The following is a 72089-nucleotide window of genomic DNA, read 5'->3' as shown; positions in this document are numbered from 1 at the left end:
GGATTCAGACAAGGTTATTCATTACCTTTAAAGGGTACATTGCATGAGGTCATTATGTATACAAGATGTTCCCCATCTTTACTGTTCAAATATTTGCTAGTTAAACTGTAACTTCTAAAACAAATGCAGAGAATATTTTGAAAACGTTTTTAAAGGCACAGCACCCGGCAGTGATTGTTGCACTCTTAACTTTAAACCACTTTAAATGAATCTGATTTCCCACTGGAAAACAAAATTTATATTTATTTAAAAAAAAAAATCTCTCAAAGCTTGTTAAAAAAACAAAAACCAAATCAAACTCAACTCTCAAAACCTTTCTAACCCCAATAAAACCCATGCATTGGTATCCAAATAATGTTTTGCAACATAACATTGAATGATCTTCTATATGACTATCATAGAACAGAGTAGGAGTTGCCCCCTGCTTTCCTGAAGGTGCCCCATTGGCTACACTTACCCTCTGTCTGCAGACCCTAATGATGCAGGCACACTTGGATAGTTTTCCTAGTACAGAGACGTGGTTCGCTGCCTTTCATGAATGGGATATGGCTATCGCAGAAAGCATAGAGGGGACCAAAAAGGGAGCAGAGTGGCTTTTTTTTATATCAAAAACAATGTCCTAATAACTGAAATACAGGGGGTGTGGAGAAAGAAGGAAACTCTGTGAGCTGGTTAAAAAAATAAAGATGGCACTTCCATGTACTCTGATGTGGTCTAAAGGTCTCTGAATCAGACAGGAGAACTGGACAGAGATTTGTCTGAAGATATCCAGAAGGTGGGAAGGAAGGGAGAGGTGTCGCTCGTGGAAGTTTTGAATCTCTGCAGAATCTGTAAGATGTAGAGAGGCTCTGGATGCCCTTCAGGGTGTTCTGCTTAGATAAATGGTGATGGAGCACTACTGGACCAGATAGAGAACCTATCTCTGTCCAGCTAGGTGCCCACCTGAGTGCTAGTGATCATCAGACGCTGAGCTTTGAGAGAGAAGTCACACGAAGGTCAAAGTCCTGGATCTCCGAAGTAGAAACTTTGTTAAAATGGGGAGGTACCGGGAGGAGGAGCTGGAAGACTGGGTGATGTGAAGCAGCGAGTCAAATTAACAGGAGCTGTTATAAAGGCAACAAATCTTTGTGTAAGAGGAGGAAATAAAAGGAAACTGATCCGGTTCTCCAGAGAATAGATAAAGGCACAAAGATCAGCATTCAACAAGTACAAAGGAACTAAGAGGAACAAAGGGAGGAACATCTAGTGAAGCTGAAATGAATGAGAATAGCAAAATGTGAATGAGAGGATCACAAAGAAGTAACTAAGGTGAGAAACCATTCCTGAGATATAACCGAGAGAGGAAGCAGGCCAGAGGTGGTGGTGAAGATTAAAAGGAGACGAGGCTCATTGTGTGGAGAAAGATGAGGAGAAGGCAGAAATATTAAACCAATACTTGTTCAGTGTTGCTGAAAGAAGACCCTGAAGGAAGACCGTTGTTGGTTGGCGAGAATATGGGTGGGAGTGGGGTAGATGCCCCCCCATTTACAGAAGAGAGTGTTTGGGTGGAACTGGGAAACCTGAAAGTGGACAAGGCCCTGGGGCCGGATGAGGTGCGTCCCAGGATACTGAGGGAGCTCAGAGCTGCTGCTGGATGCACTGAAATCCCTGCAAGCAGGCGAGGTGTCACCGCATTGGAGAGAGGCAGCTGTGGTCCCACTTCACAAGAGTGGGAGCAGAGGAGAGCCTGGAAATTACAGGCCGGTTACCCTCATCTCAGTGGTGGGAAAATTAATGGGGACGCTGCTGAAGGAAAGGACCGTGACCAATCTACAATCCAAGGGTCACAGGATCCGAGACAACACTGTTTTATCAGAGAAAAATCATGTCCAACTAATCTTACTGATTTTGATTGGGTGACTAGATAATTAGATCATGGATGACATGTTCCCACGTAGGAGGCCCATAAACAAAATGAGAAGCCTAGGAGCGGGTCCCAAGGTGCTGCAATGGATTTACAAGTTGGTTAACTGAGAGGTGACAGCGAGTGGTGCTAAATGGACTTACTCTGAGGAGTGTTGAGTGGAGCCTCAGGGAGTGGTTCTAGGGCCGATTCTGTTCAATATCTCTGAGCGACATAGTGGAAGGGTTAGAAGCAAAAGTTTGCCTTTTGGTGGATGACACTAAGATCTGCAAGAGATGGGACACACTCAGTGCCGTGCAGAGTCATGCATTGGGGGAGCAGAAATCCAAAGGAGCTCTGTGCTTGTGGAGGTGAGTGGACCAGGAAAGAGACCTCAGGGTGATAGTGTTTGATCTGAAGGCGGTGACGTAAGCCAGAGCGATGCTGGGCTGCATAGAGAGAGAGGACTAGGCAGCAGGGAAAAGGTGATGCCCTTGTAGAGGTGCTTGGTGAGGCCTCACCGGGAGCACCGTATTCAGTTCTGGAGACAGAGACAGGATGGAAGTGGTCCAGAGAAAGGTGACTTATGGGATGAGACTGATACAGAATTTTAAATACCTGAAGTATTGTAATGCTGTACAAAAATCAAACCTTTTCCAGTGGAAAAGAAAGTGATAGAGCTAGGGGTCACAATACGGAGAGCCAAGGGGTAAGCTTGGGACCAGCGTCAGGAAATATTTCTTCACAGAGAGGCTGGCGGATGCATGCATGACCTCCTGGGAAGAGGAAGTGAGGAAGGGAACGGGAATGGAATTCAGAAAAGCATGGAAACGAAGGAACGGAGCAGCAGTTACTGGGCAGACTGGACGGACCACGTGGGTCTTGCAGCCTCAGGCCTGTACTTGTACAGCAGGGACAGGTGAGACCAGTAAGGAAATCGGCTTTTACGCAGCGAGAGTGGATGAGACGGGTGCGTGCCTGAAACCCACAGTATTTCTCGTTCATCGCTAGCCTTTGCATTCAGACCGTGGCTCCTGGAGTGGTCACCTCCCTCCCTCGTGATAAGTCATTCTGAGAAGCTGACTTTCTGTGAAGCTGCAGCTTTGGGTCTCCCACACACAGAGCAAGAATAGCGAGACTGCAGGGGCTGCCCCTCAGAGTTTCAGATCAGTGCCTCATCATTAAAGCACATTTTCAAGCTCCTGTGAGGGAGGTTTCCAGATGTGGGACGAGCAGCTGGGGGTCTGGGATTTTATCACAGTCTTACACCCAGTGGAATGTTCCGCTGCATTCCGAGTGCTCCCATTGGCTGGGGCGCGGGGCGTTAATGCGCTGATGTGACTGGGATCTGGGATTTTATCACAGTCTTACACCCAGTGGAATGTTCCGCTGCATTCCGAGTGCTCCCATTGGCTGGGGCGCGGGGCGTTAATGCACTGATGTGACTGGGGTCTGGGATTTTATCACAGTCTTACACCCAGTGGAATGTTCCGCTGCATTCCGAGTGCTCCCATTGGCTGGGGCGCGGGGCGTTAATGCACTGATGTGACTGGGGTCTGGGATTTTATCACAGTCTTACACCCAGCGGAATGTTCCGCTGCATTCAGAGTGCTCCCATTGGCTGGGGTGTGGGGCGTTAATGCGCTGATGTGACTGGGGTCCTGGATTTTATCAGTCTTACACCCAGCGGAATGTTCCGCTGCATTCCGAGTGCTCCCATTGGCTGGGGCGCGGGGCGTTAATGCGCTGATGTGACTGGGGTCCTGGATTTTATCAGTCTTACACCCAGCGGAATGTTCCGCTGCATTCCGAGTGCTCCCATTGGCTGGGGCGTGGGGCGTTAATGCGCTGATGTGACTGGGGTCTGGGATTTTATCACAGTCTTACACCCAGTGGAATGTTCCGCTGCATTCCGAGTGCTCCCATTGGCTGGGGCGCGGGGCGTTAATGCGCTGATGTGACTGGGGTCTGGGATTTTATCACAGTCTTACACCCAGCGGAATGTTCCGCTGCATTCCGAGTGCTCCCATTGGCTGGGCGCGGGGCGTTAATGCGCTGATGTGACTGGGGTCCTGGATTTTATCAGTCTTACACCCAGCGGAATGTTCCGCTGCATTCCGAGTGCTCCCATTGGCTGGGGCGCGGGGCGTTAATGCGCTGATGTGACTGGGGTCCTGGATTTTATCAGTCTTACACCCAGCGGAATGTTCCGCTGCATTCCGAGTGCTCCCATTGGCTGGGGCGTGGGGCGTTAATGCGCTGATGTGACTGGGGTCTGGGATTTTATCACAGTCTTACACCCAGTGGAATGTTCCGCTGCATTCCGAGTGCTCCCATTGGCTGGGGCGCGGGGCGTTAATGCGCTGATGTGACTGGGGTCTGGGATTTTATCACAGTCTTACACCCAGCGGAATGTTCCGCTGCATTCCGAGTGCTCCCATTGGCTGGGCGCGGGGCGTTAATGCGCTGATGTGTCTGGGCGGTATCTCCTTGGTATTGATTGTATAGGATGAAATTTTAATTTTGATAGAAAGGCCGTCAGTTTCTCAATAAGTGTGTTTATATTATCTAACTGATATCTGCTGGAACTTCATCAGACAACATGCAATGCAGTAAAAGGAGAGGTTGGTTTGGAAGCAGTAAATGAAAGGATGGGTCTTGTTATCACAGGTGTGTGTGGGTGTAAGATAGTAGGCATTTGTTTAGTGGAGGTATATTTGGATATTTACATGTTTGGTAAGGTAGCGAATGGAAGGAGTGAGAAGAAATGTAAAAACTGTAGCAAAAGAGACAGCGAGTTGGAGAGAACATGTATGGAGCATATATGTGTGTGGAGAGGGGGATGATAGGAGAATGTAGGGTCTATGTGTGTCTTGGAGGGTGCTCGTGTCTGTGTAGGGAGCTAGACGTTCAGAGGGGGAGGGGGGAGGCAGAGTGTGTGTGTGTTGGGAGAAGGACTGCAGATGGGGAATGTATGCATGTGGAGTATCATGAGGTGTGTATGTTGTGTGTATTAGGAAGGGGAAAGGGGGGTGGTGTCAAAGTGGAGGAGCAGTCAGGAGCGTGTGAATGGGAGAATGAATGTGTGGATAGAGTGGAGAAGAATGGGAGAGGGGTGTGTGTGCTGTTGAGGAGTGGAGAGGGTGAATGTGTGTGGGAGGAGGGCAGGTGGAGCCTGGGTGTTAGTGTCTTGAGTGTGTGTGGATGAGAGAGGAGTGTAGAGGGAGTATGTATGTGTGTGTGTAGTAGTTTGTAGGCAGGGTATGAGTGTGGAATGAGTGACCGTGGCAGTGAAATAAAGTGGAAAAGCATCCTTACAACAGCAGGTTTTGGATGTATGTAGAGACCGATACACTGAGGGAGCATTTTTGGAGGGGGAGGGCACAGACCAGAGCGTTAGGGCAAGTAATGGTGGATTCGGCTTGTGTCAGTTGTGGTATATTTGTGTACCGCGGCCAGCTGGAAGATTTCCTCGTAGATGAGTGAATGCTTTTCCCTGGAGATATTTATTGAAGGGGAGCAGACACTCACTCTCACCCCCTTCATTCCCTGCTGACATTGTGGACGTCTGAATGGTTCTCTGCATTGAGTGGGGTCATCCCTTCCAACATAGCCGCTCAGTAAAGACGAGACGATGCATTTCACTGCAGCTTCCAGTACCGGTCAGTGAAAGGAAGGCCACGCATGATGCCCCATCTGCTGAGAGAAGGGGTACACAGTGCTGACCTTCACCCCCTGCCAGCAGACACATCCGGCCAAGCACATTATACAGAGAGAGAAGAGAGTTTGCATGTCTTATGCAGATGAGGGTTTTCTGCTTTACATTCATAAAGGGTTTTATTTACTGAAAACATCAGTTTGACTTCACAGCTGGATTTATTTTCTAGCTGGGGAATATAACTGTGCAGCTTAAAGAGAGGAAAATTGAAACTTATGGACTAATTCAGCAAGGTCCCTTCTAATAGCCCAGAAGGGGATCAGAGTCTTACAGGCCAATACAGTAAAGCGCGGTCGCGGTTACCCTGCTTCTAACCCGCTTCTAACTCACAATTTGGCCGCGTAAGTCCAACCTGTGATTCACTATCCTTTTTAACTCATCCTTACCGCTTCTTTAAATCAACGGGTAACTCCTTCCGCACGCGGCATGGATATGAAATGTAAACGATCGGATTAGCTATTCCCTCCCATACAGCAATGTGCGCCCCGACTATCGCCTTTTTAACCTGCAGTTTTGCCACGCATTTAACCTGCTAATTTACCACCTACCCTTACCCCTGCGTTAGTGTGGAGCGTCACGTCAGAGAGGCGAAATTTCATGGGCAAACAACCCCCTCACCCCCCGGGACCCTTACTCTGGCGTTAGTGTGGTGTGACAGCAGTAGGCAGGCTCCAGTCAAAATCCCCCCCCTCCCGAAGCAAGGCGCAGGGCGAAAATCGGCTCAACATGTCATTAAAACAAAAGTAAATAAAGTGTAATAAAAGTAAACTTACTGCATGTGAATTTTCTTTGAACAGTCCTCTCTCTCCTCCTTCCGAGGCACGCACCGTGGCTCCCCTGCCTCCCAGGGGCAGCCAGTGGCAAAAGCGGCTTCCAGCAGGGCCCGCCAGCGAAGGTGGATGAATGCACGCCCGTACGCGCTGGCGGGGGTGCATTCATCCAGGCGGGAGTCGGCGGGGGTGCATGCATTCATCGAGGTGTACGGGCGTGCATTCATCCAGGCGTACGGGCGTGCATTCATCCAGGCAGGAGTCGGCGGGGGTGCATTCAGCCAGGTGGAGGGAGCCGGCGGTGAAAGCAGCTTCCAGCAGGGCCCGCCGGCGAAGGTGAATGAATGCACGCCTGTGTACGCATGTGCGTGCAATTTGGGCGCTCAAGGTGTGATGTCACGGCGTGTGACGTTGGCGTTCGCTAATGCACTGCCTTGAGCGCCCAAATTACACGCACAGACGTACACAGGCGTGCATTCATTCACCTTCGCCGGCGGGCCCTGCTGGAAGCCGCTTTCGCCACCGGCTGCCCCCGGGAGGCAGGGGAGCCGCAGTGCGCGCCTCGGGAGGAGGGGAGAGAGGACTGTTCAAAGAAAATTCACATATCCCCCTTAGACGATACACATCCACTAGACCCATCAGAGAAGCCTACAGAGGATCACTCCTCATTCCCCAAACCAAAACCACTCACCATTTAACTTTCAGAGACCGAGTCTTCTCCACAGCCGGACCTTCACTATGGAATTCTATTCCTCCGGATCTGAGACAAGAACCATGCCTACCTACTTTCAGAAAAAGGCTTAAGACTTGGCTATTTAAGCAAGCCTTCCCAGATCCCAATTGAATGACATATAACCGTGCCTTCATTGTCCATGTGTGGACCAGACCACAAACTCTGGGTACCTCCTCCCCCTTAAGAGCCTTAATCTGGTACTGCCTTGATTTAATTCTTCAATCACCGGATCAAAGCAATGATCAGATGAGTTTCACACCATCTTCCTCTGGTCCTGCAATGTGCTCTCTTCTTCACTATCACTTCCTGCACTAGAGTCTCCATTCATTCATTTTCCCACCATCAGAGTTAGACTAACTGGGCTATAGTTTCCATCCTCCTCTCTGTTACCACTTTTATGAAGACAGGCCACACTCCCTTCTCCTAGGACAAGCAGGATGTTAGTCCTCACAGATGGGTGACATCATCAGATGGAGCTTGGTAAGGAAAATGTTTGTCAAAGTTTCTAGAACTTTGTCTGGCATACTGAGCGTCCCCAGCACGCCACTGTCCACGTGGGGTTTCCCCTTTCAATCTTTTTTTTTTTTTTTTTCAATGGTTTGTGTTGCCTCACGGTTTGGAGCTCTGCTCTTGTGGTAAATTTTTTTTTTTTTTCTTCAGCAAATTTTTTTCCCATTCATCGGGTGTCCCTTCTACAACGTGGCTTTCTTTGGTTGGTTGTACTTTTGACAGACCTCTCCATCCTAATAGCGATAGAACCTCTTCCCTTCCACCAACAGGGCCAAGGGTTCTATCCAAGGTATTTCCTGATACCAAAGATAACTAGGGGACTACACCTCATTCTCTATCAGATAACCTCGAACAAATTCCTTCAGAAGGAAAAGTTCAAATTGATCTCTGGGCACCCTGATCCCTCTCCATTAGCTCTACTCCCTCAGCCTGAAAGAAGCCTTCACCCACATTGCAATCTTCCCGAGTCACAGAAAGTATCTTCGCTTTGTGGTAGGAGAAGCTCATACCAGTATGGAGTGCTGCCGTTTAGCCTGCCCTCAGCTCCCTCAGGTCTTCATCAAGTGCCTGCAGTGGTGGGGGTGCACTTCAGACATCAGGGGGTACATGTGTTCCCCTACCTGGATGTCTGGCTGATCAAAAGTGCTTCCCAGCAGGGAGCGCTACGCTCTATACATCTGACCATCCTGGTGCTGCAGTCTGTGGGGTTTGTCATCGGTTACCCCAAGTCCCACCTCTGCCCATCACCCTATCTGGGCTTCATAGGAGTCAGACTAGATGCTGTTCAGGCCAAAGCATTCTTGCTCCTAGATCGGACTCTTTCCCTCTCATTGCTGGTCGGCTGGCTTAGTGCGCAGCAGTCAACATGTTCCTGCCCGTCTGCTGCTTCATTTGTTGGACCTCATGGCTGCCTCTGTCCATATCACTCCGTTGGCCTGCCTCTGCACGCGCTGAGTGCAGTGGACATTACGATCGCAATGCCTACAGTCCTCCTAGGACCTCGAGGCTCGTGTCTCCATCACGGCACCTCTGCAGGCCTCCCTGTCCTGTTAGGAGAATCTCTCCAATCTGGAGCAGGAGACCAGTTTTCAGGCTGCCCTGCCTCAAGCATTACTTATCATTGCCTCCCCCACACGGTTGGGGGTCCCATGTGGACAACCTCCACATGCAGGGTCTGTGGATGGCTCAGGAATCTCTATGCCAGATAAACTTCCTGCAGCTTCGGGAGATTTGTTACACTCTTTGGGTTTTTCAGGATCGCTTGTCCCACAAGGCAGAGCTGATTTGGACAGACAATCAGGTAGCAATGTGGTACATTTATTTTATTTATTTATTTAAAATCTTTTCTATACTGTCGCAACAGTTTACATCAACAAACAGGGAGGTACTGGTTCATTCCTCCTCTGTCAGGAGGCGATACAGATTTGGTCCTGGGCTCTGTCACAGGGCATGTCCCCGAGAGCGATGTACCTAGCCAGAAGAATGAACATGCTGGTGGCCTGCCTGAGCCGTGCGTTTCAGCCACACGAATGGTCCTTGAATCCAGCCTGGATCTTCCACCTGTGAGGAACTCCACATGTGGATCTCTTTGCCTCCCCCTGAAACTGCAAGGTGAGCAACTTCTTTTCCGCATTCAGGACAGACGGACTTTCAGCCTCAGACGCCTTTGCCCAACAATGGGGCACAGGTTTCCTGTACATGATCCTCCTCTTCTGCTGATCATGAAGACTCGAAGCTCCAGCAAGACCAGGGGGACCATGATTCTTGTGGCCTCTTATTGGCCCAGCCAGGTCTGGATCCTGCTCTTTCAGGATCTGTCAGAGAACCATCCATCTGGGGACCTCTCCTGATCTAATCACACAGGATCGGGGCAGACTGCACTATCCAAACCTCCAAGCATTAGCCTTATCGGCCTGGATGTTGACCGCCTAGTCCTTCAGTCCCTGGACCTATCTGACGATGTGACTCAGGTGCCAGTAGCTTCCAGCAAGCCTTCCACCAGGAAGTCTTACCGACTGAGGTTTTCCGTCTGATGCGAAGGACATGGCTTAGATCTATTCACCTGCCCACTCTGAGGTTCTTGGACTATTTGTGGTACCTTTCCGAGGTTAGGCTTAAAACCACTTCAGTCAGGGTTGATCTGAGCGCTGTCAGTTCTTAACATCAAGGTGTTGCTGGCACACGCATCTCTGTTCAGCCCATAGTAAGAACATAAGAACATGCCATACTGGGTCAGACCAAGGGTCCATCAAGCCCAGCATCCTGTTTCCAACAGTGGCCAATCCAGGCCATAAGAACCTGGCAAGTACCCAAAAACTAAGTCTATTCCATGTTACCATTGCTAATGGCAGTGGCTATTCTCTAAGTGAACTTAATAGCAGGTAATGGACTTCTCCTCCAAGAACTTATCCAATCCTTTTTTAAACACAGCTATGCTAACTGCACTAACCACATCCTCTGGTAACAAATTCTAGAGTTTAATTGTGCATTGAGTGAAAAAGGAACTTTCTCCAATTAGTTTTAAATGTGCCACATGCTAACTTCATGGAGTGCCCACTAGTCCTTCTATTATCCGAAAGAGAGTAAATAACAGTCACATCTACCCGTTCTAGACCTCTCATGATTTTAAACATCTCTATCATATCCCCCCTCAGCTGTCTCTTCTCCAAGCTGAAAAGTCCTAACCTCTTTAGTCTTTTCTCATAGGGGAGCTGTTCCATTCCCCTTATCATTTTGGTAGCCCTTCTCTGTACCTTCTCCATCGCAATTATATCTTTTTTGAGATGCGGCGACCAGAATTGTACACAGTTTTCAAGGTGCAGTCTCACCATGGAGCGATACAGAGGCATTATGACATTTTCCGTTTTATTCACCATTCCCTTTCTAATAATACCCAACATTCTGTTTGCTTTTTTGACTGCCGCAGCACACTGAACCGACGATTTCAATGTGTTATCCACTATGACACCTAGATCTCTTTCTTGGGTTGTAGCACCTAATATGGAACCCAACATTGTGTAATTATAGCATGGGTTATTTTTCCCTATATGCATCACCTTGCACTTATCCACATTAAATTTCATCTGCCATTTTGATGCCCAATCTTCCAGCCTCACAAGGACTTCCTGCAATTTATCACAATCTGCTTGTGATTTAACTACTCTGAACAATTTTGTATCATCTGCAAATTTGATAACCTCACTCGTCTTATTTCTTTCCAGATCATTTATATATATATTGAAAAGTAAGGGTCCCAATACAGATCCCTGAGGCACTCCACTGTCTACTCCCTTCCACTGAGAAAATTGCCCATTTAATCCTACTCTCCGTTTCCTGTCTTTTAGCCAGTTTGCAGTCCACGAAAGGACATCGCCACCTATCCCATGACTTTTTACTTTTCCTAGACGCCTCTCATGATGAACTTTGTCAAACGCCTTCTGAAAATCCAAGTATACTATATCTACCGGTTCACCTTTATCCACATGTTTATTAACTCCTTCAAAAACGTGAAGCAGATTTGTGAGGCAAGACTTGCCCTGGGTAAAGCCATGCTGACTTTGTTCCATTAAACCATGTCTTTCTATATGTTCTGTGATTTTTGATGTTTAGAACACTTGGGTGTAACCAAGATGGCCGACTGCGTAGCTGCGACTCTCAGACGCTCTGGCTGGTTTCTGATTTCTCAGTCAATAACTGATATTTCTTTTGGAAAATGCCTCATAAAAGAAAAGGTAGGGTGAGGGTCTACCCCACAGAATCCACCCTACCTTCGGATCAGAGATTGATCAGGGAGTTCGCAACTTCTGCTGGACAGGCAGTAACTCCTGCGGGCGGAGCGGCTGGAGGAGAGCCAGTTTCGCCGGGAGAAATATCTTTGAGTCCGCCAAAACCACGACAATTGCTGCAAGCTTCCTCCCCGGAGTCCCCTGGAGCAACTGGAGAGCCCCGAGGAAACCCGGGTGAAGCTAACCAGTCAGGGGGTGCCGAAGGTGTAGTCTCCGGGGAAGTGACGACTTCAACCCCGAAAAGGCAAAGTGAAGTGGAAGACGCAGTGGCGAGGACTAATTCGATTCCTGGAGCCAGCGGGGTGAGTCTAAATGCACGCAGGATTGAAAAACCAGCAATTGTAACTTTAGACTCCATTTGGGAGCTTATAGCTGGAATGGATATCAAACTACAAGAGCAATCTCATAAGTTACAGGGAGTTTCTGTGAAGTTGGATATAGTAGCACATGACCATCAGCAAATTTTACAAGAACAAGGTACTGTTATTCAAAAAATAGAAACGGAGGTAAAAGAACTGAAAGAGGTTTCAGCTGCTTTTTCAAGGGAAAGGCTTGCAACACTACGTAAAATGGAGTCTCTTGAAAACTCTATCAGGCACTTGAACCTTCGTATATTAAATTTCCCAGTGGTCAAGGACGAATTGAGTTTGACAACTCTAAACAAAAAATACCTGGGAGAATTTTTGAAAATTCCCCAGGAGAAGATTCCTGTGATAAAAAAAAGTAATACACTTATCTCAAAGGCAAAATATTCCTAGAAATAATGTTTTGGATAACTTGACAAATTTGATGCAGTATCTGGAAGCATCGGAAGTAGAGGTCACGGGAAGAGAGACACTTCTAGTGACTTTATTTTCTGAAGAAGATATAAATTTGATAATGCGTAATTATTATAATAATTTGAGGGTTTCTTTCTGTGGGGAATTGGTAAGGATATTTCCAGACCTTGCCAAGGCCACTCAGTTGCGGCGTAAGGCATTTCTTCAGATGAAGCCCGAAGTTTTATCTTTGGGTGCAAGCTTTATTGTGAAATACCCTTGTAAGTGTGTTATAAGCTGGCATGGGTCTACTTATATTTTCTTTGATACACCACAACTGAGAGATTTCTTAAGTGCTAGATATCCAGTAACAGTTGAAACACCATGATGGTTAATTACTTATGAAGTCAGCACTTGATCGACCATTTGTATGATTTTATTTCTTTATTTTTACTCCTCTGTAATTCTTTACACCCCACCACATATTTCCTCTATAATGTGTTAGTGCTCAAATATTGATAAAAGTTTTTCTGTATAGAGAATATCAACAGATATGTATGTTGTATTTCAATTGTAATAGCATTTAGATTACATGATGACAGAATATATTTGTTATTGTAAAATTTGAAAAGCAATAAAGAGTAAATAAAAAAAAAAAAAAAAAAGAACACTTAGTAGGATGTTTTATATGGGGCCTGCTTTAACTGAAGGCCCCCCCCCCCCCCTTCCCCCCTGAGCTTCCTATTGTGTGCTGGGACCTCAGCGTTGTGTTAGTGTGACTCATGTGCTCTGAGATCTGAGGTTCTATTCCTGTTGGTAATCCCTTCGGCACACAGGGTTAATGAGCTTCAGGCTTTGGTTACTTATCTGCCCTACACAAAGTTCTGTCATGACAGGGTGCTGATCCGTGTGCATCCCAAGTTCCTACCTAAGGTGGTGACTGATTTTCACCTGAATCAGTCCATTGTTCTGCCCACCTTTTTTCCAAGGCCCCATTCAGACCAGGACAAACGGCTTTACACATCTTGGATTGCAAGAGAGCCCTCGCCTTCTGTTTAGAATGCACAGCAGGCCACAGACATCCACTCCGCTCTTCCTAGCTTTTGATAAGAATAGATTAGCAGTTGCGGTGGATAAACAAACTCTGTCCAATTTGGCTAGCAGAGTTTATCTCCTGCTGTGCACAAGCGGGCCTTCAGCTGGTTGGCCCAGTCAAAGCTCACTCTGTGAGGGCTATGGCAGCATCTGTGGTCCACTTAAGGGCAGTCCCTGTTGCTGAAATCTGCAGAACTGTGACGTGGTGTTTTCTGCACACGTTCACGGCCCAGTACTGCTTGGAAAAGAATCGACAAAATAGTAGCTTTGGCCAATCTGTCCTTCGCAACCCCCTCCAGGCTTAAACTCAACTCTCCCTACCTAAGGCCTGTACTTTGGGATCAGGCTGTCCCCCTGTCTTGCAACAGCACCGCAGTTCTCTTTGTGCCCGTTGGCACCTGGGCTGGTCACAAATGTTGACAGGAACAGCCTGTAGCTTTCTATTCACCCATCTGTGAGGACTAACATCCTGCTTGTCCTAGGAGAAAGAGTTGCTTACCTGTAGCAGGTGTTCTCCTAGGACAGCAGGATGTTAGTCCTCAGGAAACCCCACCTGCCATCCTGCAGAATTGGGTTCTCCTGTGTTTTATTTTTTAGCTCGTTAATTTCTGTGTTATGAGACACACGGATGGATAGTAACAGGCTGGGCACGCTCAGCCTGCCAGTCAAAGTTCAAGAAACTCCATCTGATGTCACCCATCTGTGAGGACTACCATCCTGCTGTCCTAGGAGAACACCTGTTACAGGTAAGCATCTCTTTCTCCAGTCCCATGGGGCCGCGCCTGTCTCCTTCAGCAGACCTGCCGGAACCTCTCTGAGATCCTTTAATATCCCAGGATCTATCCTATCTGGCCCAATGAGTTGTCCGCTTGCTATTCTGCTAGTTACGTACCAAAGAAAAGATTTGTAAATAGTGCAGCACCGTCCCCGCTCCTGTGTGTGCCCTCGCCAACAATCTGTGGTCCTCCTGCAGTGAATAATAAACCAAAGCACTTGTCTAGCTCTCCTGCTTTTTCCTTGTTCCCATCCATGGTCATTGCACTCACAAGAAATGTTTCAATGGAGCAGAAGGGATGCATAAAAGGTAGAGAGGTATGAAACTGAAACGATAGAAATAGTTATAAAAACAATTATTATTAGACTCCAGGCGGGGTATGTTCCTCCCTTTGCCCTCTTTGCAGGCCTCCAGGCACAAGCTCTCAGTCTCCCACACGGGAAAAGTCCTCCCCTGGCATTACCTGCCAGCTCTTCTTTCTCCTGCTTATTTCAGCTTTCCCAGGGGTGATCCGGGAAACTACAGACCGGTTACCCCGTCCTCAGCGCCAGGAAAAATAGTGGAAAGTGTTCTAAATATCAAAATCACAATAACTATAATACAATTGCTTGTGCTTTGGCACAAATCCTTCAGCAGAGCTGCAGCCCCTCTCTGACCCCTGTAATATCCCAGGAGGTTCCTCACCCGACCCCAGGACTTTGCTTGCTGTCACTGCTTTCAGTTCTCCTCCATCCTCCCAGCTGCCAACGCTTCCAGGACTGTGACCTGTGTGTGACTCCTCCCTCCCTCCAGACTTACTGACGGTCACTGACAGGGGCTCCCCTGGACATCAGTGCTAAGTACCAGGGCCAGAACTGCCCCTTCCCCAGGTGACCTTCTAACTAAGATAAAAGAGACCGGGTCTGGGGGTCACAAAGTGTCTGGGAGGGCCTGGGAGTTCTGGCAATTCTGACTCTGCCTTAACAAGAGAAACTCAGGATGAGCTCCCTCCTCCTCCACCCTGCAATTCTGCTGCTCTCCCCATCTCTCACACACTTCCCATTAGAAGAGAGCCTGGAGCCAACCCTCAGTCTCTTTCACTTTCTGCTAAACCTGTAACAACAAGTCCAACAAGTCCCACGCCTCCCTCTGAGGTCTAAGAATGCAAACTGCCAGAAGAAGAGTCAGAAAGGCATCGGGAGAGAGAGCGAGAGAGAGCGCGCAAGCATGGGGCACGGCGCAGATCCCCTCAGATCCCCTCAAGATGAGGAATTTCTACCCAAGAAAGGCACCCGGGACGCAGAAACCTCCAGGAACGACCATGGTAAGAGCTCTCTCTCTGTCACTAACTCTGAGACAGCCAGGACAGAGCTCCAGAGACTGAGACTGTCAGAGAGAGAGACGACAAATGCCCTCACTGCCTTACTGCTCCCCTCACTCTCACACCTGAGACCCTCAGAGAGAGGAGGGGGGCAGTCACTGCCTTACTGCTCCCCCTCACTCCTGAGACCCTCAGAGAGAAGAGAGGGGCAGTCACTGCCTTACTGCTCCCCCTCACTCCTGAGACCCTCAGAGAGAGGAGGGGGGCAGTCACTGCCTTACTGCTCCCCCTCACTCTCACACCTGAGACCCTCAGAGAGAAGAGAGGGGCAGTCACTGCCTTACTGCTCCCCCTCACTCCTGAGACCCTCAGAGAGGGGCAGTCCCTGCCTTACTGCTCCTCCTCACTCTCACACCTGAGACCCTCAGAGAGAAGAGAGGGGCAGTCCCTGCCTTACTGCTCCTCCTCACTCTCACACCTGAGACCCTCAGAGAGAAGAGAGGGGCAGTCACTGCCTTACTGCTCCCCCTCACTCTCACACCTGAGACCCTCAGAGAGAAGAGAGGGGCAGTCACTGCCTTATTGCTCCCCCTCACTCTCACACCTGAGACCCTCAGGGAGAGGAGAGGGGCAGTCACTGCCTTACTGCTCCCCCTCACTCTCACACCTGAGACCCTCAGAGAAGAGAGGGGCAGTCACTGCCTTACTGCTCCCCCTCACTCTCACACCTGAGACCCTCAGAGAGGGGCAGTCCCTGCCTTACTGCTCCTCCTCACGCTCTCACCTGAGACTCTCAGAGACAGGAGAGGTACAGTCACTGCCTTACTGCTCCCCTCACTCTCACACCTGAGACCCTCAGAGAGAGGAGAAGGGCAGTCACTGCCTTACTGCTCCCCTCACTCTCACACCTGAGACCCTCAGAGAGGGGCAGTCCCTGCCTTACTGCTCCTCCTCACTCTCTCACCTGAGACTCTCCCTGCCCTGCTCTGATTGGGGTCACTGTCTGACTCAGTTTTCCTGCTCACTGCCTGCTAATGACAGCAGTGCTAAGCCAGAGCTCTGAGGGTAGGAGCAGAGGGAAAGGATCTGAAATCCCGGCTGCAGACCAAATTGGCTCAGACATCTACATGTGCATGCACTGATAGTGGAGGAATTAAACCTCCCATGAAAAGCTCCCAGTTGGGGAAGAGTTAGACTCCATGATTGAGCAATCTCTTGCTACTTCCAGTAATGAGGTCCTGGACATTGCACTGCGGTGGGCGTTTCCTTATTTTCGCAGTTTGAGCGCTGTCTCATGGTTATGTTTTCCTTCAGCAGTTTAGCACAGATGGAAAGCTCTGAAACTTGGAGATGCGAGTTCTAATCTCACCAGAGCTAGAGGCAGCACCAGAGGCATAAACTTAATGTAATCGTAGGCTTCCAGCTCTGTTTCTCATAGAGCGGTGGTGCCGGGAGCAGGGCAAACTTATTTAAGGTGTCGGGGGCACCGCCATTAGTAAACACTGGTGGGTGGGGGGCGGGGGGCAAGAGAGCACGCAGCCTGCTTTGATGATTTTGATGCCCTGGGACGAGGGGGGATTCCTGTTTATATTTGAAGGAGTTGGGGATGAGGAGGGCACAGCCCGACAGGGCCTTTCCTAAGATATTATTTGGGGGGTGGGATGGGGATGGCTCACTCTCTGCATTTTATTGGCTTTCAGTTTTGCCAGCTCACACCGTGGTAGGTAACTCTAGAGCTGCTGAGACAGTGGCACTCAGGGTGGTGTCTTGGTGGGAGAGCCCTGCTGTTACCACCCCCCTCTCTCTCTCTTGCAGATCTTTTGTTTACAAAATGCTCTTAAGCTTCGAGCGCTCAATGGGGTAGATTTTAAAAGGGTCTCCCTGCCTCCTGTATCCTGACAGGAATTACCTCAGGCAAGTTATAAAATCGGGGGTCGGCATGTGCAAGGGGCTGCACTCAGCCCGCTGCCTTCCCTGTTCCCTACCTTCCCTTCCCCTACCTCCCCACTGTGCCAGGAGCCTCTGACCCCGCCCACACCCCACACACCTCCCGCCCCTTTAGTAAAGCCCTGGGACCTTCGCGCCTCACCTGTCCCTTGTAAACCCTCCGAAAATGCAGCCCAAAGAGAGGAAAAGTCCCTGGGGTCTGCACTGGCTGTGATCCCCTCTATTGGGGGAACCTGAGAATTAGCAGGAGACGCAGCTCAGTGTCCCAGACCCCACGCAGGTCACTTCTCTCAGGACCTGGGTGTGGGGATACTAAAGGCTCAGGTGCACCACCAGCTTTATTTATTTATTTACTCATTCCCTGTACGTACCCAGATCAGTCCAGACACCTGGGTTGTGACTCCGCACCAGCAGATGGAGACAGAGCAAAACTCGACGGGCTCCCTACATATAGTAAGGCGCCACCCACAGCTCGTCAGTCTTACTCTGTCTCCAGCAGATGGGGCAGGTCCACCCACAGTCTCGGGGATCCCTGGGGTTTAGTTAGTCAGGGATTCTTTTAAAAAAAAAGAAGAGGTTAATTGGATCATTGACTTTCTTTAAAAAAAAAAAAAAAAAAAAAGATTTTTTACTTTAGCTTACAGTTTTGTAGAAGACAGCTCCCGTCGGAGGAGCCTCCCAGGGGGACCGGCAGGTCCTGAGGGGACTTTTTTACCCCCCTGGTAGAGGCCGCTGCTGGGGTCGAGGACCCGGCCCTCTCTGGCAGCAGCGTCGGGGGTGACACCGGGGAGCCCGGTTCACTCACCCCCGGTGGAGCGAAGAACCTTCAGGACCTGGGACAGCGGCTAAGTATCAAAAAAAAAAAAAATTTGCAGTTTTGTTTTGTCGCCGCGCTGTCTCTCTCTCTCTCCTCCCTCGCCGGCAGGGTTTCTCGTCGTTGGGGGGAGGCCGTCTGGGCTAGAAGCGGCGGTTTTCTTTACTTTTCTTCAGGTCTGGGAATGCCCGTCGGCTCGGCCTGCCGCGTGTACGGGTCAGCGCGCGACGGCGTCTGTTCCAGCTGCCTCGCCGGGGGCGAGGGACCTTTGGGGGGCGGGCCGATCGCCGCCGGGCGCCGTGGCTGCGGACATTGAGGGGCCAGATCCGTTCCCGCTTAGCGTGGGAACGGCGGCCATTTTGAACACCGTTCGGGAAGCCACGAGGAGGGCCATGGAACATGGCGGCCAGCCTCCTCCGCTGTCTTCCCAGCCTCGGGCTTCGGGGGGGGGGAGCCTCGGGGGGGCTTACCATCGGAGAATTTGAGCTCGGGGGAGGAGTCTTCCGGTTCGGGGGATTCCTTTTCTGAGGATTTCACGATGTTACTACAGAAACTAGCGAAGTTCAAAAGATCGCGTCGGAAGTCCGGAAAACCTCCGGGGGGCAGAGAGGGGCGCTCTCACCCCCAGAAGAGGTCGGCACATTCTAAGGAACCCTCACATCGCCCAAGGGAGAAGAGACCGGCACGTGGTGTCCCTCGAGGCTCGGAGACGGAGCCTACCTCTGCGGAGGAGGAGGAGAAGTCGGTCTCAGGGACCCCTGGAGGGCCTCAGGGGCCAGCTCCTCCGGGCGCAGGTAAGGGAGCGCTGATGGGGGATGGGGATGACCCCAAGGTCGTGCGGCTCTTCAAAAAAGAAGAGCTTTCCCCTCTCATTCCAGCGATCCTCGAGGAGCTTGGGGTAGAGGCTCCACCCGTGGAAGTCCGTCAGACCGCTAATATGGATCCGGTGCTCCTCGGTCTCGCGGGACCTACGGTGGCGTTCCCATTTCATTTTTCCGCATCCGACATCCTGTTTCGGGAATGGGATACCCCGGAATTGGGTCTTAAAGTGAGTAAGGCCATGGATAAGCTGTATCCTCTGCCTGAGGATGTTTTGGAGTTGCTGCGCCTTCCACGAGTGGACGCGGCGGTGTCTGCGGTAACCAAGCGATCGACCATCCCTGTGACGGGCGCCACGGCGCTCAGAGACATCCAGGATCGAAAGCTGGAAGTGCAGCTTAAGAAGGTTTTTGAGGTTTCTGCCCTGGGCGTCAGGGCGGCCATTTGCAGTAATTTCGCCTTGCGTGCTGGCCTTCGCTGGGCCCAAAATTTACAAGCGAATGCGGGACTCTCTGAAGGGGAGGCCTCACAGGCGGATCACTTGGAAGCGGTAGTAGCCTACAGCGCTGATGCCATGCATGATTTGCTGAGAACTTCCGCCAGGGCGATGGTTTCGGCGGTCTCAGCTCGCCGTCTTCTCTGGCTACGTAACTGGGCCGCCGATGGTACGTCTAAGGCCCATTTGGGTTCTTTGCCCTTTAAGGGGAAGTTACTATTTGGAAAGCAGCTGGACGATATTATGCAGTTCTTGAGCGAGACCAAGGCTTTCAAGCTGCCGGAGGATAGGCCTAGGCCTCGGTCCAACTTCTCCGCGAGGAACCGTTTCCGACCGAACCGGCGCCAGAGGCCACAACGTTCGGCGACGGGGCAGTCTTATCGGGCAGGCTCTGCCAGATCTGCCTCCTGGTCTCAGTCCTTTCGAGGGAAGAAATTCAACAGGACCGGTGGGGCCTCGACTGGAGCGGGGTCCAAGTCGGCCCAATGAAACGAGAGCGGTTCATTCCTCGCCGCAGCTTCCAGACGCCGTACCACGCGTGGGAGCGAGGCTCGAGCAGTTTTACGAGGAATGGACCAAGATAACTTCGGACCAGTGGGTCTTAGGAGTAATAAGAAACGGTTACGCGTTAGACTTTGCTCGTCTGCCGTGGGACAAGTTTCTTGTCTCTCCCTGCAAGGCTACCGCCAAACGCGCAGCTGTACGGGCGACCCTTCAACGTCTGGAAGACCTGGGCGCCATTCTTCCCATACCATCAGGGCAGCGGGGCATGGGAAGGTACTCCATTTACTTCGTGGTCCCAAAGAAGGACGGCTCGTTCAGGCCTATTCTCGACCTAAAAGGAGTCAACAGATGCCTTCGTGTTCCCAGCTTCAAGATGGAGACGATTCGCTCGGTAGTGGCTGCGGTGCGTCCCGGCGAGTTCCTTGCGTCCCTGGATTTGACAGAGGCGTATCTCCATATCTGGATTCACCCAGCCTGTCACCAGTATTTGAGGTTTTGCGTCCTAGGCAGGCATTATCAGTTCAGAGCTCTTCCTTTCGGCCTTGCAACGGCGCCACGCACATTTACCAAGGTTATGGTGGTGGTGGCCGCCCAGCTACGGAGGGAAGGGCTTCTGGTTCACCCTTACCTGGACGATTGGCTCATCCGGGCCAAATCCGCGGCCGAGTGCCGGGGGGCAATTGCCAGGGTCCTGCAGCTGTTGCGGTCGCTCGGCTGGGTGGTAAACCTCTCCAAGAGCCAGCTGCAACCTTCCCAGAGGTTGGAATACCTGGGGGCATTGTTCAACACCGAGAGGGCCAGGGTCTCTCTTGACGCAGGAGAGGGTGGTCAAGCTCCAGGGACAGGTGAGCCACCTGTTATCCATGAGGTGTCCACTGGTATGCGATTACTTGACGGTCTTGGGGTCCATGGCGTCGACACTCACGCTGGTCCCCTGGGCTTTCGCTCATCTGCGACCGTTACAATCAGCATTACTTTCCCGCTGGAAGCCGGTCTCCGAAGAGTTTCGTCGCCCGCTGCCCCTCACAGGCCGTGCCAGGGCCAGTCTGCAGTGGTGGCTCTGCACCGACCACCTGACGTGCGGGGTCTCTCTTCTTATGCCCACTTGGACGGTGGTCACGACGGACGCCAGTCTCTCTGGTTGGGGGGCGGTCTGTGGAGGACGCTCAGTGCAAGGGCAGTGGTCGAGCCAGCAGTCGCTGTGGTCCATCAACCGGTTAGAGACCAGGGCTGTAGCGTTGGCGTTGAGGGCCTTTCTCCCGTGGATACGGGGCCGGGCGGTCCGAGTTCTATCGGACAACGCGACCACGGTGGCATATATCAATCGCCAGGGAGGCACAAGGAGCCAGCTGATGGGCTGGGCGGAGCGACATCTCAGCAGCATCGCGGCGTCTCACATCGCCGGCGTAGACAACGTCCAAGCAGACTTCCTCAGCTGCCATCGCCTGGATCCCGGAGAATGGGAGCTACCGGAGGAAGCGTATCGTCTCATCTGTGCCCGGTGGGGACAGCCCCACCTGGATCTGATGGCCACCGCTCTCAACGCAAAGACTCCGCGGTTCTTCAGCCGTCGGAGGGAGCGGGGCGCCGAAGGAGTCGATGCACTAGTGCTTCCCTAGCCCACGGACGTGTTGCTCTATGTCTTCCCTCCGTGGCCCCTGATCGGCAAAGTTCTACGGCGAATCGAGTTACATCCGGCAGAGGTGATCCTGGTTGCGCCAGAGTGGCCGAGGCGCCCATGGTTCGCGGACCTCGTTCAGCTGGCGGCGGAACCTCCGCTTCGATTTCACGGAGCCGCGACCCTTCTTCGTCAGGGACCCGTCTGTTTGGAGGATGCGGATCACTTTTGTCTCGCGGCTTGGCTTTTGAGAGGGCACGCTTGAGGACGAAGGGGTACTCCGAGGCGGTCATAACTACGTTATTGCGCGCTAGAAAGCAGTCCACGTCCTTAACCTATATGCGGGTTTGGACGGTTTTTGAAGACTGGTGCAGTGTTCATGGCATGGATCCTATCCGGCCCTCTGTGCCGGCGGTCCTCGCCTTCCTCCAGGAGGGTCTCTCGAAGGGGCTGTCCTGGGGTACCCTAAAGGTCCAGATAGCTGCCCTGGGTTCCCTTAGAGGTAAGGTCCGCGGAGTGTCCTTGGCTTGCCATCCGGATGTGCGGCGTTTTCTTCGTGGGGCCAAGTATTTACGGCCTCCCGTGCGGAGCCCTTGTCCATCCTTTTTGTACATCCTTTTGTACATAGCATTTAATTTATTTATACCGTTTAACCGTTTATTCTTTCCTATCTCTTCCTTCTTCTCCAAGTTCTGCTACCCTTGTTATTTGTAACTGCTCCTTCGGTCACCACAGTTCGAATTGATGTATTTAATGCACTCCCGTTTCATGTAAACTAGCAAGATATGTTTTCATGATTGCCGGTATATAAAAACCTTAAATAAATAAATAAATCCTGGAATTTAAACTGCGTACTCGCAGCCCTATGTGGAGCTCCGTTTGAGCCAATCAAGAGGGCGACTCTTAAGGATCTTACTTTGAAGACCGTGTTCCTGGTGGCAATTACGTCCGCTCGTCGGGTCTCGGAATTGCAGGCCCTGTCCTGCAGGGAGCCGTTTTTGCGGTTCTCAGAGGCTGGTGTCTCTCTACGAACAGTTCCGTCCTTTTTGCCCAAGGTGGTGTCCGCTTTTCATCTAAATCAGACGGTGGACCTTCCGGGGTTTTCCAACATGGCTCCGGGGGACGCAGGGTCAAAAGAGTTGAGGCGGCTTGATGTTCGTAGGATCTTGCTTCGTTACCTAGAGGTTACGAATCCCTTCCGGGTCTCCGACCACCTGTTTGTCCTTTGCTCCGGGTCTCGCAGGGGGGCCGCGGCGTCGCGGCCACGATTGCGCGTTGGCTCAAGGAGGCCATCGGTTCAGCGTATCTCCTGCAGGGTAAGGTGGCGCCTACTGGGCTTCGTGCTCATTCGACGCGGGCGCAGGCTACCTTCTGGGCTGAGGTTTCCCAGGTGTCCACACAGGAGATCTGTAGAGCAGCGACGTGGAAGTCGCTGCATATGTTTACTAAGCATTACAGACTGGATGTCCAGGCGGCAGAGTCTCAGGGGTTTGGAGCGAGTGTTCTCCGAGCAGGACTCTCTACTTCCCACCCTCGATGAGTAGCTCTGGTACATCCCAGGTGTCTGGACTGATCTGGGTATGTACAGGGAAAGGAAAATTAGTTCTTACCTGATAATTTTCGTTCCTGTAGTACCACGGATCAGTCCAGGCTCCCGTCTGTATGTTGTTTTCTGAAGGATTGAGGGAGAGTCTGCTCGGCTGACTAGAGTTCTCCTTTATTTATCTTGCGCAGTTTTTTTTGCGGGGGTTTTGTTTGAGACTGGGCCGTTGTTGGTTTCTAGTTCTGATGTTTCTTCGATTCTAGCCGGAGGTGCTCTGGTGAATCGAATTCTCTTATGTTATTGCTAGTTAGTTAGTCTGGCATGTTCTTGCTTTGACATTACGTAAGACTGAGGGGCTGTGGGTGGCACCTTACTATATGTAGGGAGCCCGTCGAGTTTTGCTCTGTCTCCACCTGCTGGTGCGGAGTCACAACCCAGGTGTCTGGACTGATCCGTGGTACTACAGGAACGAAAATTATCAGGTAAGAACTAATTTTCCTTTGTCTGTGCCCTGGTCCCATTTATAGATCACAGCGGGGGTAAGGGAGGAATTGGATTCAGAGGACGGCCGGCACCGAGCCCTGACGTTTATGCTCTGGGATACTGATCTGCAGACGTTAGGACTGAGTTTATGGCCACGTTCAAGCAGCATTGTCTGAGTTACCAGGAAGGCTTGGGGGTAACCTGCACGGAGCGGCAGTTACTACCATGAGAAGCTTCCTGGGCAGACTGGATGCACCGTCATTCTGTGTCACTGAGTTATGTTATAAAGTGACATTCATAACTGTGACTCCTCGAGGCGAGGGTAGGGCTGGTTACAGAGCAGGCATGCGCAGGCAGGTACTCATCAAGTCCATATTAACATTGATCTGGTCCTTCATGTTTTTCTGCTTCTGTATATTCCGATGTTTTTAAGTTAAATTGTTTAGAATTATTTATTCTTTCAGGTTTATTATCCGAATAGCTCTTGGCAGAGAGAATTCTTAAGATTTATTTATTCTAAGCCTTTCCCTAAAGGTGGGCTCAGGGTGGGTTACACACAGTAAGATGGGAGGTTACAGATAATTTGTGGCCTATAATTAATCCTGCCCTTAGATAAACTGCAAGCCTCATTCCCAGGCTTCATATCACAAGCTAGGACTGGTTATACCTCACGGAGACTGAATCCATGACTCGTGACAAGTGGAAAACATTTATACTGACAAAGCCCCATCAGTTTTTTTCATTGCATTTTGTTTTAAGGCTCAGAGCTGCCATTTTCATTATTCCATCAATAGAAATCACTAATTCTCTTCAGTTCCAGTTCAGTAGTACAAGTGAAAGTGAGGTTTCAAACACTATAGAAGCTCTTTCCAGGCTCCCACAGTCTCCTTTTAAGAACCTCAGTGACTTGGCCGAAGCTTCCATGCTGTTTGTCATCAGAAGCCTGGACCCAGTGCACCTGGAGCTGAACATGGCAACTGCAAAAGATACCTTACAGCCAAGGAGAGAGGCCCTAAGACAAGATGATTAAGTTTATCCTCTCAATCCCTAACCCACTTCAAAGTAACAGTTCTAAGAAATAAAATAACTGTAATAAGAGAGGATAATGAGGCGAGAGATCAGGGGAGCATGGACACAGCGCTGGCACTGAGAGGGCTGCACAGTGTGTGGGTCCTGTGTCTGTCTCTCAGCTGTGTCAGGAGTGAGGGGCTCAGGAAGCTGCCGCCCTCTTGCACACTCAGCAGGTTATGAGGCTTTTCCTTGGAGAGATGGGAAGATGATCCAAAGCCGTTCCAGGTCTGTTTGCAACCAGTAACATTCTCACTCTCTCTCTCCTTCCTTTCTGTGTTTCAGGCAAGGCACACGTCCTCTGCAGAAGGTTTCCCGTGCCCGTGATCGCTCTGCTGCTACTTACTGCTCTGATTCTGCCTATAATAGTCCTGGCAGGTAAGTGAGAGGCACCGGGATGCTTCCTGTACACAGCACCGTACAGCGGGAGGGAGAGAACCACAGTGCTGAGTAACTGCCCCTGTATAACAGAAAGGAAAGGACAATTTACAGGGTTTTAAGGTCACAAAACAGATTGCAGGTCAGATCTCTGTTGGACTAACCTATGGCATTTGTTGGCTCTCAGGATGTGGAGTCTCTTTATCCGGGCGGAGCAGAGAGCAGGTCTGTATGGAGAGAGTGAGATGTTGCACGCAGAATTGCCCCCCAATAAGGAGGGGGAACGGGGGTCAGGATGCAGAGAGCGAGATGTTGCACGCTCTGCTAGCCTCAGGCTTGCACCTTGCACTTATTTTCCCTTACGAGGATTTTGTTGCATGTGCAGGAGGGATCTTTGCCTGTCCTGTTTTTACACAGTGCGGACACTGCCTCAGCTGTCTGAGACCAACGTGCAGGGCACCCAGGAAAGATGAAATTTGATTGTCCTGGGTCTGATGAGAAGCACCATCGCCACCTAGTGGCCCACATGTGAATATTTTATTCTGAGCTTCAGAGACCTTAATACACAAGAACAGCAGATAACAGCACATAAAGACCAATTGTCCTGTCCAGTCTGCCCAGTTCTATATCCCAGCTGCAGCCAGAAACACTTCCCCGATTTATAGCCTATCGCTTCTCATCCAAGTCAGCTTTTCTCTCCTCCCTCTTTGATGCTCTGCCATGCTGAATACAGAGTGCATCCCTCCCCATATTTAATCCAGCACTCGCCAGCCCCTTACCACAAATTTAGAAAACAGCTACCAAAGCCACTAAAACTGTTTCCTGAATATCTGGATGCCCAGCTCCTGTGGCCTTGCTGGACAGTATCCAAACAAAAGTCTGAGAAAACAGGATCTGTTCATGGTGGGGCACACACAGATGCTCACATGCACAGGTACAAAAATGGGGAGTTACTCCAGATGTTGTGCATGGTCCACAATGCACACTGCAAGACCTAATGAAATTCCAACAGCTTGCCTGAAGGATTTAAAAACAAAAACCCCCCCCCCCCAAAAAAAAACAAAGGAAATAGCAAAATAGAGAATATATCAAACTTCCAACTTCAGCAAGATAGAAAATAGTTATTGTAAAAAGCATTTAGGAAACTGGATAGCTTGGGATGGGTTAATGTAGGCAGAGTCCATTACCTCTAGGGCTGGAGGGATCAGGGGATGGACGCAGGGATACAGAGCCTGTCACATCTAGGACTGGAGGGCTCAGGGGATGGGGGCAGGGATACAGAGCCTGTCACCTCTAGGACTGGAGGGATCAGGGGATGGGAGCAGGGATACAGAGCCTGTCACATCTAGGACTGGAGGGATCAGGGGATGGGATCAGTGAATACAGAGCCTGTCACCTCTAGGATTGGAGGGATCAGGGGATGGGAGCAGGGATACAGAGCCTGTCACCTCTAGGATTGGAGGGATCAGGGGATGAGTGCAGGGATACAGAGCCTGCCACCTCTAGGACTGGAGGGCTCGGGGGTGGGAGCAGGGATACAGAGCCTGTCACCTCTAGGACTGGAGGGATCAGGGAATGGGAGCAGGGATACAGAGCCTGTCACCTCTAGGACTGGAGGGATCAGGGAATGGGAGCAGGGATACAGAGCCTGTCACCTCTAGGACTGGAGGGCTCCGGGGTGGGAGCAGGGATACAGAGCCATCTATCCAGGGTGGCAGCAGTGCTTGGATGTTTGCTGAATAGATGGTATCCAGCTATCCAGAGTGGCAGCAGTGCCTGTGTGCAATGCTTGGATATTTGCTGAATAGATGGTATCCAGCTATCCAGGGTGGCAGCAGTGCCTGTGAGCAATGCTTAGATGCTTGCTAAATAGATGGTATCAATGATTCAGATGGACTGAATCAAATCACGGTGAACCTAGAAGATGTGGTAGACCTGATTGACAAACTGAAGAGTAGTAAATCACCTGGACCGGATGGTATACACCCCAGAGTTCTGAGGGAACTAAAAAATGAAATTTCAGACCTATTAGTAAAAATTTGTAACTTATCATTAAAATCATCCATTGTACCTGAAGACTGGAGGATAGCAAATGTAACCCCAATATTTGGAAAGGGCTCCAGGGGCGATCCGGGAAACTACAGACCAGTGGCGTAGCCAGAAATGAATTTTTGGCTGGGCCCAAGGTTAACATGGGTGGGCACTAAACAAAGTCTGCATTATGGAACACATAACAGCCCTATCTATGAAAAGGCAACACTACAAATATTAAATCAGGTCCTAAACACTAATTCACCTCCTATTAGGAAAACAGAACAAGCCAAGCTGCTATAGAGCCCCACACAGAAATAACTGTAAAACTATATTAATAAATGTTTCAAAACAGCTGATGAACAGAATAACATCCAACAAAACTCGTAAAAATTATTAAAAATTGCTCGGCGCGCGTCAAAGGGGCTTGCCCCTTTGTCTCGCCCCTTAGTTGCAGCCCCGAAGGAGCCCCGACCCTAACCCGGAGTAGCCACAGACAATCCTCTGCTTACTGTAACGTTCTCGGGGACCCTCGGCCTTCACACAAAGTCTAACCTACCAATCCCTTAAAAACCAGCTTCCAACTCAACAATCGACAGCAACAAACTACATCTGACCACCTAGCAGCATTCAACCAACACCAGACAACCAGCACCAGACAACACCTTTCGCCTCTCAGCACTCAACCATCTTCTCAAGCTACTTTCCCATCATGCACCCCATAACCATCCCTATCATCCACAACCAAAGATGGAAAGCACCCAAGCTCCCCACCACACCACTACACCACAACCGCCAACAGAGACTCAGACCCATCATGCTGACACCGATCACCCAATGCCTCGGCCTGGCTCTTTTCTCAATCACACTGTTTAATGCGCAATCTATATCCAAGAAAACACACATACTCAACGACTTCTTATCCGACTCTAAACCAGATATCTGTGCCATCACAGAAACCTGGTTAAAACCAACCGACACAACTCTAATCAACCAGCTTCCTATCCAGACCTACGACATACTGTCCATACCCAGACGCAAAAAAAGAGGAGGAGGCCTCCTCTTAGCAACCAAAAAAACACTAGGTCTGTCATTGCAGACATCCAACACCATAGCCAACTTGGAATTCGCTTTATTCAACTCAAAGCATCTGACTATAGCACTAATCTACGCTCCTCCCGGTCTCTTGGAATCAGACCCTTCCCCTATCATAGAACTAGCAGCAAAACACTTAAATTCAGGAAAACCAACTATCCTTATGGGAGACTTCAACCTCCACGTGGATGTCCATCCTCATTCTTCCAACTGCAAAACCATTCTCTCCTCCCTCACCCATATGGGTTTCAGACAAATTGTGACAGAACCTACCCACAAAGCTGGTCATACCTTAGACCTGATCTTTATAAACGAAGGTCTATCTTCCCACACCACTCCAACCTGCCTTGCGGTTCCTTGGACTGACCACAGAATCATCTCTTCAATGTTAAAGATCCCTGAGCCTCTTCCCCTAACAACCCAAACTATTAACATCTCAGTCAGGAAACAGTGCTCAGGAGATCACCTAAGCAAACACCTAGCCAAAGAACTAACTAATCTGGACCTCACCGACGCTAACTCAGCAACTTCATCATGGCTCAACATCACCAACAAGGTTGCAGATCATGTATGTCCCTTGACTACTAAGTCTATTAACCCGGACAAAGATAACAGAAAACCTTGGTTCACCACAAAACTGAAGTCTCGTAAACACGAGCTTAGAAGCAAGGAAAACCTATGGCGTAAAAGCCCTTCTACAACAACCCTCCTCAACTACAAATCATGCCTCAACACCTACAGAAACGAAATCCACAAAACAAAAAGAGAATATTACTCCAAAAAGATACACCACCTCTCATTCGATTCAAGAGCACTCTTCTCTTATGTCTCAGCCCTCACTAATCCTCCTGGACCAAGCATCCCAGATGACCAAGCTCTAAAAAAAGCCAGTGAACTTGCCAATTTTTTCGACAACAAAATCACAGCCCTCGTAGCCCCCCTCAAAGGGCCAACGCCACACACTAGCCTTACAAGCAACCACAGCCAGCAATCAGATACAACAACCGCCTCTCAACCCAACACTCACACAGCAGTGCTTGAATCTCTCGAACCCACTTCCACCTTAGAAATAGCAAATATCCTTAAGAAGATAAAACCGTCCTCTCACCCCTTAGACCATATACCATCAAACCTGCTGAGTTCAATCCATGACACCATTGCCAAGCCAGTGGCTGATATCATTAACTGCTCCCTCGCCCAAGGCCAAGTTCCTAAACAACTCAAGTTAGCGCTTCTCAAACCTCTACTCAAAAAACCCAACCTTCCCACTACAGATCTGGCTAACTACAGACCTATAGCGAACCTCCCTATGCTAGCTAAAATTATGGAGAAAATCGTCAACAGACAACTTTCTGAATTCCTTGAAGACAACAATATCCTCACTAACAACCAATATGGATTCCGAAAGAAAAAGAGCACCGAATCCTTATTAGCCACACTAACAGACAACATTATCTTCAATCTCGAAAAAGGCCAACCTTGTCTTCTCGTGCTTCTGGATCTTTCCTCAGCTTTCGACACCGTGAACCACCCTAGCCTACTACAACAACTATCAGTCATCGGCATCACTGGAACAGCTCTCAACTGGTTTAAGTCCTTCCTAGAGAACAGAACATACAAAGTGAAGATAAACAACAAGGAATCTCACCCCATCCAAGTCAAGATGGGGGTACCACAAGGATCATCACTCTCACCCACCCTTTTCAACATTTACCTGCTCCCTCTCTGTCATCTACTTACTAACCTCAAGCTCACCCATTTCTTATACGCGGATGACATTCAAATTCTCATCCCTATCACGGAGACCATACACAAAACCATATCCTATTGGAAAAAATGCCTCTCATCCATCAACGATCTACTAACCAGCCTCAACCTGGTGCTAAACACCAAAAAAACGGAAATTCTCATCATAGCACCAGATCAATCTACCCCGCCAACATCCATCAACTCTCCAGACACCTCAGGATATTCCACCGCACCTCAAGTCAGAGATCTGGGTGTACTACTTGACGACAAACTCAGCCTCAATAAATTCATAAATAACACCACAAAAGAATGCTTCTTTAAACTACAAGTGCTAAAGAAACTAAAGCCCCTTCTACTCTATAGGGATTTCCGCACAGTACTCCAAGCCATCATTCTAACTAAATTAGACTACTGTAATTCACTCCTGCAGGGCCTTCCAGCATACACTACCAAGCCACTCCAGATGGTTCTGAATGCCACTGCAAGGATCCTTACCAATGCCAAAAAAAGGGACCATATCACCCCAATCCTACAGCACCTCCACTGGCTCCCCATCAAATATAGGATCCAGTTCAAGACCTGCATGATGGTTCACAAGGCACTACATAACATCTCCCCCCTCAACCTAACTTTCCAGCTTCAACTACACTCTTCTAACAAACCAACCAGAAGGGCATACCAGAACAGAATGATCACCCAACCTGCAAAATCTACCCTGAGGAAACGCGCTCTATCCACAGCGGGCCCGTCACTCTGGAACTCACTACCACCGGACCTCCGCCTAGAACCGTGCCATACAACGTTCAAGGTGAAACTCAAGACTTGGCTCTTCCTTCAAGCTTTCCCAGAGAGCTAAAGCAGGAAGAACAAACATCCAGCCTTGTCTTACCACAATAATGTAATGCTCACATTGAGTCAGTTTTTTGTTCCAAGTTGTTACCTAAGTTGATCTTAGTTGTTTCTTAATATAATATATTATACTGTATTATAGTTCTTCTGTTCATTATATTATATTTGATATGTTCCATGTAAACCGCCTACCCGGCGATAGCTATATCTGTTAAATGTGAACCGGAGTGATATGTATTGTATACAGGAACTTCCGGTATATAAAAACCAATAAATAAATAAATAAATATCAATAAAATATTTCAAAACAGCAGACACATCACATAATACTCAATAATTAAAATGGCAGTCAATCAAGAAAAATAAACTTAAAATGCCACCTTTACTTACCCTCTCCAGCACCTTTCCTACTCCTTTCCCTTGAAAGCACAGACCAGGAGCAGCAGCGGCTGCTGAAGCTCTGTCCTTACTTTCCTCTTCTTTAGGGCCCACAAGTCACACACACAGGGCCGGTGCAAGAGTATTTGGCACCCTAGGCGAACCTTCAGAAATGCAACCCCTGCCCTGGATTATATATTGGCAGCAGCTCCTGCACAGCGCTCCCTCCTTTGGTATTGGATTTGTCGCAGGACCTCTTGTGCTGGTGGGAGTTTTCAACCTCCCAAAATTGTGGCGCCCTAGGCCACCGCCTAGTCTGCCTAATGAAAGCACTGGCCACCCCCCCCCCCAATTAAACCCTACGATCAGTCTTTGTCTCTCACACACACACACACACACCCCCCGGTCACCTCCCTGCCCAAACCCTGTATCTCACACACACCCGTCACCTCCCTGCCCAGTCTGTCTCACACACACACACACACCCCCACCCCCCATCACCTCCCTGCCCAAACCCTGTCTCTCACACACACCCGTCACCTCCCTGCCCAAACCCTGTATCTCACACACACACCCGTCACCTCCCTGCCCAAACCCTGTATCTCACACACACACCCGTCACCTCCCTGCCCAAACCCTGTATCTCTCACACACCCGTCACCTCCCTGCCCAAACCCTGTATCTCACACACACCCGTCACCTCCCTGCCCAAACCCTGTATCTCACACACACCCGTCACCTCCCTGCCCAGTCTGTCTCACACACAGGAAAATTATGTTTCTTACCTGATAATTTTCGTTCCTGTAGTACCAAGGATCAGTCCAGACTGCTGGGTTATGCCTCCCCTCCAGCAGATGGAGTCAGAGAGAAAACTGAAAGCACCTCCCAGATATACTGGTGTGCCACCTGCTATCCTTCAGTATAAAGTATAACAAAGCAGAAGATAGGCAAAACCAAATCCTCCGCCAACTTAGCCACTAAGGAAAAACATGGCAACTGTCTAGATCAAGTAGTAAAACTCACCCATGCCAAAAACCTGGCAAACATCAACGTAACTTCAAAAAGGCACCACCCTCTAAAAGCAAAGAAAAAGGGATAGGTACCTACCTTGTTGAAATATCGAAAAGCTATGTATAGAAACTGGTTATTGGAGCGGACTCTCCTGACACTCAACATCGGGCGGGCGTCTGGACTGATCCTTGGTACTACAGGAACGAAAATTATCAGGTAAGAAACATAATTTTCCTTTCCCTGTACGTACCAGGATCAGTCCAGACTGCTGGGATGTACCCAAGCCGCCTTAATTGGGGTGGGACCCAGAGAGTCCCGCTCGAATGACACTGCTGCCAAAAGGATCAGCTGATGCTCCCCTAACATCAATCCGATAATGACGAGCGAAGGTATGCAACGACTTCCACGTGGCTGCTCTGCAAATCTCCTGGCTAGAAATTAAACGACTTTCTGCCCAGGAAGTTGCTTGAGAACGCAGTGAGTGTGCCTTAAGCCCCTCAGGAACAGACTTACCACAGCCAATGTACGTGGATGCGATCGAACTTTTCAACCAACGAGCAATAGTTGCTTTTGATGCCTGTAGGCCCTTCTTGGGCCCCTGCCATAGGACAAACAAAGGATCCGACCGTCTGAATGCATTAGTGACCTCCAAATATCGCATGATCACTCGCCGCACATCTAGACGCTTCAAATCGGAACCGTGCGAAGACTTTAGGTCCGACGCCGAGAAGGAAGGCAATTCCACCGTCTGATGAACATGAAAAGCCGATACCACCTTCGGCAAGAACGAAGGAACCGTACGCAGAGACACGCCGGCATCCGAAATACGTAAGAACGGTTCCCTACAATACGTAAGAACGGTTCCCTACAAGAAAGTGCCTGAAGCTCCGACACCCGACGGGCTGACGCAATGGCCACTAGGAACACGGTCTTGAGCGTGAGAGGGGCCGAGTTGAGACCTTTGAGCACCAAAGTCAAATTCCAAGAAGGACAAGGGGTCTAAATGGGGGACGCAAGGTCCGAACGCCACGCAAAAATCGAGCTACATCCGGGTAGCGCGCGAGAGAGAATCCGTTTACCTTACCCCTCAAACACCCCAGGGCCGCTACCTGAACCCTCAGAGAGCTGTACGCCAAACCCTTTTTCAAGCCCGCCTGCAGGAACGTAAGGATATTCCCTACCGAGGCCCGGCGCGGTGGAACTTTAGCTGCCGCGCACCAGGCGTCAAACACTTTCCACACTCTGGCGTAGGCTAGCGTGGTGGAGGGCCTTCTCGCCCGCAGTAGGGTGGAAATGACAGGCTCTGAATATCCTTTCCTCCTCAACTGCTTCCTTTCATAAGCCAAGCCGCCAGACAGAAGCGGGCCGCCCGCTCGAAAAATACGGGTCCCTGGCGAAGCAGGCCCTGAAGATGACCCAACCTTAAGGGTCCGTCCCGCGCCAGGTTGACTAGATCCGCGAACCACGGTCTTCTTGGCCACTCCGGGGCCAAAAGAATCACTGGCCCGCGATGGGATTCTATGCGTCTTAACACTTTGCCTATTAGAGGCCACGGGGGAAACACATAGAGGAGGATGTGACGAGGCCATGGAAGCACCAGGGCATCTACCCCCTCCGAACCGCGTTCTCACCTTCGACTGAAGAAACGCGCTGCCTGTGCATTTTGCCGAGTCGCCATCAGGTCCAGACGCGGAATTCCCCATCGCCGGGTGATGAGACTCATTGCCTCGGCCGAGAGCTCCCACTCTCCGGGATCCAAGTATTGACGACTTAGATAATCCGCTTGTACGTTGTCGACGCCCGCTATGTGGGTGGCCGCTATGCGGGAGAGATGACGTTCCGCCCCGGACATTAACAACTACGCTTCGTCCGCTACCGGCCGACTTCTCGTGCCGCCTTGGCGATTTATCTACGCTACTGTGGATGCGTTGTCTGACAGAACTCGCACTGCCCGCCCTTGTACCAACGGGAGAAGTTGGCGCAAGGCGAGACGTACCGCCCTGGCAATAAATTGTCTGGGATCAACCACCAAGCTAAGCTGGAACGAGCCAGCTCCAGCAGCGGCAATTGGGCGCCGTAATCTCCTGATTTCTGGTCCCAACGGGAGAGGAGAGCGCGCTGTAAAGGACGTATATGAGCAAATGCCCACGGCACCATCTCCAGAGTAGACACCATATGACCAATGACTTGTAAATAATCCCAGGCCGTGGGCAACGGGAGAACTAGTAAGGCCTGCACCTGAAACATCAGGTTCTCTAGTCTCCGCTGAGTGAGGAATACCTTGCCTTCCAAGGTATCGAAACGCGCCCCCAAAAATTCCAACTGTTGACTCGGGACCAACTGGCTCTTCGCAAAGTGGACCACCCAACCTAGCGATTGAAGTTGCTGCACCACCGACTGGACTGCCCGCTTGCACGCCTCCTGCGACTTCGCCCGGATTAGCCAATCGTCCAACTAGGGATGCACCAGAATTCCGTGGCGTCGCAGATAAGCTGCGACAACTATGAGAACCTTGGTGAATACCCTCGGGGCTGTTGCTAGCCCAAACGGAAGGGCGCAAAAACTGGAAGTGCTCCCCCAATACTGTGAATCTTAGGTACCTCTGGTGACGTTCCCTGATCCCGATATGCAGATACGCCTCAGCTAGATCCAAAGAAGCCAAAAATTCTCCCTTGTGGACGGCCGCAATAACAGATCTGAGCGTCTCCATACGAAATCAGGGAACGCGCAAGGCCTCGTTCACTCTTTTCAAATCCAAAATTGGGCGAAACGTACCTTCCTTCTTCGGGACCACGAAGGAAATGGAATACCTGCCTGTTCTGGTCTCCTCTGGAGGAACAGGCAATATTGCTCCCAGAGCCCGTAACCTGTGTACCATGTGGGCGATAATCTGCCTCTTTTCCTGAGACCCGCAGGGGGAGATCATAAAAAGATCCCGGAGGGGACGAGCAAACTCCAACTCGTAGCCGTAGCGAACGACGTCGAGGACCCACTGATCCGATGTGACCTTGACCCATTCCTCCCAAAACAGGGACAACCGACCTCCGATGCGGGGAAGGGAGGAATGGGCCTGCGCGCCTTCATTGCGAAGGCTTTCCAGCGGGTAAGTTCTGCGCGGATCCCAGACGCTGTGGACGTCTGCCTCGAAAGGAAGGAGACCAAGGCTGAGACCTGGGGACCTGCTGTTTCTGCGGGAAAGGGGCCCCCCTTCCCATGCGAAACCAGCGTTGGCCCCGAAATCGGGACCGTACATTTCCAAAAGAATGAAAAGAACGGGGCTTGTCCTCCGGTAACTTGTACACCTTGTTGTCCCCCAAGTCTTTGATGAGCTGATCCAGCTCCTCACCAAACAATAATTTTCCCTTGAAGGGAAAAGAGGCGAGGCGCGATTTTGACGAGGCATCCGCCGACCAACGCCTAAGCCACAGCAAACGCCGAGCAGCGACCGCCGATGACATGGTGCGGGCCGAGGTTCTCAACAAATCATACAAGGCATCCGCCGTGTAAACAACCGCCGCTTCCACACAGTTGGCCTGCTCAGCCTCGGCTGGTGGAAGCTCCCCATGTGGCAAGCAATTGTTGAACCCAGCGGAGAGTAGCGCGCTGAACCATACTGCTACATGCCGCTGCTCGGACCCCTAAGGCCGCTATCTCAAAAATGCGCTTTAACAGAACCTCTAACTTTCGGTCTTGGAGATCCTTCAAGGCTACCCCTCCCGTGACAGGAATGGTAGTATGCTTAACCACAGCAGTCACTGCCGAATCCACGGAAGGGACCTTAAAAATATCCAAAGAATCCGCTGGCAGGGGATACAACTTATTCATTGCCCTGCTTACGCGCAGGGATGCCTCCGGCACCTCACATTCTTTGGACACGATCTGTAAGACCTTGGCATGTAAAGGAAAAGTCTGCGAGGGGGCCCTTAGACCTGCCATAGCTATGTCCCCTGTGGAAGTGTCAGTGTCCTGCTGCGGCGCTGGGATTTCTAACTCCTTCAAAATATGAAGGATTAAAAAGTTAAGTTCATCTTTGCCAAAGAGGCGCAGAATCTGGGGGTCATCGCCTTTGAGCGCTCCCTGAGCGTCAGAGACCTCTGTCCCTGTGCCATCCGGAGACCATGTGCCATCCGGAGACCCCTGGGTAAAATCCGGAGCTCCCGGACCTCCCTTTCCCCCTAGGGAATAAATTCTAGCAGCATCCGAACCCCCACTTTGTCCTGAGACCCAGACCGGCCTTGCTCAGGGGAACTCTGGGGACCGTAGGGGGAGGGGGTTCATCCGGCTCCCAGCCTGCCTCCGCGTCTAAAAACGCCTGATGCATTAACAAGACAAATTGGGAAGAAAAAGGCACTTTCCTTTTGTTGGATCCCCCCGCGGGCTGGTCCCGAGGGGGAGGGGCTCGAGGAGCCTCCAAATCCGACTCACGGCACGGGCTTAGGGCAGGAGGAGAGTTAAAAGAAAAATCCTCCTCCTCCGATGCCGAATCAGCAGGCTGCCGCGCGGTCAAAATGGCTGCCGGCTCCCTAACAGTGGGAGGCGGGGCTAAGGACCGCGCGGCTGCCAGCCTGCCTAATCGCTCCGAGGAAGGACGAGAAGCCATGCTGCGGGCTGCGCTCGGCCCCCGGGAGGGTCCCTCGCCCCCGGGAATGCAGTGGGAGCAGAGACCCTCCCTGGAGAGTCGCGCCCCCGTCTTGCCACAGGCCGTGCAGGCCGAAGATCGGGGCATCCTGAAGCTGCAGAAAAGGGGTGCCCAAAAGTAAGTAGCTGGGTCTGGGAGCAGTAAATTCGCGCCAAAAAAAGCTGTCGCTGCGACTGGCAAATTCGCTGGGTGAAGAAACCTCACCCCCTCCGGAGTCCCTGGTCAGCGCGGCAGGCTAGGGCTACAACGGACCGCAGCCTGTTTCCAACAGGGCTTACGGGTCCTTAATCTTTAATTCTAAATTTAATTAACTTTTTTTTTTTTTTTTTACAAATAAACAAGGCCCTCTTCAGGTTAAAACACCTGGAATGAAGCAGAGATAGATGGGGGAGGGTGACCGGACCACCGGTAGGCTTTCCCCCGGACCAAAAGGGACACAACACCGGGAAAAAGAATGAGAGCAATGCTCTCACAGCCTGCCTCTATGCTGCAGTGAATAACACGCTGCGCTGAACCAGAAAAAGGGACAAGAAACGAAATAAACCAAAACTTTTTTTTTTTTTTTTTTTGTAAACTAGTTAGAGAACCAACTAATTGATCTAGACAGTATAACTAACAAGTAATAATTAGTAAATGACACCTGAAAGATTTTTTGTCAGGATAGACAGGACCGCAGGTTATGTCTCTCAATCTGCTGGAGTCAGAGGAAATACTGAAGGATAGCAGGTGGCACACCAGTATATCTGGGAGGTGCTTTCAGTTTTCTCTCTGACTCCATCTGCTGGAGGGGAGGCATAACCCAGCAGTCTGGACTGATCCTGGTACGTACAGGGAAACACACACACCCCCACCCCCCATCACCTCCCTGCCCAAACCCTGTATCTCACACACACCCGTCACCTCCCTGCCCAAACCCTGTATCTCACACACACCCGTCACCTCCCTGCCCAAACCCTGTATCTCACACACACCCGTCACCTCCCTGCCCAAACCCTGTATCTCACACACACCCGTCACCTCCCTGCCCAGTCTGTCTCACACACACACACACACCCCCACCCCCCATCACCTCCCTGCCCAAACCCTGTATCTCTCACACACCCGTCACCTCCCTGCCCAAACCCTGTATCTCTCACACACCCGTCACCTCCCTGCCCAAACCCTGTATCTCACACACACCCGTCACCTCCCTGCCCAAACCCGTTATCTCACACACACCCGTCACCTCCCTGCCCAAACCCTGTATCTCACACACACCCCGGTCACCTCCCTGCCCAAACCCTGTATCTCACACACACCCGTCACCTCCCTGCCCAAACCCTGTATCTCACACACACCCGTCACCTCCCTGCCCAAACCCTGTATCTCTCACACACACCCGTCACCTCCCTGCCCAAACCCTGTATCTCTCACACACACCCGTCACCTCCCTGCCCAAACCCTGTATCTCTCACACACACCCGTCACCTCCCTGCCCAAACCCCTGTATCTCTCACACACACCCGTCACCTCCCTGCCCAAACCCTGTATCTCTCACACACACCCGTCACCTCCCTGCCCAAACCCTGTATCTCTCACACACACCCCGTCACCTCCCTGCCCAAACCCTGTATCTCTCACACACACCCCGTCACCTCCCTGCCCAAACCCTGTATCTCTCACACACACCCCGTCACCTCCCTGCCCAAACCCTGTATCTCTCACACACACCCGTCACCTCCCTGCCCAAACCCTGTATCTCTCACACACACCCCGTCACCTCCCTGCCCAAACCCTGTATCTCACACACCCCCGTCACCTCCCTGCCCAAACCGTGTCTCACACACACACACACACACCCCCGTCACCTCCCTGCCCAAACCCTGTCTCTCACACACACACCCGTCACCTCCCTGCCCAAACCCTGTCTCTCACACACCCGTCACCTCCCTGCCCAGTCTCTGTCTCTCACACACACACACACCCCCGCCCCCCGTCACCTCCCTGCCCAAACCGTCTCTCACACACACCCGTCACCTCCCTGCCCAGTCTCTGTCTCTCACACACACCCCCGCCCCCCGTCACCTCCCTGCCCAAACCGTCTCTCACACACACCCGTCACCTCCCTGCCCAAACCCTGTCTCTCACACACACCCCAGTCACCTCCCTGCCCAGTCTCTGTCTCACACCCCCCGTCACCTCCCTGCCCAAACCCTGTCTCTCACACACACCCGTCACCTCCCTGCCCAAACCCTGTCTCTCACACACACCCCAGTCACCTCCCTGCCCAGTCTCTGTCTCACACCCCCCCCCCCCGTCACCTCCCTGCTCAGACTGTCTCTCACACACACCCGTCACCTCCCTGCCCAAACCCTGTATCTCACACACACCCGTCACCTCCCTGCCCAAACCCTGTCTCTCACACACACCCGTCACCTCCCTGCCCAAACCCTTTCTCTCACACACCCCAGTCACCTCCCTGCCCAGTCTCTGTCTCACATCCCCCCCCCCCTGTCACCTCCCTGCTCAGACTGTCTCTCACACACACTTTGCTTAGAGCCCCAGTGCTGTGTTCCCCTTTAATTTCGCAGTGGCAGATTTCCTACTGCTGCCGCTGCCTTCTCAGCCGCACTGATGCAGCAAACATTTATTTTAGAAACATATGCCACAGCACTCAAGCCTTTCTTCTGTCAGGCTATCCCAAGGCTCCCGCGGCCCATCTGCCTGCTTTTACGGCCGCTGGGAGCTCCAATTGCCCCATCTGAAATCAGCAAGGCTGAGTGCCACTTTTACTTTAAATGCGGTTTTGCCGTGCTCACTGGGGGAAGGAGGAGACTCCACGGAGCAACCAGCCTCTGCATGCTCACTTCGGGGACTCCCTACTCTATCGCGGTTCCTGGCACGGCTGGCCTCTTCTTTGTGGCTCTCTGCATTTCAGCACTTGCAGCCCGTGGCTTGAACACTGCCACTCCTCCCAGCCCGATGCCCCCCTTCTTCCTGCCCCACCAGCCAATCAGAGACTTTCTCCTCCCATTGGCATGGAGGAGGCTTACGATTGGCCCGGGGGCAGGAGGAAGGGAGGAGGTTTCCCATTGGCCCGCGGGGGCAAGAAGAACTAAGGAGGCTTCCAATTGGCCCAGGGGCAGGAAGAAGGGAGGAGGTTTCCCATTGGCCCGCGGGGGCAGGAAGAAGGTAAAGGGAAGTGTTACTGAGGCTGTGGGACACCGGGAGCCGCAACACACCAGCTGGTTTTAATTTTTTTTTCTCCCTTGGGTGCCTGCTGATACTGCCTGCTTTTTATTGGCTGCAGTGTCTTGCAAACAAATTTGGGTGGGCCTGAATGGAAAGTGGGTGGGCCACTGCCCACCCAGGCCCACCCGTAGCTACGCCACTGCTACAGACCGGTTAGCCTGACTTCAGTGCCAGGAAAAATAGTGGAAAGTGTTCTAAACATCAAAATCACAGAACATATAGAAAGACATGGTTTAATGGAACAAAGTCAGCATGGATTTACCCAGGGCAAGTCTTGCCTCACAAATCTGCTTCACTTTTTTGAAGGAGTTAATAAACATGTGGATAAAGGTGAACCGGTAGATGTAGTACCACGGATCAGTCCAGACGCCCTTCCCTGTTTGTCTTTCTTTTCTGTCTTCTCGAAGCTTGTTGTTGCAGATTTGCAGATGCTGATACTTCATTCTTTGCAAGAATACTGAGCAATTACACCGGAAGCCTTGGTTGTTCAAATACCAAGTATATGCAAGAGCGAATAGGTATACCATGTCTCTTACATTATTCTACAGTTGCTCCATTGAGCTTTATGGTTACTTGCTTGATCCTATTCTGGTTTTGTTGTTTTCTGCTTTGACAATGGTTCTACTGAAGGGTTACAGGATAGGCTCTGTCCTCATATAGGATAACCCCTTTCAGTTTTGGTCTGTCTCCACTGTTATGACCCTCAGCGGCGGTAAGCCGCAACTGGGACTAGCTACTCACCAGCGCGGCAGACCGCTCCGCTCAAGGTGAACGCCTCTGCATCGTTGGGTTTGTTCTGCAGCAGCTGTTTCTCTTAACATGGCCGCGGCGTTGGCCGTCCTCCTTGCTCGCGGCAGACTCCGCCCCCGCTGAGCTTCCTAGGGCCGCGCGCGTGGCAAGAGCCGATCCTTAAAGGGGTCACGACAGGAAATGGCCGGACACCTTCCTGTGAGCTGCTACTGGGATTGAACTATTTAAAGGCTGGGTCAGCATCTCTGACCTCGCCTTGACTTCATCTGGGCTCCTGTTGGTGTTGTTCCTGAGCTTGTTTCTGTTCCTGTGCTTGACTCCCGGACTGGCTGCTGAGTTCTCCTCCTGGTATTGACCCCTGGACCGGCTGCGGAATACTCTCTGAACCATACGACCTGCTGGAGGCGCCTGTTTCTCTTAGCTCTTTGGTTCTATTTCCCTTCCACCCCCACCATTAATGTAGAGAGCAGTGATGGAGCTGCATCCAAGTGAAATATCAAGCTTGATTAGTTAGGGGTAGTAACCGCCGCAATAAGCAAGCTACACCCATGCTTATTTGTTTTACCCAGAATATGTTATTCAGCCCTTATTGGTTGTTTTTCTTCTCCCCTGCTGTTGAAGCAGGGAACTATGCTGGATATGCATTGAAAGTGAAGTATCAGGTTTATTTGGTTTGGGGTAGTAACCGCCGTAACAAGCCAGCTACTCCCTGCTTTGTGAGTGCGAATCCTTTTTTCTACATTTCCTCTTGCTGTTGTAGCTTAGAGCGATGTTGGAGTTGCAGTAACCATGTGTATGTTTATTGAATAAGGGTATTATCTCCAGGCAGTAGCCGTCATTCTGGCAAGCCACCCACTCTTTATTGACGGCCTCTTGATTTTATGGATCCACAGTGTTTATCCCACGCCCCTTTGAAGTCCTTCACAGTTCTGGTCTTCACCACTTCCTCCGGAAGGGCATTCCAGGCATCCACCACCCTCTCCGTGAAGAAATACTTCCTGACATTGGTTCTGAATCTTCCTCCCTGGAGCTTCAAATCGTGACCCCTGATTCTGCTGATTTTTTTTTCCTACGGAAAAGGTTTGTCGTTGTCTTTGGATCATTAAAACCTTTCAAGTATCTGAAAGTCTGTATCATATCACCTCTGCTCCTCCTTTCCTCCAGGGTGTACATATTTAGATTCTTCAATCTCTCCTCATAAGTCATTTGATGAAGACCTTCCACCTTTTTGGTCGCCCTTCTCTGGACCGCCTCCATCTTGTCTCTGTCTCTTCGGAGATACGGTCTCCAGAACTGAACACAATACTCCAGGTGAGGTCTCACCAAGGACCTGTACAAGGGGATAATCACTTCCCTTTTCTTACTCGATATTCCTCTCTCTATGCAGCCCAGCAATCTTCTGGCTTTAGCTATCGCCTTGTCACATTGTTTCGCCGACTTCAGATCATTAGACACCATCACCCCAAGGTCTCTCTCCTGCTCCGTGCACATCAGCCTTTCTCCCCCCATCGAATACAGTTCATTCGGATTTCCACTCCCCATATGCATGACTCTGCACTTCTTGGCATTGAATGTCAGCTGCCATATCTTCGACCACTCTTCCATCTTCCTTAAATCCCGTCTCATTCTCTCCACTCCTTCCGGCGTGTCCACTCTGTTGCAGATCTTAGTGTCATCCGCAAAAAGACAAACCTTACCTTCTATCCCTTCCGCAATGTCGCTCACAAAGATATTGAAAAGGACCGGTCCCAACACCGATCCCTGCGGTACACCGCTTAAAACCACTCTCTCTTCAGAGAGAGTTCCATTTACCATCACACATTGTCTTCTGTCCGTCAACCAGTTTGCAATCCAGGCCACCACCTTGGCACTCACTCCTAAGCTTCTCATTTTATTCACCAGTCTCCTGTGCTGGACAGTGTCAAAAGCTTTGCTGAAGTCCAAGTAGATGACATCGAGTGCTCTTCCTTGATCCAATTCCTTGGTTACCCAGTCAAAAAAGTCAATCAGATTTGTCTGACAGGATCTTCCTCTGGTGAATCCATGCTGCCTCAGGTCCAGTAATTCTCTGGACTGTAGATAGTTCACTATTCTCTCTTTCAACAGTGACTCCATTACTTTTCCCACCACCGAAGTGAGGCTAACCGGTCTGTAGTTACCAGCCTCTTCTCTGTTCCCACTCTTGTGAAGCGGGACCACCACCGATCTCCTCCAATCACTCGGCACCACTCCCGTTTCTAGGGATCTATTGAACAGGTCACACAGCGGACCCGTCAGCACATCTCTAAGCTCCCTCAGTATTCTGGGATGAACTTCATCAGGCCCCATGGCTTTGTCCACTTTCAGTTTCATCAGCTCTTCCCATACATTTTCTACTGTAAACGGATTTTCATCTACTCCATTCCCCTCCAGTTTCTTGTTGTGTAGAGATGGTCCTTCTCCAGGGTCCTCTTTAGTGAACACAGAACTGAAGTATTCATTTAATATTTCTGCCATTTCTTCGTCTTTCTCCACAAATTGATCATTTCCACCTTTCAATTTCACTATACCACTTTGAACTTTTCTCTTTTCACTGATGTATCTGAAAAATGTTTTGTTACCACTCTTTACCTCTTTGGCAATCCTTTCTTCCGCTTGACTTTTTGCAGTCTTGATTAATTTCTTCGTCTCCCTCAGTTCCACCAGATATTCTTCCTTGTGCTCCTCCTTTTGGGATCCTTTATATTTCTTGAACGCTGTTCTTTAGCCTTTATTTTGTCAGCCACCTCCTTTGAGAACCAGATAGATTTCAATTTTCTTTTGCTTTTCTTTACATTTCTAACATATAGAGCAGTTGCCTTGGCGATTGCTCCTTTTAGATTGGTCCACTGCTGATCCACATCTCTCTCGTTCTCCCATCCTTTTAGTTCTACTTCCAGGTACTTCCCCATTTCCTCAAAGTCTGTGTTTTTGAACTGTAAAACTCTGGTCTTTGTGGTTCTTTTCCCTATTCTTTTATTGATATTAAACCATACCGTTTGATGATCACTGGTGCTGAGGTGGCTGCCCACCTTGACATCGGAGACATTATCTGCATTAGTGAGCACTAAGTCAAGTATAGCTCCTTCTCTCGTGGGTTCCAACACCATTTGTTTGAACAAAGATACTTGCATGGCATCCACTATCGCTCTACTATTTTTAGTTTCTGCAGATGGGATTTTCCAGTCTACATCTGGCATATTAAAGTCTCCAACGATCACCACTTCTCCCTTCTTACCTATCTTATGGATGTCTTCAACCAGATCTCTGTCCAGCTCTTCCTTTTGGTTTGGAGGCCTGTAAACCACTCCAATAAAAATGGATGCCCCATCTTTTTTTAAGTCGGCCCATAGTGCTTCTTCTTTGCCCCATCTTCCTTGCAGCTCAGATGCTTGGATGTTGTTTCTGACATAAAGAGCCACACCTCCCCCTTTTCTATCCACTCTGTCCTTCCTTAACAAGTTGTAGCCTGGTATTGCTGTATCCCAATCATGAGATTCTGTGAACCATGTCTCTGTGATAGCAACAATGTCCAAGTCCGCCTCCAGCATTAGGGCTTGCAGATCTGGGATTTTATTACCCAAACTACGAGCATTTGTGCTCATAGCTTTCCAGCTTTCTTTGCTCAGGTTACTGCTGTTCCTGGACTCCTTTTGTGACCTATTTAGTTGAGTTTTGTTATCCACTTTTCTCTTTGCAAGGGAAGAGATTAATGCCTCTGACAGTCATCCATCACTGTGAGCTTTTTCCTTTGGTTTCTGATTTGGAATTTCTGTATGCATTGGGTTTTTTCTCTCTTTTCCGATAACATTTCAATCTTTTTCTCAAGGACTTCTTCAGAATTTAATACGGCATTTTGTACTTGTTGCACTTGATACAGTGTGTGTCTACGGAACACAGGTATTATTCTACCAGAGCCCACAGTAAATCTCTTTTTTCTTGAGTTTTGGTTATTCAGTGGTAAGTGGAAATTAATTCCTGAATAATGTACCGTGGCTGAGACTCTCTTTATTGAAGCTAATTCAGCTTTAAAGTCATCCAGCTCCTTTTCCAAGGTAGAGAGTTTTGAACAAAAGGGGCAAGCCTTAAGTTTCCATATGATTACCCTCAATATAAAGGCTCCACAGCAGTTGCATTGAATAGTACTCATTTAGGTAAGTTATTTGATTGGTGCACCTAAGGAATAATCAATTTACTAATTTATCTGGTTGCCTATTATGAAGTTAGGATGACTACATTAGAAATACAAACCTAGGGGTGGGTGGGAGTTAAACAGTTTACAGCTAGGTCAAGCTGGGTAGGGCAGGACACTTTCTGAAAGTTTACTTGTCCTTTAGCTAGTAAATGATCCCACAGAAACAGATTATAATGACAGCTATATAATTAGAGAGATACTGGGAATTTTTTTTTTTGTGTGGGTTTTTTGAATCTTACAATAATCTAATATCAAGAAACCAAACTGATTAGTATACAACACTGGAATAGAAAGGGATTTGAAATCACAGAGCAGTTTTCTGCACAGAATCAAACCAATATCAAGGAACCACAGATTATAATACTAGAATAAAAAGGGATTATGAAACACAGAGCAGTATTTCCAAAAACTAGTATCTTATCTGCACTGGAACAGTTGGCTCCTCTCCTGGGCTGTGCACAGTCTGTATTGTTTCTGCTGGCTCACAAGTTAGCTACCTCTAGCCACTGAGTGAGCCACACCCAAACTGGCTATACCTGGACTCTTCTGGATCTGGTCCTCTAGCTAGTAAATGTAAAGATCCTGGAACTGGTCCTCTAGCTAGTAAATGTATAGGATCCCACAGCACTTATAAGCCCAAAATGAAACAGTTTACACCTAGGTCAAGCTGGGTAGGGCAAGACACTTTCTGAAAGTTTACTTGTCCTTTAGCTAGTAAAAGATCCCACAGAAACAGATTATAATGACAGCTATATAATTAGAGAGATACTGGGAATTTTTTTCACGGACCCTTCTTAGACGCGGTTTACATTTGCATGAAATTATAGTTCAGGATTGAGCGGTAGGTGAGCTGCACTGTGCGTGCGGCAACCGCGGGTGCGCCGGGCACTAACGCAGCTCTTCCTACCACTCGGTACTGGATAGACCTGATAGTTTGCCTTGCACTGCTTTCCCTCCCAAACTACAGGGCAAAAAGATGAATGTACACTTAAAATAATATAACTAAACATACCAAAAGCTTTTTTTCTTTTCGAGGGGAAAGCAAAATGTTTGTTTAATTTGCTTGAGTGCTTGTGTTCCCTAACTTGTCTGTGCTGGAATTATTCTCTTATTTTTAGCTAAACTAAGTGAAGTTTCTGGAAATTCCTCGGCCCGTCCTCCTGCGGATCACTGTGCAGACGGCTGGTTCTGGTACAGAGGGAAATGTTACTTTTTCTCTGAGGAGATCAAAGACTGGGATGAGGCCCAGAGCTTCTGCGCCTCTCACAGCGCCTCCCTCGCTCACATCGAGACCCGGCAGGAACTGGTGAGTGTGAGGGGGTCCCTCCCACAGCAGCCTGGGGAGGAGATGCATTCATTTCCAGGGTAATGGTAGGGCTCCTTGGTATTAATAAATCTTTTGGTGCGGGAGGTTTTTGTGTCTCCTGTATCCTCCTTTCCAGCTGCGGCTCCTGGGCTGTGCAGTCCATCCTGCTCTTCACCCTCATTCTTCTTCCTGTGTCTGTAGATAATTTGTTTGAAAAGTAGGCTGCTTAATAAGGGAGTAGGTGGGATCTGGTGGTTTATTGGACTGAAGGGCAGGTCAGCCTGGATGGAGCATGCAGAGAAGTCAAGCAGGATGATTTCTGATGAGAAGTGGATGGGGAAGGCGTGAGGAGGTGGGCAGTACATGATGGGCGCTGAGTAAGGAAGTGACGTGTGCATTATGGCTTCCTGATGAGAGCCAGAGGGAGGGAGCATGGAGAGAGGTTGTTCAGGCTGGAATGAGCAGTCCGAGTTACTTCTGTCCCCTATGGGGAAGCTCAGCTGTGCCTTTAATATGAAAGTGCAGGCTGCATGGAGCTCCTCCCTCTGATAATAAACACTCATATGAAGGAGACGCTCTGAGTCGTGTTTTTATTTCCTCCAGAATTTCACCGTGCGCTATAAAGGTCTCTCCGATCACTGGATCGGTCTGAGAAGAGAGCGAGGGCAGCCATGGAAATGGCCGGATGGATCGCAGTTCAATAACCTGTAAGTCACAGAGAGTCATTTTCAAAGGGACTCCAGCGGCTCGGGCGCTGCTTTATCCACAGACACATCGGTCATTAGAGAGCTGCGAGCAATGCGGGCGCTAAGTTACGTGCGAGCCACACTGTATGCGAGAGTAGGGGATGGAGCCTGGGTGGGGCTGGGACTCGCACGTCTAATTTCTCCTTTTATAAAACATCTGCATAAGTTCTCTCCGCATAACTTAGCACAGCAATTAGCAGCTGTAACTGTGTGTGCACGCAGTGTTATAAAAGGAAACTTGCACACACAAGTCCACTTTGAAAATTGGAGTAACTTGAGCTTATTCTAGCCAGGGCCCCTGGTCTCCCATTCAGCACATTGCTCCTCTCCTGCCCAGCAGCCTGGGAGGAGAATCATTGATTGGGAGTGTGAGAGGCCCCTGCGCCCCCAGGATCCCCTCCCTCACCCCCTCGTTCAGGTAAGCAGGAGGCAGCCTTGCATCGCCTCTGGTGCTCCTGATTCTCCTATCCTGCCGGGCCTGAGCCTGGAGCCTCTGATTCACAGCAAGACACGCGGGGCCCGATGGGAGAAGAGGGAGACATCTGAGGGGCTGCAGGGCTGACCGGCCCCGGCTCCTGTTTAACTGAATGAGGGGTGAGGGAGGGGATCCTGGGGGGGCTGCAGTGTGACTCGGCAGGGGGAAAGGAAGGAGGAGAATCTACTAGAGATTGGGGAGGAGGGCGCGAGGGACAGAGTGAACCGGAGGCAGGGAGAGGGAGGGATGGTGAGAACTGGGGGAGGGGAAGGGAAGACGTGAACTGGGGAATCATGGGGATGGAGGGAGGGAATCTGGATGAGTGAGGGGATTGGGTGAGGGGAGAGAAGGGAAAGGAGGGAGTGGAGGTAGGATTGTGGGGCTTGTGGATTCCTTCCTTCTCCCCTCCTCTTCCATCGTCAACCCTCCTGTTTCCCATCTTCCCATCACTGATCCTTCCTCCTCCATCCCACTCCTCACCCCCTCGTCTCTCCCCTTCCTCTTTTCTTCCCATTCCCTCTCCTCCTCCCAGAATGCCCCCTCCTCTCCCTCCTCCTGCCTAAGATTCCTTCTCTTCAGCCTCTTCTCCTCCTATTCCCCGGTTCCTTACCCTCCTTCCGGCCCCCATCACTGAGATCTCGTTCTCATCTAATAAAGAACCAAATAAATTAGCTGGACAGAAACGTCACAAAACAACTTTATTGTTAGAAAGTAAAAACATTATTTAAATTGGAAATTTATGCAAATGAGCCATACAATCTGCCCCAGGAAATGGGGGCTCCGGTTATAGCCTGAAAGTGTATGCAGCTTGCCACAAAATTCCCCTCTAAATGCAGAAGGTGGGAGGGACGTGAGGGAGCTTTCTGAGTGACTGATCGTCGCCGGCAATGCCTTCCTCCCCTATGATTTGGTGGTCGCTCCTTGCGGCCCTGCAGACTCGGGGAAGGAAAAGCTTCGGGTCGAGGCAGCCGGTGGGGGCTCAGGACAGTGGGGGTGCAATAATTTCTGGGTGGTAAAGCAGCAAGAGCCTTTCTATCCAACCAGTGTAAGTGGTCCGGTCCTTCTAGTGGGGTCAGCTCCCCCGCAATCCCACCGCTGCCAGCCAACGTTAACCAAAAGCTCTATTTTTTGATTCAATTCTGCCAGTAATGTCAGAGTTTTACATTTTCACATTTTTAGGTCCCTTGAAGTCTTCGCTATCTCTCATTATTTGGTTCTTTATTTTTTTTGTCTTTAAAGTGTGTTCAAGGTTCCCTTGCAGTGACTTTTCTCTCTGTGTCTGTTGCAGGTTTCCCATTATGGCAGAATCAGATTGCGCTTACCTGAATGATGCCAGTGTCAGTAGTGGCAACTGCCACATGCACAGAAAATGGATCTGCACCAAACCAGTGCATTCACCTTTTTAAGAGCATGGACGGGTCTTTGCAAACGCACATCTGTAGCTGCCTTTCCTGCCTTGCCGGGCTGCTGTGCTGTCTTGAAAGTGACTCTCACAGCGTGTCTTGTGTTTTCTTTCCCAAAACACAGCCAGAAAGGCAAAATACCCCATCCCAAGGGCTGCGCTGCACTGACGCGACCCAACAAGGTCGAAATGTGTGTGAACAAAACCCAAAACTGCCTTGATGTTCCTTCACTCCATGTGCATGGATTACCACCTCCCCCAGAGATGATCCCATCCTGGATTTGCCCCTCCACATGCTTGGAGCTGTTGTCTTATTCTTTTTGGGAGCATCATGTGTGAAATAGTTCTTTCAGGATTAGATCAACCGTTTGTTAAACTTACTGAAGTGGTGACCCCGTTTGCATTTGTAAATGGTTTCAGCCTTTGGATGGCTACCAAGGCAGATTTTAGTTCCTGTTAATCACACGGTAGAGAGAGGTCCCATTTCACATTGGATCACCAGATGGATCCAGTGGCATCTGAAACACACTGCTGCTTCCTCAGTGTCTGTGCAGAAACCCAGGGAAAGGAAACCCTGCACCTTGGGTTGCCAACTGTCTTCAAGTCAACCCAAACAAGCTGATCCAGTCCTGGTTTTAGCCCCACTGTGGCATGCAAGGAAAACCAAAATCTACATCTCCGTGCAGGCTATGGGGTAAAACCAGGACTGAATCAGCCTATCCTGAAAGAAGGGAGGCAGCTCCAGATGTGGTATTTATGGGTATAATATGGAAATGGTTTATTTCTTTGGTAGCAGAAGCAGCTTCCCTGTGAGTCGGGAACTGAAAAGCACAGGAAGGTTGATCTGTTCTGATGCGCAGAGCTGCCAGGTTACCCAGTTCCAGGAGGGAGAGTTTTTAATGTACATCCCACTGCAGTCCCTGATTCTACCCATTGTAATCAGGGCTACAGGATGGGGATGGCAGCAGTCCAGGCCTGGCCTAAAATCCCAGCCTGGAACTGGGTACCTTGTGCAGAGCAGTATGTGTGAATGTTGATATGGACCACTTCATAACCCGACTGTCTGGAAAAGACCCTTCTATGCTCTTGCTCGTGTTTTGAGACAGCTGTATCTTTTCTCCAAGAACAAGCAGGATGGTAGCCTCACACATGGGTGACATCTTCAGAAGGATCCCAATGGGGAAACCTTATCTCAGAGTTACTAGAACTCTGACTAGGCACGCTGAGCATGCCCTATACCACGTGTCCACACTGAGCCATGTGTCTAGGCTGAGTCCCTCTCCAGTCGCTTCTTTTCCACGGAGCTGTAAGCCTTCTGGTGTCAGCGAGCTCACTTTAGCTGTTTTTTGGCCTTGTGGAAAACTTTCCCCTCGTCTTTTTCTTGTGGTTCCAATGCCAGGTCCCTCTCATTGCTTCCCCATAGTGCTCCCAGTCAGGGTGTTCGGTGATTCTGGTAAGTTTCCTTTCACACTCTATTCCCTTGCGATGATGATGCCTCGTTGACCACCAGCCATCGATGCCTGCCGTCATTGATCTCGCAGCCCTTTTGTTTTATTCTGACATGCCCACGTCCAGTTTCATCAATGCTCCCAGTGCCCTAGCACCATGCCCATCACTGATCCTCATGAGATATGTCTCCTCTGCCTGGGGGCATCGCATGACTTCTGGGCTTGCCGCTTATGTGCCCAAATGACATTGAAGGGACATTGGCTTCGACTAGACAAGATGAAACAGCTCTTCGGGTCAAATAAGTTCAAGCCATCGGCATCTGGCATCGATGGACCTGGGAGCCACACCGATGGTCACTGTGCCATCGACATCAGGACTATCAGTTGCGTTGGTGCCTTTGGCAGATAGGGGTGCCAGAGACCGACCACAGTCAATCTCCTCCAGGCCAAGGACATCGGATCTCTCATCATCAGCCTTGGCACTAGGCAAGGACCGGGCCGGTACTTTCAAATCTGGAATGGGGGATATCTTTTCGAATTCCACCTACCCAAATTGTCCTAACCACGGATGTATCTACCCTCGTGTGGAGAGCACATGTAGATGGGCTCAGCACCCAGGGTCTCTGGTCTGCTCAGGAATGCTCTTATCAAATCAACTTCCTGGAGCTTCGGGCAATTAGGTACACTCTATGGGCTTTCAGAGACTGGCTGTCCAACAAAGTTGTCCTTATCCAAACTGACAACCAGGTAACCATGTGGTATGTTAACAAGCAGGGAGGCATAAGATCATACCTCCTGTGTCAGGAAGTGGTCCAGATCTGGTTCTGGGCCCTGTCCCACGAGATGGTGCTCAGAACCATGTACCTGGCCGGGATGGAGAACACGATAACAGAGTTGTGCCTTCAGACCCCACTAGTAGTCCCTGGACCAGGGGGTGGCAAATTGGATATTCCACCTCTGGAGGAGCCCGGCCTTAGATCTGTTTATGTCCCCTTGCAACAGGAAGGTGCCTCAGTTCTACTCCCTGTACAGGTCAGATGGCAAGCCAGTCTGACATTATTGGGGTGAGGGTTTCCAGTATACATATCCTCCAATTTCCTTAGTGGTGAAGACTCTCTTGAAGCTTCATAAGGACAAGGACTATGATCCTCATAGCCCTGCACTGGCCAAGACAGGTCTGGTTTCCATTCGTACGGGAGTTGAACATCCAGAGACCAATCAGTTTGGGGACTTCGCCAGATCTCATCACTCAAGGTTGAGGTAGGTTGTGGCATCCCAATATCCAGACCCTGTCGCTCACAGCCTGGATGTTGAGAGGTTAGTCCTGCAACCACTTGATCTTTCAGAGGATGTCTCGGGTCCTGGTGGCTTCTAGAAAGCCTTTCACTACAAAGTCCCTATGGAATGAAGTGGAAGAGGTTTTCCTTGTGGTCTGAACAGAAGGCTCCAGATCCGTTCTCCTGCCCCTCACAAAATCTGCTTAATTGCCTTCTATACCAATTCCATTAGAATTCACCTGAGTGCAATTGGCGCATACCACCAGGGTGTAGATGGTACACCCATCTCTGTACAGCCTATAGTTACACATTCCATGCAGGGCATGCTTCAGCTGAAGCCTATCCTAAGGCCTTGTGCTATGTCCTGGGACCTCAGTGTGGTGGTAGCTCAGCTGATGAAAGCTTTTTTTCAGCTGCTGCACACCTGTGACCTGAAGTCCCTGACCTGGAAGGTCCTATCTTTGGTAGTGGTCACCTCAGTGTGCAGGTTCAGTGAGCTTCAGGACCTAGTGATCTATCCACCGTACACTGTTTGATCATGACAGTGTGGTCTTGCATACATACCCTAACTTCCTGCCTAAGGTGGTGACGGATTTCCATCTTAACCAGTCAATCGTCCTTCTGACATTCTTTCCCAGACCCCATTCGCACCAAGGCGATCGAGCACTGCACAGTTTGGATTGCAAGTAAGCCTTAGCCTTCTATCAGGAGCAGACAAAAGCCCATAGACAGTCCACCCAAGTTTGTATTTCTTTTGACAAGAATAGGATGGGTGTTGCCGTTGCCAAACAGATACTATCCAATTGGCTAGCAGATTGCATCTCCTTCTGTTATGCCCAGGCAGGACTGCATCTTGGGGGTCATGTCAAGACTCATTATGTTAGAGGCATAGGGTCTGTGGCCTACTTGTGAGCAGTTCCCTTGCAGGAGATCTGCAAGGCTGTGATGTGGAGTTCTCTCCACCCATTCAGATAGGACTATTGTCTGGACAGGGATGGTTGACATTTTATTTATTTATTTAGAAGCTTTTATATACCGATGAATGTTGGGAACATCTCATCGGTTCACATAAAACAAAAAAGTAGCTAAACGAGCTTTACAGAGAACAAGGAACAATGTACATAAAATTGATAAACAGCGAGCAGTGTAACATAACATACAAGGGGGGAACCACCTAAAGCGTAAAGAAGTAAAAGCAATTTACAAGGTACATGTAGTCACAAAAATAACTATTTACAGGTAGGATGTCAAATTACATAGCTAATTAGATAATTAAATACAGGCAGAATAAGTAAGAGGACTAAGGAGGGAGGGAAGGCTGTTATGAGAATGCTTGTCTAAATAGGCAAGTTTTCAGATTCTGCTTAAATATTTTTGGCGAAGGTTCCTGCTGCAGGAAGGGAGGGAGTTTGTTCCATAGGACGGGTCCAGCTAAAGATATTGCCCGAGCTTTAGTGGATCCAAGTTTAGATTGTTTAGGTGAGGGAATGTTGAGGATAGCTCTGTGTTGTTGCCTTATTGGTCTGTTTGAATTGTGAAAGGTGAGGTGTTCCATGAACCAGTGCATGTTTTGGTTGTGGAGAGCTTTGTGGATGAGAGTGAGAGTTTTATATGTTATTCTTTCAGCGACAGGTAACAAATGAAAGTGTTTTAGAACAGGGGTGATGGGGTCGCTTTTGTGTGTGTTAGTGAGGATGCGTGCAGCAGCATTTTGGAGTAATTGTAGAGGCAGTAGCATACTTTTGGGTAAACCTAGTAGCAAGGCGTTGCAGTAGTCAATTTTGGATAGAATAAATGCTTGTAAGATGGTGCGAAAGTCATTGAGGTGCAGTAGGGGTTTAATTTTTTTGAGGGAGTGAAGTTTGAAATAACAAGCTCTGAGTGTGTTGTTGTTGTGTTTTTTGAAAGAAAGCTGGTTATCAATAGTGATGCCAAGACTGCGTACCTGTTGGTTGTGGGCAGTGGTGGAGTGGGGGTTGCAGCCTGGCTGCAGGGGAGGGGAGATGCCTTGGGGAGTGATGTACAATAGCTCTGTTTTGGCTGTGTTGAGTGCCAAAACGTTGCTCATCAGGAGTGTGTGAATAACCGATAATGTGGAATTCCAGGTCTCAGTAGCTTTTTGAAGCGTGCCATTTACAGGTATAAGAATTTGCACATCAGCGTAGATGAAGTGCGGGAGGCCTAGATTAGATAGCAGGTTGCAGAGAGGGAGGAGGTAGATATTGAACAGAGTGGTGGAAAGGGAGGAGCCTTGGGGAACACCTTGTGGCAGGGGGATGGTTTTGGAGGTGCAGTTGCCTATTTATACACTGTATTGTCTGTCTTGCAGATAGGATTGGAACCATTGTAGGGCGGTGCTAGTAATGCCAATGTCTGAGAGGCATTGGGCCAGAATTTTATGATTGACAGTGTCAAAGGCCGCTGAAATATCCAGGAGGATCAGGATATGTGAAAGGCCTTTGTCTAGGCTTTTGAGAATGTAGTCAGACAGTGCAGTTAGTAAGGTCTCCGTGCTGTGGTGTCTTTGAAAGCCGTATTGCGAATGTGAGAGAATGTTATGTTCGTCGAGGCAATCAATTAGTTGCCAGTTGACTGCCTTTTCAAGGATTTTAGCAATAAAAGGCAGGTTTGAAATGGGGCGAAAGTTGGAGAGGTCAGATGGGTCCAGTGTAGGTTTTTTCAAGATAGGTTTGATAATGGCATGTTTAAGCTTCTGGGGGACGATGCCAAGCGTGATGGAACTGTTGATAATATTTGAGATGGGTTTGGTGATGATGCTAGGGATGGAGAGGAATGTTTTAGTTGGTATGGTGTCTGATGGGTGTGTGCCTGGTCTCATTTTTTGTAAGATAGATTCAGTTTCCATTGTGGAAATGGTATCAAGTGCAGGGAGCCTTGCAGTATTGCTAACCAGATAGCAGTCAGATGAGACTTGTGTGGAAGGGGAAACGCGACATGATATTGCTTATTTTCGTGTTGAAAAATGTGGCAAGGTCATCACATTTGCCCTGTTCATCAGTAACGTGCACAGCTAGAACTGGACTTAGTTAATGAGTTTACTAATTCAAAAAGGGCCCTGGGATTAAATTGCAGGTGGTGTATTCTATGCGCATAGAAGTCCCTTTTTGCTTTGTCGATGGCTGATCTGTAAGTATAGAGGTTAGTTCTGAAAGTAGCTAGAAGAGCAGAGGTTGGATTTTTGCGCCATTTTCTCTCCAGTTTTCTGAGGCTGGATTTCATGGCTTTTAGCTCGATGGAGTACCAAGGTTGCTTTTTCTTATTAGCTGGGTCGATCAGGCGCGATTGTATGGGGCAAAGGTCATCAGCAATAGCGTTAGTGAGGAGATTCCACGATTCAAGGGCAGTGTTTGCGTCTGTTAGGTCGAGTTTAAGTTCCTGTGTGAGGGCTGTTACTAGGTCTTCCTGCTTACAGTTGCGTCTGAATTGAATGGTTTTTTTGTGCTGTATTGGAGTAGAGGAACTGTTTATGGAGCAGGAAATGTCAATACGGAAGTGATCTGACCATGGGATAGTGGTGCATGTGGGTAAGTTGGATTGAATTAGGGAATTGGTGAATATAAGTGTGTCCTGCTCTGTGAGTGGGGTTAGAAATTAGTTGTTTGAAGCCTAGGGCATTTAATGCAGATAAAATGGCCTCACAGGAGGATGTGATAGGTGTTGCATCAACATGGATGTTGAAGTCTCCAAGGATAATTGCTGTAGGTTCAGCCAGTCTGTCCGCCAGAATCTTTTTAGGTGTAGAACCCAACTCTCCCTGCCTAGGGCCCATTGTTTGGGTTCAGGCCCCCTCTGTTACCAACAGCACTATCGTTGTGCCCGTTAGCACCTTGTTGAGTATTGGCTCTCTTTTGTATTTGGGATTAGCCTGTGGATAGGGATTCACCTACGTGTGAGGACTGCCATCTTGCTTGTCCTCAGAGAAAGCAGAGTTTCTTACCTGTAACAGGTGTTCTCCGAGGACAGCAGGATGTTAGCCCTCCCCAAACCTGCTCATCACCCCGCGGAGTAGGGTTTCTCCTATTTTGTGTTTAAATTCTAATTCTGTTATAAGACTGAAGAGGGACCCTGTGTGGACAGTGGTGTAGAGCATGCTCAGTGTGCCTAGTCAGAGTTCTAGAAACTTTGAGATAAGTTTTCCACATCGGTGCTCCATCTGATGGACGAACACCTCAGAAAACATCTGTATTTTTCGCTCCATAAGAGACACGTGACCATAAGATGCACCTAGGATTCAGAGGGGGAAAATGTTTTTAAAAAATGGTGTGCTAAACCGGCTCTGTTCCTGGGCGTCTGTGCGTTTTATGGAGCAAATTAGGGGTGTGCATACAATTATTTTTGTCCCCGTTTCATTTTTGGGTCTGAGGAGGACCATTTCGGGCCACTTCCTGGATCAGAAAACTTTTATCGCTCTTTCGGGGGAGGGGGGGGGGCTCTAGCATTGACTTTGTTCTAGTCCAGCCTTATCGAGCCTTGTGGAGTGTTTAAAAAATCTAATAAGTTTCATAGACTTCTTGATTAAGATTGCATTTATTTTGATCTTTGTCTGTTATGACAGGGTCCTTGTGAGTCTGATTGTTATACGATTTGTTTTTTATTATGTTATTTTGTAAATCACCTAAAGCAATTAAATGTTAATAAACTAAACTAAGGAGATGCCCTTCAGGTAACAGTAACAATTTCTGCTAGGCTTTGTATAAATTACAAACTATTAGTTGGGGAAATTACTTTTGCAAATTGTGTTTTGTCATTTTGTCTCAGGTGTTCTCATAAACACCTGTTGTGTGTATATATTATAATTTGCTGTATTTTCACTAGTGCTCTCATAAGCACTAGTGAAAATACAGCAAACAAAACTAGTTTTGTTTTACACATGTATATTAAAATTATAATAAAATATAGCTGCTCATTTCACAAAAAAGACACAGTGAGTCTTGTCATTTTTCTTAGTCTGTTCAGTAATACAGACCACAGGGCAAATACACCCACAGCAACCTGTTACAGGTAAGCAATTCTACTTTATTTAAAATATTAGTTTAGAGAGAAGTCCAAATTGGATTTCAATAGAAATTTTTTCTTTTTTTTTTAGTACTGATTAAATGCAACAAGTTTAATCAATACAGAATCAGAGTCATAAAGCTTACATTATACTGGCCCCAGTTGCTTTCCACTTTTCTTTTCTCATAATAAGACAGTCACATAGACACAAGAAGACTAACTATACACACAAGACATGTACAAACCAAATGCAATATTTTCAGGAACCTTAGAGTCTCTTATAACTAATCTTCTTTAAATCAATGTGGTACAATAACCCAAAATGTATCCCATGCTTCTATATAAAATTAAGTGATTTCTGATAAAATTTTTCATCCAATTTTTCAAACAGTATTGAATCAAGCATTTGCACATATCAAAGTTGAATTGATACTGGAGAATTATGAATCCAGAACAAGATGCATAATTTTGCTTGCGAAATAGCAACACAGGCAAATTTGGGGAATCCTTTTGGAATTAAAGCTGTCCAAGACATTGAACCCAATAATACCTCCCCTAAAAAAGATTGATTTAACCAAAATCAGTTTATACTAGTGAGAACCACGTCCCAGAAATCATTTATTTATTTAAAAACTTTTTTATACCGGCATTAGTGGGTACATCATGCCGGTTCACATTGTAACTGGAGAAAGGAAAAGAAATACATCAAACAGGGGCGAGGGGTAAGAAGGAATGAAAGGAAATCATAACTTAATTCAGAATAAGAAATTATCAGGTAATGTACCTTTGACCATGTTACATTTAATACACAAATTAGTCAATCCAACCCATTTCATGCCTTTTATTTGCTGAAAAAATAAATATGCAAGATTTTAAGCTACATTTCTCATATCTCAACATCATTGAAAATATTTTATTTATTTATTTTAGGCATTTTTATGCTGAACATGTCGTATACACTTCACGTCAGTTTACATAAAAGTAGGAGAAGCCATTAACACTTTATCCCAAAAACTTGTAATAAAATAAAATTAAAATGAAATTAAAATGGAACATAATTAAATTAAAACCCCATAAGGGCCTTTAAATAGATAGCTCCTAATAACAAACTTAACTAAAAAGTTACAAAATAATAAAATACAATTTGAATTTAATAAAACCGTTCATGGAAGTGCTATCATATAAAACTAAAAATAAAATAGTAAATATTCTTAACTAGAGCTATGAATTCCTAGGGGGAGTCACTGTAGGTGTTAATCTCAAAACTTGGCTTTTCACAAAAGCCTTCACTTAAAGATCTCTCCCCGAGCCATGACTCAGGGCTAGACTTATTATCGCATTTCATAATTCCTTACGCTAGATGTCTGATGCTGTAAATATTTCATCTTATAACTCTGCCTCATGATTCCACCTGTTAGATGCACGTTATGCTGAACTTATGCTTATTAAGTCTGATGGCAGAAGAATGAAAGGATGGATCGGTTAAAATGGACTTTGAAACTTGCCCGACTCTGGCCGAGTTTCGCTCTGCCGAGCTGCCTCAGGGGCTGTGGCACATAAATATAAACAATTAAAAATACACACAAACATAAATATTTGTATCAACATATAAATATGATATAAAACATATTTAAAAAAATATATTAAAAGAATATATTAAATAATGCAAATACACAAACGCTTAAACAAGGGGACAATACATGTTTTGTGTGCATAAAACGACGATGTTACATAAAAAATTACGTGTATGAAAGTACAGATGCCAATATCTGAAAAATCAATTGAAAACTACGGAGAAGAGTGAAAACAATCTTGCAAAGAACATGGTCTATGGTAATTATCACAATGCATAATGCACTTCATCAAACAGCATATGGCTAATACATGCAAATTTTGTAGTGAAAGGAAGGTGAGAAACAAAAAAATATATATGAATTGGAATATATTATTGAGGAGATTAATGTATATAATTATTAATAAAATGTAGTGTATAAGGATAGTAAAACTTAGTCTTGTACCTTGTTGAACCAGAAACTTGGCTCTATAAACTTTTGCTGATTTTCAAAGATGAAGGAACATGAGTAAACACACCGAATCCCGACTTGTCACTTGTGATTCATAAGTCACTTGTGTGAGCAGTATTGATGCGATTCTTATGGAACAAAAATTCTTAGTTAACTTAATGAACTCCACTCGTTCAACATCATTATCGGGAGTTGGTATACATGAAAGATGAACTCATACATTAATTAGACTCAAACTCTGAATGTCTTCATTCTAAAATTCTTTCACATACAGGTAAAATATTATCGGCTTATGTTCATTTTAGTTTTAATAGTTAGCGATCTCATTTTTAATTGTTTGCCTAAGTGTATACTTTGTATTTAATATGACACAGTTTTTATTGAATACATGCGCTTGGACAGTCACTGCATGCCGCTTGACTTCAGCACCATCATACACTAGTATCAACAGTTAGTGATTTCATTATTTTTTTACTTTGTATTTAACGTGACACTGTTTCCATTGAATGCATACCTGTGGACAGCCACAGCATGCCGCTTGACTTAAGCACCATCGAATTTTAACTATAGTTCGGTGCATTATTTTCATTATCACATGATTATTGAATCGGTTTGATATATGTCCCCCCGTATACTACCCGATTAATTTTTTACATATTGTTTATAAGAATCATTGCTTACATTGGATTGGAGCGGATTTTATTTATTTATTCATTTTTTGGCGAGTGTCATAATTGTATTGTTTTGATTTTATATTTGATCCGCTTCCGTCACCATATGACGTTTGGAATGGTGTCACGGGCGTTTGTGAAAACAGCTCCTGTAAACTACCAGATCAAGGTTTAACATACTGTGTTAAAAATTACTGCTTGTATTCATATGCAGTAAGGTTTACCATTTATTTATTTCACGATGTGATGTGATTTTATTTTTTTATTTTTTTATTGTTAACTCTCTATTGATTTGTGAACAGTTAGATGAGCATGTTCTATAGGGAGATATATAATAGCCTGATAATAATGATATAAGATGTTAGCATTGCGCTCTGTATGTGAAAGAATTTTAGAATGAAGACATTCAGAGTTTGAGTCTAATTAATGTATGAGTTCATCTTTCATGTATACCAACTCCCGATAATGATGTTGAACGAGTGGAGTTCATTAAGTTAACTAAGAATTTTTGTTCCATAAGAATCGCATCAATACTGCTCACACAAGTGACTTATGAATCACAAGTGACAAGTCGGGATTCGGTGTGTTTACTCATGTTCCTTCATCTTTGAAAATCAGCAAAAGTTTATAGAGCCAAGTTTCTGGTTCAACAAGGTACAAGACTAAGTTTTACTATCCTTATACACTACATTTTATTAATAATTATATACATTAATCTCCTCAATAATATATTCCAATTCATATATATTTTTTTGTTTTTCTCACCTTCCTTTCACTACAAAATTTGCATGTATTAGCCATATGCTGTTTGATGAAGTGCATTATGCATTGTGATAATTACCATAGACCATGTTCTTTGCAAGATTGTTTTCACTCTTCTCCGTAGTTTTCAATTGATTTTTCAGATATTGGCATCTGTACTTTCATACACGTAATTTTTTATGTAACATCGTCGTTTTATGCACACAAAACATGTATTGTCCCCTTGTTTAAGCGTTTGTGTATTTGCATTATTTAATATATTCTTTTAATATATTTTTTTAAATATGTTTTATATCATATTTATATGTTGATACAAATATTTATGTTTGTGTGTATTTTTAATTGTTTATATTTATGTGCCACAGCCCCTGAGGCAGCTCGGCAGAGCGAAACTCGGCCAGAGTCGGGCAAGTTTCAATAAAGTCCATTTTAACCGATCCATCCTTTCATTCTTCTGCTGTCCGCTACATTGGATCGGTTACCGGTTTGTTTTCTTGGACTATTAAGTCTGATGTAAACCTAACTTTTTGTTGACTGTTTTATCTGTAATTATTTGCAATTATGGATATTTATTTATAATTTATATTAATTTATTTCTTGTTCTTTGCTCTATAAGTTCTAAGTTCTTACGAAGTTATCCCTGTATTTGTACCCACCTGTTTGATGTAATTTCCAACTTTGGTTCTATGTAAACCGATATGTACCAGTACGGGAACATCGGTATATAAAAGCCTTTAAATAAATAAATAAATAAATAAATAATCTTTTTAATGAAAACCTGCTCGAACAACCATGTTTTTACCTGTTTCTTAAATGTCTGAATGCTAACCTCTAATCGTATGTTGGATGTGAGAGAATTCCAGAGTTTTGGCCCCGCCAATGAAAGTGCCCTTTCCCTGACTGCATTTAGGTGGGCTAATTTCAGTGATGGAACTGTGAGTAGAGCCTTGCCCGAAGATCTCAGATCATGAGCGGGAGTGTGAATAGGAAGAGATGCATTCAACCATTCCGTATTGTTGTCATAAATGGGTTTATGAATCAGTCAAGCATTTGTATTGGATTCAGGCCTGTATAGGGAGCCAATGTAACTCCTTCAAAATGGGAGTGATAGGATCAAACTTCTTGACATTTGTCAATAGGCGCGTGGCCGCATTGTGCAGCAACTGCAGAGGGCGAATAGATGATGCCGGAAGGGCATTACAATAATCCAGCTTGGACAAAAGCAGAGCTTGGAGAACTGTACAAAAATCGTTTATGATGTAAAATAGGTTTCAATTTCTTTAAAATCTGCAATTTATAAAACCCATATTTTACTATGTATTTTATATAGGGCTTTAAACTGAGTTCACTATCAAATATAATACCAAAATCCCTAGCTTCCTGCTTAATGTTAGCAGAGGTATAATAACACTAGGGGTAATGTTAAAAAAAATCTTCTCTAATACCAACCAGAAGCGCCTATCAGAACAGACTAATCACACAACCGGCGAAATCCGTTCTGAGGAAACGTGCACTATCTACAGCGGGCCCTTCACTTTGGAACTCGCTCCCTCCAGACCTTCGTTTGGAACCATGCCACTCTACATTTAAAGGGAAACTTAAGACTTGGCTTTTCAAACAAGCTTTCCCCTAGAGCCAAGAACTCGAAGAAAAGTCTTTTCAAGCCCACAACGAGTTATTCAGATCTATTATTTTCTTCCTTTTTTCAATCAGAAATTTACACATGCTGACTTCAATGTAAAAACTTGTTTACTTAGTTTTTGTTCAATGTAAAACTTCTTTTTTTATTCTGTTCTATGTAAACCGCTATTTGTAGCGATAGTTACTGTTCTTTGTGAACCTGGGTGATATGTATATTATACAGGAACCTCCGGTATATAAATTATTTAAATAATAAATAAATAATGCTTTACTAAGGCACATCAAGAGAAGAGCTGTATTTATATAGTTTTAGCACTTTTATTATATAATCATATATGTTCCAACTATCTAGACATTTAAAATCTATCTAACACACACACACCCATACATTCACCACTCATATCATATAAAATCCAATGAATTTATATATAAGCATTTGAATTTATTAAAAGCAGAAGAACACTTTGTTAAAGAATTTAATGGAGCAATAAGTTTAATGGAGCAACAAAATATCATTGTATGAGATATACAGATTTAAAATATGTTCATTGGATTTTATATGATATGAGTGGTGAATGTATGGGAATGTGTGTGTTAAATTTTAAATGTCTAGATAGTTGGAACATATATGATTATATAATAAAAGTGCTGAAACTATATAAATATAGCTCTTCTCTTGATGTTAGCAGAGAGCAGGCTTGACTTGATATCTAATGTAATTTTTTCAGTCATTTTATTGCAGATGTAAAGGATCTCAGTTTTTGAGTCATTTAGGGATAGTGACATGTGGGTAAGAAGTTGTTTAATAAAGTTGGAATAGATTTCCCAAAGTTTCAGTGTGTTATGTAGCGAATCTTTGATTGGTAGGAGAATCTGAACATCATCGGTGAATATATAATGACTAATCCTAAACCGGCTAAAGGCCTGCATAGTGGGGCCATATAAATATTAAACAAGGTAGGAGAAAGGGAAGATCCCTGAGGTACTCCTGATGTTAGCATAATCTTTCCTGATTCTGCTGTGCCTGTTTTTACCCTAAATGATCTATTTGATAGATAAGATTTAAAACAAGCAAGTGTGATATTTTGAAGGCCAATTTCTTTAAGTCTACAGATCATGGACTCGTGGTTAATGGTATCAAAAGCCGCCGATATTTATTTATTTATTTATTTAGATTTTTTTCTATACCGGCATTCGTGAAAATATCACATCAAGCCGGTTTACAATAAACAATGGGGTGATAACCGGAACAGAGAACGAGATAATATGTACTAAACATACTATAGATGCAGTTACAATAAAACAAGGAGTCGTACAACTAGGAGCAAGAAGAAGAGATAGTAACTTTAACATAGTATATTAACCCATAAAATGGTAGAATTTCCAAGAAGGGAAGTGTGTGATTTACAATGAATTGTTCAGTTCACATAGATGTAGTTTTTAACAAGAAAGAAGAGATCAGAAGTAATAAATTCTGGATGTTTATAATGCTTAGGGTAGGTTGCCAGGATGGTTGTAAAAAGAAAGTTGTTGCTTGGAGGTTGTTTGTCGGAGAAAATTGGGTTTAATCTGAGTCTGGGAAGGCTTGTTTGAAAAGCCATGTTTTGAGTCTTTTTCTGAATGTCGGGAAGCAGGGTTCCTGTCTTAGTTCCGTTGGTATGGAGTTCCAAAGAGTGGGTCCTGCTGTGGAGAAAGCCCTGTCTCTGTAAGTTATGTGATATATAAGTTATGATATATCTAATAAAATTAGAAGATAAGAGTTGTTGTTGTCAAGGCCTCTCAGTATGATGTCTGAGAGCAATGTTAAAAGGGTTTCAGTATTATGTAATTTCCGAAACCCATATTGGGAAGGAAAGAGCAAGCGATGATTCTCTACGTAGTCCATGAATTGTTTAACAACTTTTTCTAAATGTTTTGACAAGAAGGGAAGGGTAGAATAGGAAAAATCTCCCACTTAAAGTCCTGACGGAAATCAAAGATCCTCAGAGTTGGTATTTGATTGTAGTGGTTGAGCTTCACCAATTCCCTATGGTGCTCTGCTGCATATATGCTCCAAACACCCATCAAGCCCCTTTTTTTTTCCAGGAGCTGCATAAGCTACTACTCCCCTACATTGCCCAGGTGGTGGTAGTAGGAGGGGATTTTAATGCCCTGAGAGACCCTGTGTGGGATAGGTCTTCAACGGCCTCTAACCCTGGTGTTCCAAGTAAGGGGATCCGACTTTTGGAATCAGCCCTGCATTTAGTGGATTCCTGGAGGACTCTGCACCCCTTTGATAAGGATTTTACTCATCTCTCTAGGGCGCATGCGACGCAGTCTCGCCTTGATTATTTTTTGATTAGCGCACATTATTTTACCCAGGTCGCTGCGGCCGGGATTGGGGATATCATTCTCTCCGACCATGCTCCGGTTTGGCTGGAATTAATGGGGGCGCATACCAATCCCACACGGAGGCAATGGTGCTATCCTTATTTTCTAGTGGACGATGCCTCTCTTCAGGAGTTTTTGAAGGAGCGGTGGGCGAATTTTGCAACATTAAACGCCCAGCATAGCGGGGATCCCATTTTGTTTTGGCACACAGCTAAGGTGGTTCTGAGAGGAGATATTATTTCTTACTTAGCCCACTGGAGGAAATCTTTGGACAAACGACTTTTGTTACTGAGTGCACAACTTCAAAAAGCTAAAAGGGGTTTGCTTGGTTCTCATTCCTCCTCTCATCGCGCATCATTTATCTCTTTGCAAACGGCAATTAATTCTCTTTTACACCAACGGGCTAAAAAGAGTGTCCAATATTATCAGTTCCAGCTGTATAGATACGGAAATAAATCTGCGAAAATGTTAGCTAATTTGGTTAAGTCTGCGAGGGGATCACGTCATATTCCGGCAATTAAGTCGACTGGAGGCCGAGTGGTTAACACAACTTCGCCATCTTGGAGTCTTTTCATGCGTATTATTCCTCACTTAGTCTGAAGGTTGGCATGCCAGGAATTGGGATGCCTTCTGTGAGAAGCTGAATCTCCCCTACATCACTTTTGGTGCAAAGTAGGTACTTGAATGAGCCAAGAAATTGAAGGCCCCAGGCCTGGATGGCTACAGCTCCGAGTTTTACAAATGCCTGCTGGAACCCCTTGTAGGTCTTCTCCCTTTAGTGTTTAATGCCCTGATAGAGCAGGGGACATTTCCTACCCATGGGGATATAGCGCATGTGACACTGATTCCAAAGTCATGGCGGTGTAACCGTCTCTTTTTAGTCAGTAAGGAGGCCCAGACAACTGATCCGTAAAGATAGACCTTTATTGCCAGCAAGATGCAGCTAAGACAAAGGCTCAGTACAACTGCATGCCACGCCCCCTTCGGAGCAAACCTTTATACACTTTACAGTTCTTATCTTTCACACATGGTAATAGCCAGAGCCCAGCCCCCACCAGTCCTTGACTGGTGGGGGCTGGGCTCTGGCTATTACCATATGTTCTTAGTGTTTGCAATGTAATTGGTACAAGGCTTCCAAGGGTTTTATCATCACTCCTGCACACCTAAAGCGCCCCCCTGGATCCTTGCCTGCAGATCCAGGTTGACTTTATTGAATTAACCCAATGCCAAACTTACAAGTATGAAGGAAGCAATGTTTTGCAGCTTCTCAGCCTCGTCAGAATTGATTTGCCTCCAGGCGCAGGTCACCTATTCAATTTCCAGATGGACTGTGATCTTTTCATCGTATTTTGAGATGTATGGGAACAGGGATCAGGAAGAGAAGAAAAGGGGCCCGTCCCTGCAACCAGGAACTTAATAATAGACCTGACATCCGAAAGAACCTGCAGAAGGCCGAGGGCTTTGAGGGCATGAGCCTCAGCCAGTTAAAAGCTATAGCAGACCAGGTATGTGGAAATAGAGAAGTGGAAGAGAAAAGAGAGAAGCAAGTAGACATATGAAGGAGAAAGTGACTGTTAGCCGCCGCTCTCGAGGACACTCGGGACGGGAAGGAGCCAAGACAATGGCAGACCGCGAAGAGGAGGGGGAACAAGACCCCCCCTTTGGAAGGAATCAGTGTGCGTACTACAAAAATGAAGGCCATTGGAAGAGAGACTGTGAAGAATGGCAAAAGAAATACGGGAGCCCTGCAGTGAATACTAACGACAAAAATGGACCTGCACCGACACAAAGGGGCCGAGGAGGAAGGAGATTGGACAACCCCCACTGGCAGATGGCGGAGGAGGCGACAAGGAGCATACAGCCTGAAGAGATCGGGAGGGAAGAATCCCCACTGACCCTCTGGTGGAGATCCATGAGGTAACACAACAAAAATCAGGGGCCTGTTGGACTCAGAGGCCAACGATCTGTCATGACTGCACCAATCGGCCCCCCCGACGACCCCTCTGCAGAAAGAATGAAGTATACAAGTAGGCGGGACCATGGTATCCCTTATCGGATGGAACCTGCTGTGTAAGCCTCAGACCACATTGAGATTTCAACCAACAGGGGAAGCTAAAGCCTCCTTCGGGGACCATCCAGTGATACTCATCTGTCCCCTCCAAGAAGAATGGAGACTACATCTTCCCATAGTCGAACGAACCATCGAACATCGATATGAAAACAACACCCCTCTTAACGAACAAAGACTTAATATTAAAAATTTTGATTCAGTGGCAGGCGCAAGATAAGGATTATTGGAAGTTGTGGGCAAGAGAAGGGGCCACTATGCAAGATTAGGAACAAGAGCAAATATGAGTCGGCCCAAATGATAAAGTAGTAGCCCACACACACACACACACATATATATATATATACATATATATGTGTGTGTGTGTGTGTGGGCGGGATCCCTTAATGCCAGCCTCTTATCATCCTATTTCCTTGTTAAATGTTGACCATAAACAGTTGGCCAAGATACTGGCTATGCAATTGGGGGGCATTTTACCGCACCTGATTCAGCCAGGTCAGGTGAGCTTTGTTAAGCGACGATATGCCCTCACCAACATTCAGTGGGTCACGGCTGCAATGGCGCTCTGTAAACGAGCGGATATTCCATTTCTTATGGTAAGTTGAGATGCAGAAAAAGCTTTTGACAGGGTGGAGTGGGGATATGTGTTACAGTTGCTTAGTTTAATGGGGTTCGGGGTTTTTTTCTACCAGGGCATTCAATTACTTTATCGTGACCCTGTTGCCTCTATTTTGGTTAATGGAGAGTGTTCCCCACCCTTTCCAGTCTTCGTGGCACTCGACAGGGATGTCCATTGTCTCCCTTGTTGTTTCTGCTCACACTAGAACATATGTTACTGGCTATTCAGGTGTCACCCATCATCCGAGGCGTGCAGTTTCACTCTGGGATACAGCGCGAGATATTTAAGTATGCTGCCTTCGCTGACTATGTTTTAATTTTTCTCACTGCCCCGCAATGGTCCTTGCCCGCTCTTCTCGACCTAGTCACAGATTTTGGCACGTTTTCAGGCTTAAGAATTAATTGGGACAAGTCGGAGGCGCTGGCCTTTCCTGTTATGCTGCGGGAGCACTGGGGTGGTCCTTTTCCCCTGAAGTGGGCAAGTGACTCCAATAAATATCTTGGGGTACATCTATCCACTGATTTGGAGGCCATTTATGCTCTCAATATTTTGGGCTTACTTAAACACACACACAGGACAAACTATGTACATGGTGAGACCTCTCTTGGGGGGGGCGTATCAATTTGTTTAAAATGATACTTCTGCCCAAGTGGCTGTTTGTGTTGCAGAATTTCCTGCTATCTCTTAAGCACCGTGACCTGGGGACTCTTGATCGATTGTTGTACGTTTTGTTTTGGGGGGGGGGGGGGGTAGGAAGGCTAGGATTCCCTTACTGTGGTTAAAGCTGAAGTGGTGGGGGGATGGGTGTGCCGGACCTTCTTTGTTACAATATCGCAGCTAACCTAATTGCCCGTAATTGGATTTTGGGGGACTCCGTTTTTGTCAACATCCTGGCAGAGAGCACTTTAGTGGCCCCTTTGAATCTTAAATTTGTTCTTCTAGGCCCTGGGCGGGCTCTCCTAAGTGTGCTCTTACATGACCCATTAATTGTGCCTATTCGGAAGGCTTGGCGGTTCCTGACTCACCAGCTGGAGTTTCCGCCACTCTGCACATATCTTTTCCCCATAATGGGCAACCCTGAGTTTTCCCCGGGAATGGAGACGGAAAGGTATAACCCAGTTGCGTCATGTCCTAGATGACACGAGTAATTTGATTTCCTTTGCCGAGCTACAGGGCATTTATGGATTAACCAATGGGCAAGTGTTTGGGTATTTGCAAATACGTCATTATGTACATTCTTTACCCCACTCCACTAAGACACCAACACACTTTTAGGCCCTTGCTAAGTTTCTACAGCTTGAACGTCGGCGTACACCTTCCTTATCGGTGTATTATCAGGAGGTTGCTTCATGGTCTGGCTCAGGACACGTACCTGACATCAGTGGAACGTTGGAGTCGAGATGGGGTTTTTCACAGTGCCTGTAGCAGCCTTTGCTGCATGTATGAAGAACTTGCCTAAACTCACAGGTAATGGGCCGGATTTTAAAAGGGTTATGTGCATAAGGTACGTGCGTAACCCTTTAAAAAAAAACCCTGCATGCGCCGAGCCTATTTTGCATAGGCTCGGCGGCGTGCACAAGCCCCGGGACGTGTGTAAGTCCCGGGGCTTGCAAAAAGGGGCAGTTGGGGGCGTGGCCAGGGGGCGCGGTTTCCGATCGGGGGGCGTGTTTGGGGACGTGTGGGCGGTCTGGGGGCGTGGCCGAGTGCCCTGACACAGTGGCCTGTGTCGGGGCCTGCTGCGCCAGCGCACATAAGTTACTACTGCCCGGAGGCAGTAGTAACTTTTCTGATAAAGGTAGGGGGGGTCTAGATAGGGCTGGGGGGGTGGGGAAGGGGTGGGGGGTGAATGAAAAGTTCCCTCCGAGGCTGCTCAGATTTCGGAGCGGCCTCAGAGGGAACGGGCAGCGCGCACAAGGGGGTGCACAAATGTGCACCCCCTTGTGCGCGCGCCGACCTCAGATTTTATAAGATTCGCGCGTATCTTATAAAATCCCGCGTAGATTAGTAAAATCTACCCCAATATGTATTTTAGGGAAATGCAATTCAAATTCCTGAGACAAGCCTACGTGTCACCGCCAATAGCCTTTCGTGCTAAATTGGTCCCGACAGTGACCTATTTATTTATTTATTTATGCTGTCATACTGCCATAGGAACCCTGTCACATGCTTTCTGGGCCTGTCCAGTTATCCAGCGGTATTGGGGGAAGACTGTGGGGTACTTGCGGTGGCTTTTAAATCTCTATCTCCCCCTTTCCCCTTATATGCTCTTATTTGATTGCATTCCCCGTCCGCTCGTTCGGGGTATGGGTCTACATTTGTTTCTTAAAGCTGGGGCGGTGGGGAAGAAGGTTATTTTACTCCCGTAGCGGAAGCTGACCCCTCCATTCTTTTGGACATGGCGCTTACACCTCCATCGCATGATGCACATGGACACTTTGGCTTCGAAATCGTCCCCATCCCGCCGACGTCAGTTCTTACAAATCTGGGATGCGTATCTGCAGGCGCTACCACATCGTGCCAGAAGCCTGGTACTGAATGACTAATCTCTGAATGAACCTTGCTGGGCCCCGCTGCCCGTGGATATCCAGTGGGAGTACTTGAACGAGGAACTATAGACGGTGACATTAGGATTGAGGGGAGAGGGGGTGGGGGGTATCCTTTGGGGATTAGCTAGAGGGGAAGAGGGGGAGAGCTGGCATTCTTTCTCGTGAAGTATGTGCTTGTAACCGGTGATGTATAAGAAAAACTGCATCTCAGGTACATTTTGTCTGCTCAATTATGTATGTTTAATAAAAATGTTTTACACTAAAATGAAAAATCTACTTCCCCAGGATGTGAAGCTCTCCAAACATTTATTTATTTAGACATTTTATATACCATCGTTCCATGTATAAATCACAAGATTGCAACGGTTTAAAAAGTGACATTCATAGTTATTACTCAGCAAACAAATGCTTGAACTAATATGTACGGCTAGGAAAATAAGAAATTGCCATGCTGGGTCAGACCAAGGGTCCATCAAACCCAGCATCCTGTTTCCAACAGAGGCCAAACCAGGCCACAAGAACCTGGCAATTACCCAAACACTAAGAAGATCCCATGTTACTGATGCAATTAATAGCAGTGGCTATTCCCTAAGTAAACTTGATTAATAGCCATTAATGGACTTCTCCAAGAACTTATCCAATCCTTTTTTAAACCCAGCTATACTAACTGCACTAACCACATCCTCTGGCAACAAATTCCAGAGGTTTATTGTGCATTGAGTGAAAGAATTTTCTCTGATTAGTTTTAAATGTGCCACATGCTAACTTCATGGAGTGCCCCCTAGTCTTTCTATTATCTGAAACAGTAAATAACATTTACATTTACCCGTTCTAGACCTCTCATGATCTTAAACACCCCTATTATATCCCCCCTCAGCCATCTCTTCTCCAAGCTGAAAAGTCCTAACCTCTTTAGTCTTTCCTCATAGGGGAGCTGTTCCATTCCCCTTATCATTTTGGTAGCCCTTCTCTGTACCTTCTCCATCGCAACTATATCTTTTTTGAGATGCGGCGACCAGAACTGTACACAGTATTCAAGGTGCGGTCTCACCATGGAGCGATACAGAGGCATTATGACATTTTCCATTTTATTCATCATTCCTTTTCTAATAATTCCTAACATTCTGTTTGCTTTTTTGACTGCCGCAGCACATTGAACCGACGATTTCAATGTGTTATCCACTATGACACCTAGATCTCTTTCTTGGGTTGTAGCACCTAATATGGAACCCAACATTGTGTAATTATAGCATGGGTTATTTTTCCTATATGCATCACCTTGCACTTGTCCACATTAAATTTCATCTGCCATTTGGATGCCCAATCTTCCAGTCTCACAAGGTCTTCCTGCAATTTATCACAATCTGCTTGTGATTTAACTATTCTGAACAATTTTGTGTCATCTGCAAATTTGATCACCTCACTCGTATTCATTTCCAGATCATTTATAAATATATTGAACAGTAAGGGTCCCAATACAGATCCCTGAGGAACTCCACTGCCCACTCCCTTCCACTGAGAAAATTGACCATTTAATCCTACTCTCTGTTTCCTGTCTTTTAACCAGTTTGTAATCCACGAAAGGACATCGCCTCCTATCCTATGACTTTTTAGTTTCCTTAGAAGCCTCTCATGTGGGACTTTGTCAAACGCCTTCTGAAAATGCAAATACACTACATCTACTGGCGTTACTATCGACAATAGGCTGAATCTCAAAACATTTGTCACAAACACTACGAAAGAATGTTTTCACAAGCTACACATATTGAAAAAGCTAAAACCTCTCCTCCACTTTCAGGACTTTAGAACAGTCCTCCAAACTATTCTATTTTCAAAAATTGACTATTGCAACTCTCTGCTAATTGGCCTCCCAGCTATCACCACCAAACCATTACAAATGCTGCATAACTTGGCTGCCAGGATCCTAACCAACTCTAGTAGAGGAGAACACATCACACCTATTCTAAAGAACCTACACTGGCTCCCTATTAAATTTAGAATCCTATTCAAAGTACTAACCATAACCCACAAGACCATTCATTCCCAAACTTCGCTAAATCTAAGTGACCCACTTCGTCCCCACGCATCATCGAGACCAATCAGAACCAGCTACTTAGGCACCTTATATGCACCTCCAGCCAAGTCATCGCTCAAGAAACGAGCATTCTCGACCACCAGCCCCTCTCACTGGAATGCCCTCCCCACTGACCTTCGCCTAGAAACTTGTAGTTGGATGTTCAAAAAGAAGCTCAAAACTTGGCTTTTCACAAAAGCCTTCACTTAAAGGTCTCTCCCTCAGGGTCAGATTCACGCATTTCACAACCCAATATGCGAGATGTCCGACGCCGTTGCCATTTAATCTTATAAGTTAATCTCATTATTTCCCCGCTAGCTGTATGTTATAATGCATTCATGCTTTTCAAGTCTGCTGTAAATCTAAGTTTGTTGATTGTTTGTTTATTTATATTTTTTATATTTATACTTTATAATAATTTAATTTTAAGTTGTTCACTACTTTATCTATAAGTTCATACAAAGTTAGCCCTGTTATCTAGGGATGTGCAGAGCAAAATTTTATGTTCATATTACTTATGTCCGAAAGGGGGTCCCACTTGCGGTCAATATGGACATAAAAAAAATTCAATGAGTTGGGTATATGTACATATGTGCAAATAAAAATTTAAACCCCTCACCCTCCTTAATCCCCCCCCCACCCAAGACTTACCACAACTCCCTGATGATCCAGCGGGGTCAGGACGCCATTTCTGACCAACTT

The 72089-nt window shown here is 47.5% G+C and overlaps 1 protein-coding gene across 1 annotated transcript; it reads left to right on the top strand.

Annotated features, from left to right (window-relative positions):
• The first annotated feature begins 15123 nt into the window (after window positions 1-15123).
• On the top strand, window positions 15124-52291 carry LOC115081652 (C-type lectin domain family 2 member D-like). The gene is made up of 5 exons (XM_029586073.1): window positions 15124-15329; window positions 24904-24996; window positions 46061-46248; window positions 46852-46955; window positions 48758-52291. Exons 1-5 carry the CDS (start codon window positions 15233-15235, stop codon window positions 48873-48875), a joined length of 600 nt encoding a protein of 199 aa, XP_029441933.1. The 5' UTR covers window positions 15124-15232; the 3' UTR covers window positions 48876-52291.
• The last annotated feature ends 19798 nt before the right edge of the window (window positions 52292-72089 follow it).

Source organism: Rhinatrema bivittatum, unplaced genomic scaffold (genome assembly GCF_901001135.1).
Source record: "Rhinatrema bivittatum unplaced genomic scaffold, aRhiBiv1.1, whole genome shotgun sequence".
Taxonomy (NCBI): Eukaryota; Metazoa; Chordata; class Amphibia; order Gymnophiona; family Rhinatrematidae; genus Rhinatrema; species Rhinatrema bivittatum.
Note: the sequence above shows the minus strand (reverse complement) of the source record. Positions and strands in the feature narration are given on the sequence as shown.

What these genes read in the sequence shown, in the direction of transcription:
- LOC115081652 (XM_029586073.1), top strand. Translation starts at nt 15,233, where the DNA reads ATGGGGCACGGCGCAGATCCCCTCAGATCCCCTCAAGATGAGGAATTT. An exon ending in TCGAGACCCGGCAGGAACTG is followed by an intron (nt 46,249 to 46,851) that starts GTGAGTGTGAGG and finishes TATTTCCTCCAG; the next exon opens with AATTTCACCGTGCGCTATAA. An exon ending in GGATCGCAGTTCAATAACCT is followed by an intron (nt 46,956 to 48,757) that starts GTAAGTCACAGA and finishes TGTCTGTTGCAG; the next exon opens with GTTTCCCATTATGGCAGAAT.